This window comes from Pholis gunnellus, assembly GCF_910591455.1.
Source record: "Pholis gunnellus genome assembly, chromosome: 4".
In the NCBI taxonomy this organism is placed as follows: Eukaryota; Metazoa; Chordata; class Actinopteri; order Perciformes; family Pholidae; genus Pholis; species Pholis gunnellus.
The window spans coordinates 26,727,017-26,794,558 of NC_136530.1; the positions used below are offsets into that span (position 1 = coordinate 26,727,017).

General features: G+C 44.8%; 3 long non-coding RNA genes across 6 annotated transcripts; all 3 read right to left on the bottom strand.

The window, feature by feature from the left end:
* Positions 1–47,126: 47,126 nt before the first annotated feature.
* On the bottom strand, positions 47,127–49,535 carry LOC306694433. 2 transcript variants are annotated; one of them, XR_013767043.1, is made up of 7 exons: positions 49,478–49,535; positions 48,496–48,565; positions 48,298–48,357; positions 48,164–48,194; positions 47,796–47,840; positions 47,595–47,698; positions 47,127–47,368 (listed from the first exon to the last, which is right to left on the bottom strand). It is a non-coding gene; the product is annotated as an uncharacterized lncRNA (long non-coding RNA). The 2 variants fall into 2 exon arrangements; XR_013767044.1 differs by having other exon boundaries at positions 48,164–48,357.
* A 651-nt stretch (positions 49,536–50,186) lies between these two features.
* Positions 50,187–52,595, bottom strand: LOC306695432. Of its 2 annotated transcripts, XR_013767072.1 has the most exons (7): positions 52,538–52,595; positions 51,556–51,625; positions 51,358–51,417; positions 51,224–51,254; positions 50,856–50,900; positions 50,655–50,758; positions 50,187–50,428 (listed from the first exon to the last, which is right to left on the bottom strand). It is a non-coding gene; the product is annotated as an uncharacterized lncRNA (long non-coding RNA). The 2 variants fall into 2 exon arrangements; XR_013767073.1 differs by having other exon boundaries at positions 51,224–51,417.
* Positions 52,596–53,246: 651 nt separating this feature from the next.
* On the bottom strand, positions 53,247–55,655 carry LOC306695381. 2 transcript variants are annotated; one of them, XR_013767070.1, is made up of 7 exons: positions 55,598–55,655; positions 54,616–54,685; positions 54,418–54,477; positions 54,284–54,314; positions 53,916–53,960; positions 53,715–53,818; positions 53,247–53,488 (listed from the first exon to the last, which is right to left on the bottom strand). It is a non-coding gene; the product is annotated as an uncharacterized lncRNA (long non-coding RNA). The 2 variants fall into 2 exon arrangements; XR_013767071.1 differs by having other exon boundaries at positions 54,284–54,477.
* Positions 55,656–67,542: the final 11,887 nt, after the last annotated feature.

Here is a 67,542-nt window from a genome sequence, read left to right on the forward strand (position 1 = left end):
GGAGAGAGAAGTGAAAAAGCTTACAGCACCTGGTATTCCCAGGCGGTCTCCCATTCAAGTACTAACCAGGCCCTACTCTGCTTAGCTTCCGAGATCGGACGAGATCGGGCTTTTTTTTTTTTTTTTTTTTTTTTATTATCAAAAAATAACATATTTACACTTCTGAATTACTGTACAGTATCCAAACACAGAAACCGAAATCTGCTATATAGCTCACCACACATCCAAACATGAACACATCCCATCTGACTCTTTCCAGACATTCGAGAAAAAAAAAAAAAAAAAAAAAAATTCTGAAAAACAATAATAATTAGAGTCATAATAATAATAATAATAATAATAAATCAAATATAAAATAAAAAATAAATAATAAAAAATAATTAAAAATAAATAAATAAAAATAAATGAATAAATAAACAATAATTGAATAAATTGATTTTAACATTCACTTAGCTAAATCAATTCAACGCAATCACAATACACACCAATTACAATAAGGAAATGCTAAATACAGTTCACATCAATATACATTTGTCATTTGTTCAGTGCACAACCCTTCAGGAAGAACACCTATTTTATCCAAAATCTAACAAAACCTCTCCATTCTCTTTAATCGCAATGAAGGTGCTACCTTCAATAAACACCCCCTTAAACTCTTTCTCCTCAACATAGCTATGTAACATATGGACATCTCTTTTCATAATATTTTTAAACACACTCCATACCTCTACTTTCCTATTCCCGTAATGAGCTAAATCCCTCCTTAGTTTGACTGCAAACCTTGCATGACTTAGCGTGTAATTCAACAGGTTGACATTGCATCCTTTCACTTTAGCAGCCACACCAAACAACCACAGCTCTTTCCACCCTATTTTCTCCACAAATTCCCCCTTCCAACACCTGCTTATCAACTCTTTCATTTTCCCAAAGTACGTAGCCAACTTTCCACATTCCACAAACTCATGCATACATGTCTCCACTTCCACCAGACACACATCACACTGCTTACTCACATTTTCATCAAATTTACTTATAATTAGATTGTTGAACACCCTATTGTGGTGTAGTAGGAAATCAAAATGCTCACATTCAATATTATTCCATTTCACTCCCAAGTTCAGCCACATCCTTTTAGCATTCCCATCAGTCAGTACTCTATCCCATACTTTCTCTGCAGCCGGTCTTCTTACCTCTTTCGTTCTTAAGCATCTGTACATCACTCTCGTTTTCACACTCGCCAGGCTTACAATCCTTTCTCCTTCTCCCACATACATTTCCACCTCTCCTCCATTTGCCACCACATCACTCTCAATCATTCTCACCCATTCTCCCGGCATCCCCTTCTTTATCTTCTCCACCACACCCTCCGCTGTGCCCAACCACATTTCACCACCCCTTTCTCTCACCCCATCTATTACTACCTGAGCCCTCATGAACCCTGGTACATACTCATACACTAAATCCCTCACCTTCCTAAAGCCTGCTCTCCACATCGCCCTGTTATAAATTGTGCTCCCCTCGAATGTGATTTTGGGATTTAGAAACACCGGTTGCTCCCAAACCTGTTTCACATTCTTGCATTCAAACTGCACATGTTTTACAAACACTCCCCATGCTATCAACATCTCTTTATAGAACTCAGACACCGCACTCATCATACCTTTCTTTAGTTCCATAAATATTCCACTTTTTCCACAACCCCCACATTTTCCAATTGCCTCTTTCAAGAACAGCTTCCATACATGATCTTTCTTGTCCTTTACATATCTTGTCATCATTTTCAACCGAAGCGCATTCTTTTTCCTTTCTATATTCATCAACTTCAAACCACCATCCTTGTATTCATTTTCCATCACTTCTCTGGCTATTCTAACACCTCTCCCACCCCAGAGAAACTCACTCACCATTTTTTCTATCTCCTTTATCACTCGCTCAGGCACATCCAACACAGTCATTGCATACACAAGTTTACTCATTATCAAGCCATTCACTACCAACACCTTCCCTTTCAACTTCAACTTTCTAAGTCCCCAAAACCTTAATGTCTTCCTTATGCTATTCATTATCCCTTCATACTGCACGTCTCTCCCTTCTCTGGCTTCTACCCCTAAATTCACCCCTAACACCTTAAAATAGTCCTTCCTCTCTTTCAGTCCTATATCCTTTCTCCCTTCTCTATTGATTCCAACATACATAATTTCAGACTTTTCTATATTCACCTTTGCTCCTGATGCTCTACCATAAATGTCTACACTTTTTAAAACCTCAAGGACACTTTCGCTATCCTTTACCGTTATTGTTGTGTCATCCGCATACTGGTATAATAGACTTGTTTGCCCTCCTGGTAAGTCTATGCCTCTGACCTTTTTATTTTGCTTCAGCAGTGCAGCTAATGGCTCTGCTGACAGCGAGTACAGCAGAGCCGAAAGTGGACAGCCTTGTCTAACCGACCTCTCTAATCTAAACTTATTTGTCACTATGCCATTCATTTTGACACAACTAACAGCCTTATCATACAATCTTTTTATCCATCCTACCATCCGATGCCCAAACCCTACTTTTCCCAATACCCCATATAGGTATCCATGATCTACCCTATCAAATGCTTTGTTCAAATCTAAACTCATCACTATTCCCCCCTGCCCTCCCTTCATGTGCTCTATTGTGTCCCTAATACTACTGATTGTGTCTGCTATATCCCTCCCTGGTATACTGTAAGCCTGCGTGCTTCCCACTATTGTCCCTATCACCCTCTTTATTCTATTCGCCAGTACTTTTGCGAGTATTTTATAGTCACTGTTTAAACAACTAAGTGGCCTGTAGTTTTCTAATCTATCCCTTCTCCCTTTCTTATATATAATACTAACTAACCCTGTTGACATACTAACCGGCATCTCATTCTTCCGTTCTATCCATTTAAACAATTTACCTAATAATGGCACTAGTTCCTCCTTAAACTCTACGTAAAACTCTCCCACTAAACCATCTAACCCTGGACTCTTATTCCGACCCAACCCTACTATGGCTGCCTCTATTTCACCTATCCCTATCTCCCCTTCACACATCTCCTTCGTATCATCGTTCATCTTAGACTCCATTTTCTCCAGCACATATTTCATGCTCTCTTCATCAACCTTTTCTTTCCTAAACAGTTCACTATAAAATTCTTCCACTCTTTCAGCTATCCCTACAGAATCTGTTATCTTTTCTCCATTTTTCCCTTCCACCTGTTCCAAATAATTCTTTTTCTGTCTCGTCCTTTCTAACCCTAAAAAGTACGCTGTACATTTCTCTCCCTCAACCACATATCTCGCCCTGCTTCTAACTATTGCTCCCATGCACCTCTTCCGTTCTACCTCCTTCAGCTCATCTTTAATTGTATTATACCGTTCTAATGCATGCCCTTCCACCTGGTCCACCCTCTCTGCCTCTCTAACTAACTCTTCCTTGAGTCTCCTTTCCCTCCCTCTTTCCCTTCTATTCCTTTCCCTACTGTAGCTCATGCTCAAGTTCTTCAGCTCCTCCTTCATCTCCTCCCACCACCTCCCCATATCCTCCTCATAGTTACTCTCTTCCTTTCTCCTCATTATACATTCTCTCACTTTTTCTTTGTAGTTTTCTTCTTTGAGCAACATCCCATTCAGGCACCACACACCACCCCCCCTCCTCTCACACTCATGCCCTAATCTAAATCTTAATACCATGTGGTCACTAAGAGTAGTTACTCTATAATCAATTTCCCCCACTTTGCTTACTAGACTCTCCGTACTCAAAACTAAGTCAATCCTACTCTGTTTTAACTCCCCCTTCACTATCTGTCTCCTTGTAAATATGCGGCCCCTTGGATTATTTTCCCTCCACACATCTACCAGTCCATTTATTCTCATTACCTCTTTTAACACTCCTCTTGAGGAGTCACTTTTAAAACACACGCTCGCAGATGCATCCAAACGTCCACACCACACATTGAAATCACCCACAATTACACATTCTTTCCCACACATTCCCGCCATTCTCTTGAAGAACTCCCTTCTCTCCTTTTCCTCATTTGGTGCATACACATTCAACACTTTAAATTCCTTTCCCAGGTGTTCAAAAATAATCCCTATCACTCTCCCGTCACCATCATCCTCACATTTCCTCACATTCTCAACTCCTCCCCTTTTAACCAAAATAGCTACTCCCCTAGAATGAATGTCCCCATTGTTCACATACACATCTCCCATCCACTCTCTCTTTAGCTCCTTCACACATTTTTCATCCCAATGCGTCTCCTGCAAACATATAATGTCTGCCTCACACAGCATCAAGGCTTGGTTTCGCCTATATCCGGTCCTAAGACCATTTGCGTTGAAGGAGGCAACAGACACCGTTAACAAGGACATATAAGTAGAAAGAAAGTACATTTCCCTATTTTTTCATTGCTTTCTTCCTGCTCCCATTCCCTTTTGTAACCCCTCCTCTTTTTCTTACCACTTGGACCATCTCACTATCCATCTCCAAGTCCGAGGGATCATCCAGCATCAGCTGGGAGCCACAGGCCTCAACGTCATAAGGAACCACACTGTCCAGGGAGGACCCCATCGCCGCCTGCTCCTCAGCTCTCCTCCATAACTCCGCCCCCTGGTCCTCCAACAGCACAGGTTTTAGCGTCCTCGCGGCCAATCTCCCCACCCGGGTCTTGCCTGTCTTGCCCTGGACCTGCTCCTTCATTCCAACACTGGCTCGTGGCTCCCCGACCCTCAGATCGAGCTGGCTTGGCGCAGTCTCTGGCACCAACCCTGCTTCTGCTGCTGCTGTCACTGGCTCCGCCGCCGCCCTTGCTTCCATCTCTGTCGCCGCCGCCGCCTCACCTGCTGCTGTCTCCAGCACCACCGCTGAACCTGTAGTCGCCGCTGGCGTCTCCACCATCCGGGCTTCAGGCGCTGCCAGGCCGCTGACTTCAGGCACTGGTGTCACTACTGCCGCATCCACTGTCTTTTCTGCCGCCTGCAGTTCCCCCGCACAGGCATCTGGAACAGGCTCATCATTCTCCTCCTCCTGCCCCTCACTGTCCATCTCCTCCTCTACCACAGAGCAAAAGCTGGACTCCTCGGCCTCACTCTCTCTGTCCTCCTCCGCCTGCTCTGCCTCCACCTCCACCGCCTCCGCCTCCCCCTCAGTACTGCACACACAGTTTAATAAAGGTTTTTTACAGTCCTTACAGTCTTGAATCCTTTTTCTCAGACATTCTCGTGCGAAGTGACCGTGGTCCCCGCAGGTGTAACACAAGAACTCAGGGCACTCACGCTGTATGTGGCCGGGCTGCATGCAAAGCCTACAGATTTTAACCTGTCCGTCATGCAGGACTCTGAAGAATTCGAAACCCATTACCGTCGCAAATTTAGTGGAATAAGGCAGTGACTGAACCCGGTCGTTGAACTTTACTCTCACAAACCGAGTGCCGTCCGTTACTTTAGAACCCGGCCAAAGTCTTCTCCTTATGATGGACACTGCCGTAACTCCCCAGCTTGTCAGTTTATCGATTATGTCTTTGTCTGTTATATAATAAGGCAAGTTAAGGAAGGAGACCACAAGCTCATCATTCATGATTTCTTTGGCGTGGACTCGCGTCTCCCCCACCCTAAAACCTTCCATTAGCCTTTCCTTCCCTTTAGGCTGTTTCATCGTCATCTCAAACTTCCTTTGGCTGATTGGCCTACAAGCAAGCAGTGCCCCACACAGCCTCTGCACGTGAGCAATCAGCTCAATTGCTGACAGCCCGTCTCCTCCGTCCAGCTCAACATTCAAAGTCAATTTCCTCATATCCATTTCCTCACTTCTTTTTTCAGCCATGTTGCTTGTGCCGTTCTCCACCAAGGTTATGGGGTTGTTCGTCAGGGTTGTCGTTATTCCGGTCTGGGTCTGAATCACGTGAGCGGCCGCCATAATTGCTCCAAACAAAAGCGCCCCTTGTAAGTAACAAGGGGGTTTAAACGTCGCTAAAAAAGCGGAAATCCCAAAAAAAACTTCCCGCCGACCAGTGTAGCACTGACGGGGGTACTAATCCAAAACTTAAACACACAAACAAACACTCAGCCTTCACTTAGGGCATGGAAACCAAAAGGAGAGGGAAGAAAAGGAGAGGAGGGGAAAAAAAAACCTGCCTCAACAGAGGATCGCCAAACTCTGGCTGATCGCACCACCTGGAGCTCGTTTGCAACTAGAGAGGTGTGGCCGTAGGCAAGTTTGTCTCCAACACATAGTCCTTTAAAAGCTGTCAACATTTGCAGTCTTTTTTTGTCCATTGAGGACACATTCATGTTTAAGATATCTCATTTTATGTTCAAAGGGAACAAGATTTAAAAAAATTATGCAGTTCTATGAATGGTCAAGAGAGTAGGATAAATGGCAAATTTAACTTTACTTTTCTTCACAGAGAACTCGGACCTGCTTCTCATATATTTCTCAAGTGAAAAAGCAGCAGTGTCCTCTGCGATATGGAGAGAGAAGTGAAAAAGCTTTCAGCACCTGGTATTCCCAGGCAGTCTCCCATCCAAGTACTAACCAGGCCCAACTCTGCTTAGCTTCCGAGATTGGACGAGATCGGGCTTAACTAGAGAGGTGTGGCCGTAGGCAAGTTTATCTCCAACACATAGTCCTTTAAAAGCTGTCAACATTTGCAGTCTTTTTTTGTCCATTGAGGACACATTCATGTTTAAGAAATCTCATTTTATGTTCAAAGGGAACAAGATTTAAAAAATTTAAGCAGTTCTTTGAATGGTCAAGAGAGTAAGATAAATGGCAAATTTAACTTTACTTTCTTCACAGAGAACTCTGACCTGCTTCTCATATATTTCTCAAGTGAAAAAGCAGCAGTGTCCTCTGCGATATGGAGAGAGAAGTGAAAAAGCTTACAGCACCTGGTATTCCCAGGCAGCCTCCCATCCAAGTACTAACCAGGCCCGACTCTGCTTAGCTTCCGAGATCAGATGAGATCGGGCTAAACTAGAGAGGTGTGGCCGTAGGCAAGTTTGTCTCCAACACATAGTCCTTTAAAAGCTGTCAACATTTGCAGTCTTTTTTTGTCCATTGAGGACACATTCATGTTTAAGAAATATCATTTTATGTTCAAAGGGAACAAGATTTAAAAAAATTTAAGGAGTTCTTTGAATGGTCAACAGAGAAGGATAAATGGCAATTTTAACTTTACTTTCTTCACAGCGAACTCTGACCTGCTTCTCATATATTTCTCAAGTGAAAAAGCAGCAGTGTCCTCTGCGATATGGAGAGAGAAGTGAAAAAGCTTACAGCACCTGGTATTCCCAGGCAGTCTCCCATCCAAGTACTAACCAGGCCCAACTCTGCTTAGCTTCCTAGATCGGACGAGATCGGGCTTAACTAGAGAGGTGTGAAGCGGTTGGGAGGGGAGTCGGCACCTACAAGGGAGGAGAACTGCTGTCCCTGATGGGGATATTGTCAAATGGTGGAACGAGCCCTTTGAGGAACTCCGAATCCCGACCAACACAATTCGAGTTGCAGCTGGGGGACCTCAGAACTGCTTCTCTGCTCTTTGCAGATTATGTTGATCTATTGGCTTCATCAGGCCGGCTTCATCAGGCAGGATTACAGTTAGCACCTACAATTATCAAGCCGTGGTTCTCAACCAGAAAGTGGAGGATTCCTCAGCCCTGGGTGGGAGTGAGTGGCTGCCCCAAATGACAGAGTTCAAGTATCTCTGAGAGAAAACATTATTCACATAGTGCTTCTTTTCATCCAGTTTCCTAGGAATGCAGCTCAGAAGACTTTGATTGTGTGGAGGGAAAGCTAACCCTGGGGCACTAAGTAGAGTTTTATTGTGTCGAGTAAGCAGAGACAAAGAATAGTGTTTCCGCCCAGTTTCGAACGGGGGACCTTTCGCGTGTGAAGCGAACGTGATAACCACTACACTACGGAAACCACCGAAAACCACTTTTACGCACGTGCCCAGGCTCAATGCACTATTCACACTTGATTGCAAACATTTCAGATGCCAGACGACATGATTTCCGAATGGATTCAGTCACAGCTGCTGTGTCATTGAGTGACAGTAAATGTCTACTACACTTAAAGCCTCCCCTGTATAGCTCTAAGAATTCCCTTTAAAGGCCAGAACAGCGCCACTTTTTTTTTACTAGCCAAAGATACTGCTAGAGCAGTCCTCGTTAGTATAGTGGACAGTATCTCTGCTTGTCACGCAGAAGACCAGGGTTCGATTCCCTGACGGGGAGTTTTCTACCAGCTGCTAGTAAGACAACAGCCATTTAACACAGAGATGATGCATATTGAGCTTGTTCCTATTATCAGAGACAGCTTCACATTGAGGATATGATCACCTACCTCAGCATCCATGAATGTGCTTGAAAGGTTTCACATCACAATGGAAAATTCATCACGACCAAGACACAATTATTTGTCCATGAAATGCGATAATCCTACCACACGTTGACACGTTGGTTTAGGAAGCTATGGAGAAGGACTTCTGGACGGTCTCAACAAAGTTCTGGAAAAAACAATAAGACTACTCAGGAGCAGCACACAAGGGGCAGTTTTCAGTCAAGTGTGAAGCGGTTGGGAGGGGAGTCGGCACCTACAAGGGAGGAGAACTGCTGTCCCTGATGGGGATATTGTCAAATGGTGGAACGAGCCCTTTGAGGAACTCCGAATCCCGACCAACACAATTCGAGTTGCAGCTGGGGGACCTCAGAACTGCTTCTCTGCTCTTTGCAGATTATGTTGATCTATTGGCTTCATCAGGCCGGCTTCATCAGGCAGGATTACAGTTAGCACCTACAATTATCAAGCCGTGGTTCTCAACCAGAAAGTGGAGGATTCCTCAGCCCTGTGTGGGAGTGAGTGGCTGCCCCAAATGACAGAGTTCAAGTATCTCTGAGAGAAAACATTATTCACATAGTGCTTCTTTTCATCCAGTTTCCTAGGAACGCAGCTCAGAAGACTTTGATTGTGTGGAGGGAAAGCTAACCCTGGGGAACTAAGTAGAGTTTTATTGTGTCGAGTAAGCAGAGACAAAGAATAGTGTTTCCGCCCAGTTTCGAACGGGGGACCTTTCGCGTGTGAAGCGAACGTGATAACCACTACACTACGGAAACCACCGAAAACCACTTTTACGCAGGTGCCCAGGCTCAATGCACTATTCACACTTGATTGCAAACATTTCAGATGCCAGACGACATGATTTCCGAATGGATTCAGTCACAGCTGCTGTGTCATTGAGTGACAGTAAATGTCTACTACACTTAAAGCCTCCCCTGTATAGCTCTAAGAATTCCCTTTAAAGGCCAGAACAGCGCCACTTTTTTTTTACTAGCCAAAGATACTGCTAGAGCAGTCCTCGTTAGTATAGTGGACAGTATCTCTGCTTGTCACGCAGAAGACCAGGGTTCGATTCCCTGACGGGGAGTTTTCTACCAGCTGCTAGTAAGACAACAGCCATTTAACACAGAGATGATGCATATTGAGCTTGTTCCTATTATCAGAGACATTGAGGATATGATCACCTACCTCAGCATCCATGAATGTGCTTGAAAGGTTTCACATCACAATGGAAAATTCATCACGACCAAGACACAATTATTTGTCCATGAAATGCGATAATCCTACCACACGTTGACACGTTGGTTTAGGAAGCTATGGAGAAGGACTTCTGGACGGTCTCAACAAAGTTCTGGAAAAAACAATAAGACTACTCAGGAGCAGCACACAAGGGGCAGTTTTCAGTCAAGTGTGAAGCGGTTGGGAGGGGAGTCGGCACCTACAAGGGAGGAGAACTGCTGTCCCTGATGGGGATATTGTCAAATGGTGGAACGAGCCCTTTGAGGAACTCCGAATCCCGACCAGCACAATTCGAGTTGCAGCTGGGGGACCTCAGAACTGCTTCTCTGCTCTTTGCAGATGATGTTGATCTATTGGCTTCATCAGGCCGGCTTCATCAGGCAGGATTACAGTTAGCACCTACAATTATCAAGCCGTGGTTCTCAACCAGAAAGTGGAGGATTCCTCAGCCCTGGGTGGGAGTGAGTGGCTGCCCCAAATGACAGAGTTCAAGTATCTCTGAGAGAAAACACTATTCACATAGTGCTTCTTTTCATCCAGTTTCCTAGGAATGCAGCTCAGAAGACTTTGATTGTGTGGAGGGAAAGCTAACCCTGGGGCACTAAGTAGAGTTTTATTGTGTCGAGTAAGCAGAGACAAAGAATAGTGTTTCCGCCCAGTTTCGAACGGGGGACCTTTCGCGTGTGAAGCGAACGTGATAACCACTACACTACGGAAACCACCGAAAACCACTTTTACGCACGTGCCCAGGCTCAATGCACTATTCACACTTGATTGCAAACATTTCAGATGCCAGACGACATGATTTCCGAATGGATTCAGTCACAGCTGCTGTGTCATTGAGTGACAGTAAATGTCTACTACACTTAAAGCCTCCCCTGTATAGTTCTAAGATTTCCCTTTAAAGGCCAGAACAGCGCCACTTTTTTTTTACTAGCCAAAGATACTGCTAGAGCAGTCCTCGTTAGTATAGTGGACAGTATCTCTGCTTGTCACGCAGAGGGGACCAGGGTTCGATTCCCTGACGGGGAGTTTTCTACCAGCTGCTAGTAAGACAACAGCCATTTAACACAGAGATGATGCATATTGAGCTTGTTCCTATTATCAGAGACAGCTTCACATTGAGGATATGATCACCTACCTCAGCATCCATGAATGTGCTTGAAAGGTTTCACATCACAATGGAAAATTCATCACGACCAAGACACAATTATTTGTCCATGAAATGCGATAATCCTACCACACGTTGACACGTTGGTTTAGGAAGCTATGGAGAAGGACTTCTGGACGGTCTCAACAAAGTTCTGGAAAAAACAATAAGACTACTCAGGAGCAGCACACAAGGGGCAGTTTTCAGTCAAGTGTGAAGCGGTTGGGAGGGGAGTCGGCACCTACAAGGGAGGAGAACTGCTGTCCCTGATGGGGATATTGTCAAATGGTGGAACGAGCCCTTTGAGGAACTCCGAATCCCGACCAACACAATTCGAGTTGCAGCTGGGGGACCTCAGAACTGCTTCTCTGCTCTTTGCAGATTATGTTGATCTATTGGCTTCATCAGGCCGGCTTCATCAGGCAGGATTACAGTTAGCACCTACAATTATCAAGCCGTGGTTCTCAACCAGAAAGTGGAGGATTCCTCAGCCCTGGGTGGGAGTGAGTGGCTGCCCCAAATGACAGAGTTCAAGTATCTCTGAGAGAAAACATTATTCACATAGTGCTTCTTTTCATCCAGTTTCCTAGGAATGCAGCTCAGAAGACTTTGATTTGTGTGGAGGGAAAGCTAACCCTGGGGCACTAAGTAGAGTTTTATTGTGTCGAGTAAGCAGAGACAAAGAATAGTGTTTCCGCCCTGTTTCGAACGGGGGACCTTTCGCTTGTGAAGCGAACGTGATAACCACTACACTACGGAAACCACCGAAAACCACTTTTACGCACGTGCCCAGGCTCAATGCACTATTCACACTTGATTGCAAACATTTCAGATGCCAGACGACATGATTTCCGAATGGATTCAGTCACAGCTGCTGTGTCATTGAGTGACAGTAAATGTCTACTACACTTAAAGCCTCCCCTGTATAGCTCTAAGAATTCCCTTTAAAGGCCAGAACAGCGCCACTTTTTTTTTACTAGCCAAAGATACTGCTAGAGCAGTCCTCGTTAGTATAGTGGAGAGTATCTCTGCTTGTCACGCAGAAGACCAGGGTTCGATTCCCTGACGGGGAGTTTTCTACCAGCTGCTAGTAAGACAACAGCCATTTAACACAGAGATGATGCATATTGAGCTTGTTCCTATAATCAGAGACAGCTTCACATTGAGGATATGATCACCTACCTCAGCATCCATGAATGTGCTTGAAAGGTTTCACATCACAATGGAAAATTCATCACGACCAAGACACAATTATTTGTCCATGAAATGCGATAATCCTACCACACGTTGACACGTTGGTTTAGGAAGCTATGGAGAAGGACTTCTGGACGGTCTCAACAAAGTTCTGGAAAAAACAATAAGACTACTCAGGAGCAGCACACAAGGGGCAGTTTTCAGTCAAGTGTGAAGCGGTTGGGAGGGGAGTCGGCACCTACAAGGGAGGAGAACTGCTGTCCCTGATGGGGATATTGTCAAATGGTGGAACGAGCCCTTTGAGGAACTCCGAATCCCGACCAGCACAATTCGAGTTGCAGCTGGGGGACCTCAGAACTGCTTCTCTGCTCTTTGCAGATGATGTTGATCTATTGGCTTCATCAGGCCGGCTTCATCAGGCAGGATTACAGTTAGCACCTACAATTATCAAGCCGTGGTTCTCAACCAGAAAGTGGAGGATTCCTCAGCCCTGGGTGGGAGTGAGTGGCTGCCCCAAATGACAGAGTTCAAGTATCTCTGAGAGAAAACACTATTCACATAGTGCTTCTTTTCATCCAGTTTCCTAGGAATGCAGCTCAGAAGACTTTGATTGTGTGGAGGGAAAGCTAACCCTGGGGCACTAAGTAGAGTTTTATTGTGTCGAGTAAGCAGAGACAAAGAATAGTGTTTCCGCCCAGTTTCGAACGGGGGACCTTTCGCGTGTGAAGCGAACGTGATAACCACTACACTACGGAAACCACCGAAAACCACTTTTACGCACGTGCCCAGGCTCAATGCACTATTCACACTTGATTGCAAACATTTCAGATGCCAGACGACATGATTTCCGAATGGATTCAGTCACAGCTGCTGTGTCATTGAGTGACAGTAAATGTCTACTACACTTAAAGCCTCCCCTGTATAGTTCTAAGAATTCCCTTTAAAGGCCAGAACAGCGCCACTTTTTTTTTACTAGCCAAAGATACTGCTAGAGCAGTCCTCGTTAGTATAGTGGACAGTATCTCTGCTTGTCACGCAGAAGACCAGGGTTCGATTCCCTGACGGGGAGTTTTCTACCAGCTGCTAGTAAGACAACAGCCATTTAACACAGAGATGATGCATATTGAGCTTGTTCCTATTATCAGAGACAGCTTCACATTGAGGATATGATCACCTACCTCAGCATCCATGAATGTGCTTGAAAGGTTTCACATCACAATGGAAAATTCATCACGACCAAGACACAATTATTTGTCCATGAAATGCGATAATCCTACCACACGTTGACACGTTGGTTTAGGAAGCTATGGAGAAGGACTTCTGGACGGTCTCAACAAAGTTCTGGAAAAAACAATAAGACTACTCAGGAGCAGCACACAAGGGGCAGTTTTCAGTCAAGTGTGAAGCGGTTGGGAGGGGAGTCGGCACCTACAAGGGAGGAGAACTGCTGTCCCTGATGGGGATATTGTCAAATGGTGGAACGAGCCCTTTGAGGAACTCCGAATCCCGACCAGCACAATTCGAGTTGCAGCTGGGGGACCTCAGAACTGCTTCTCTGCTCTTTGCAGATGATGTTGATCTATTGGCTTCATCAGGCCGGCTTCATCAGGCAGGATTACAGTTAGCACCTACAATTATCAAGCCGTGGTTCTCAACCAGAAAGTGGAGGATTCCTCAGCCCTGGGTGGGAGTGAGTGGCTGCCCCAAATGACAGAGTTCAAGTATCTCTGAGAGAAAACACTATTCACATAGTGCTTCTTTTCATACAGTTTCCTAGGAATGCAGCTCAGAAGACTTTGATTGTGTGGAGGGAAAGCTAACCCTGGGGCACTAAGTAGAGTTTTATTGTGTCGAGTAAGCAGAGACAAAGAATAGTGTTTCCGCCCAGTTTCGAACGGGGGACCTTTCGCGTGTGAAGCGAACGTGATAACCACTACACTACGGAAACCACCGAAAACCACTTTTACGCACGTGCCCAGGCTCAATGCACTATTCACACTTGATTGCAAACATTTCAGATGCCAGACGACATGATTTCCGAATGGATTCAGTCACAGCTGCTGTGTCATTGAGTGACAGTAAATGTCTACTACACTTAAAGCCTCCCCTGTATAGTTCTAAGATTTCCCTTTAAAGGCCAGAACAGCGCCACTTTTTTTTTACTAGCCAAAGATACTGCTAGAGCAGTCCTCGTTAGTATAGTGGACAGTATCTCTGCTTGTCACGCAGAAGACCAGGGTTCGATTCCCTGACGGGGAGTTTTCTACCAGCTGCTAGTAAGACAACAGCCATTTAACACAGAGATGATGCATATTGAGCTTGTTCCTATTATCAGAGACAGCTTCACATTGAGGATATGATCACCTACCTCAGCATCCATGAATGTGCTTGAAAGGTTTCACATCACAATGGAAAATTCATCACGACCAAGACACAATTATTTGTCCATGAAATGCGATAATCCTACCACACGTTGACACGTTGGTTTAGGAAGCTATGGAGAAGGACTTCTGGACGGTCTCAACAAAGTTCTGGAAAAAACAATAAGACTACTCAGGAGCAGCACACAAGGGGCAGTTTTCAGTCAAGTGTGAAGCGGTTGGGAGGGGAGTCGGCACCTACAAGGGAGGAGAACTGCTGTCCCTGATGGGGATATTGTCAAATGGTGGAACGAGCCCTTTGAGGAACTCCGAATCCCGACCAACACAATTCGAGTTGCAGCTGGGGGACCTCAGAACTGCTTCTCTGCTCTTTGCAGATTATGTTGATCTATTGGCTTCATCAGGCCGGCTTCATCAGGCAGGATTACAGTTAGCACCTACAATTATCAAGCCGTGGTTCTCAACCAGAAAGTGGAGGATTCCTCAGCCCTGGGTGGGAGTGAGTGGCTGCCCCAAATGACAGAGTTCAAGTATCTCTGAGAGAAAACATTATTCACATAGTGCTTCTTTTCATCCAGTTTCCTAGGAATGCAGCTCAGAAGACTTTGATTTGTGTGGAGGGAAAGCTAACCCTGGGGCACTAAGTAGAGTTTTATTGTGTCGAGTAAGCAGAGACAAAGAATAGTGTTTCCGCCCAGTTTCGAACGGGGGACCTTTCGCGTGTGAAGCGAACGTGATAACCACTACACTACGGAAACCACCGAAAACCACTTTTACGCACGTGCCCAGGCTCAATGCACTATTCACACTTGATTGCAAACATTTCAGATGCCAGACGACATGATTTCCGAATGGATTCAGTCACAGCTGCTGTGTCATTGAGTGACAGTAAATGTCTACTACACGTAAAGCCTCCCCTGTATAGTTCTAAGAATTCCCTTTAAAGGCCAGAACAGCGCCACTTTTTTTTTACTAGCCAAAGATACTGCTAGAGCAGTCCTCGTTAGTATAGTGGACAGTATCTCTGCTTGTCACGCAGAAGACCAGGGTTCGATTCCCTGACGGGGAGTTTTCTACCAGCTGCTAGTAAGACAACAGCCATTTAACACAGAGATGATGCATATTGAGCTTGTTCCTATTATCAGAGACAGCTTCACATTGAGGATATGATCACCTACCTCAGCATCCATGAATGTGCTTGAAAGGTTTCACATCACAATGGAAAATTCATCACGACCAAGACACAATTATTTGTCCATGAAATGCGATAATCCTACCACACGTTGACACGTTGGTTTAGGAAGCTATGGAGAAGGACTTCTGGACGGTCTCAACAAAGTTCTGGAAAAAACAATAAGACTACTCAGGAGCAGCACACAAGGGGCAGTTTTCAGTCAAGTGTGAAGCGGTTGGGAGGGGAGTCGGCACCTACAAGGGAGGAGAACTGCTGTCCCTGATGGGGATATTGTCAAATGGTGGAACGAGCCCTTTGAGGAACTCCGAATCCCGACCAACACAATTCGAGTTGCAGCTGGGGGACCTCAGAACTGCTTCTCTGCTCTTTGCAGATGATGTTGATCTATTGGCTTCATCAGGCCGGCTTCATCAGGCAGGATTACAGTTAGCACCTACAATTATCAAGCCGTGGTTCTCAACCAGAAAGTGGAGGATTCCTCAGCCCTGGGTGGGAGTGAGTGGCTGCCCCAAATGACAGAGTTCAAGTATCTCTGAGAGAAAACACTATTCACATAGTGCTTCTTTTCATCCAGTTTCCTAGGAATGCAGCTCAGAAGACTTTGATTGTGTGGAGGGAAAGCTAACCCTGGGGCACTAAGTAGAGTTTTATTGTGTCGAGTAAGCAGAGACAAAGAATAGTGTTTCCGCCCAGTTTCGAACGGGGGACCTTTCGCGTGTGAAGCGAACGTGATAACCACTACACTACGGAAACCACCGAAAACCACTTTTACGCACGTGCCCAGGCTCAATGCACTATTCACACTTGATTGCAAACATTTCAGATGCCAGACGACATGATTTCCGAATGGATTCAGTCACAGCTGCTGTGTCATTGAGTGACAGTAAATGTCTACTACACTTAAAGCCTCCCCTGTATAGTTCTAAGAATTCCCTTTAAAGGCCAGAACAGCGCCACTTTTTTTTTACTAGCCAAAGATACTGCAAGAGCAGTTCTCGTTAGTATAGTGGACAGTATCTCTGCTTGTCACGCAGAAGACCAGGGTTCGATTCCCTGACGGGGAGTTTTCTACCAGCTGCTAGTAAGACAACAGCCATTTAACACAGAGATGATGCATATTGAGCTTGTTCCTATTATCAGAGACAGCTTCACATTGAGGATATGATCACCTACCTCAGCATCCATGAATGTGCTTGAAAGGTTTCACATCACAATGGAAAATTCATCACGACCAAGACACAATTATTTGTCCATGAAATGCGATAATCCTACCACACGTTGACACGTTGGTTTAGGAAGCTATGGAGAAGGACTTCTGGACGGTCTCAACAAAGTTCTGGAAAAAACAATAAGACTACTCAGGAGCAGCACACAAGGGGCAGTTTTCAGTCAAGTGTGAAGCGGTTGGGAGGGGAGTCGGCACCTACAAGGGAGGAGAACTGCTGTCCCTGATGGGGATATTGTCAAATGGTGGAACGAGCCCTTTGAGGAACTCCGAATCCCGACCAACACAATTCGAGTTGCAGCTGGGGGACCTCAGAACTGCTTCTCTGCTCTTTGCAGATTATGTTGATCTATTGGCTTCATCAGGCCGGCTTCATCAGGCAGGATTACAGTTAGCACCTACAATTATCAAGCCGTGGTTCTCAACCAGAAAGTGGAGGATTCCTCAGCCCTGGGTGGGAGTGAGTGGCTGCCCCAAATGACAGAGTTCAAGTATCTCTGAGAGAAAACATTATTCACATAGTGCTTCTTTTCATCCAGTTTCCTATGAATGCAGCTCAGAAGACTTTGATTTGTGTGGAGGGAAAGCTAACCCTGGGGCACTAAGTAGAGTTTTATTGTGTCGAGTAAGCAGAGACAAAGAATAGTGTTTCCGCCCAGTTTCGAACGGGGGACCTTTCGCGTGTGAAGCGAACGTGATAACAACTACACTACAGAAACCACCGAAAACCACTTTTACGCACGTGCCCAGGCTCAATGCACTATTCACACTTGATTGCAAACATTTCAGATGCCAGACGACATGATTTCCGAATGGATTCAGTCACAGCTGCTGTGTCATTGAGTGACAGTAAATGTCTACTACACTTAAAGCCTCCCCTGTATAGCTCTAAGAATTCCCTTTAAAGGCCAGAACAGCGCCACTTTTTTTTTACTAGCCAAAGACACTGCTAGAGCAGTCCTCGTTAGTATAGTGGACAGTATCTCTGCTTGTCACGCAGAAGACCAGGGTTCGATTCCCTGACGGGGAGTTTCCTACCAGCTGCCAGTAAGACAACAGCCATTTAACACAGAGATGATGCATATTGAGCTTGTTCCTATTATCAGAGACATTGAGGATATGATCACCTACCTCAGCATCCATGAATGTGCTTGAAAGGTTTCACATCACAATGGAAAATTCATCACGACCAAGACACAATTATTTGTCCATGAAATGCGATAATCCTACCACACGTTGACACGTTGGTTTAGGAAGCTATGGAGAAGGACTTCTGGACGGTCTCAACAAAGTTCTGGAAAAAACAATAAGACTACTCAGGAGCAGCACACAAGGGGCAGTTTTCAGTCAAGTGTGAAGCGGTTGGGAGGGGAGTCGGCACCTACAAGGGAGGAGAACTGCTGTCCCTGATGGGGAAATTGTCAAATGGTGGAACGAGCCCTTTGAGGAACTCCGAATCCCGACCAACACAATTCGAGTTGCAGCTGGGGGACCTCAGAACTGCTTCTCTGCTCTTTGCAGATTATGTTGATCTATTGGCTTCATCAGGCCGGCTTCATCAGGCAGGATTACAGTTAGCACCTACAATTATCAAGCCGTGGTTCTCAACCAGAAAGTGGAGGATTCCTCAGCCCTGGGTGGGAGTGAGTGGCTGCCCCAAATGACAGAGTTCAAGTATCTCTGAGAGAAAACATTATTCACATAGTGCTTCTTTTCATCCAGTTTCCTAGGAATGCAGCTCAGAAGACTTTGATTGTGTGGAGGGAAAGCTAACCCTGGGGCACTAAGTAGAGTTTTATTGTGTCGAGTAAGCAGAGACAAAGAATAGTGTTTCCGCCCAGTTTCGAACGGGGGACCTTTCGCGTGTGAAGCGAACGTGATAACCACTACACTACGGAAACCACTGAAAACCACTTTTACGCACGTGCCCAGGCTCAATGCACTATTCACACTTGACTGCAAACATTTCAGATGCCAGACGACATGATTTCCGAATGGATTCAGTAACAGCTGCTGTGTCATTGAGTGACAGTAAATGTCTACTACACTTAAAGCCTCCCCTGTATAGCTCTAAGAATTCCCTTTAAAGGCCAGAACAGCGCCACTTTTTTTTTACTAGCCAAAGATACTGCTAGAGCAGTCCTCGTTAGTATAGTGGACAGTATCTCTGCTTGTCACGCAGAAGACCAGGGTTCGATTCCCTGACGGGGAGTTTTCTACCAGCTGCTAGTAAGACAACAGCCATTTAACACAGAGATGATGCATATTGAGCTTGTTCCTATTATCAGAGACAGCTTCACATTGAGGATATGATCACCTACCTCAGCATCCATGAATGTGCTTGAAAGGTTTCACATCACAATGGAAAATTCATCACGACCAAGACACAATTATTTGTCCATGAAATGCGATAATCCTACCACACGTTGACACGTTGGTTTAGGAAGCTATGGAGAAGGACTTCTGGACGGTCTCAACAAAGTTCTGGAAAAAACAATAAGACTACTCAGGAGCAGCACACAAGGGGCAGTTTTCAGTCAAGTGTGAAGCGGTTGGGAGGGGAGTCGGCACCTACAAGGGAGGAGAACTGCTGTCCCTGATGGGGATATTGTCAAATGGTGGAACGAGCCCTTTGAGGAACTCCGAATCCCGACCAACACAATTCGAGTTGCAGCTGGGGGACCTCAGAACTGCTTCTCTGCTCTTTGCAGATTATGTTGATCTATTGGCTTCATCAGGCCGGCTTCATCAGGCAGGACTACAGTTAGCACCTACAATTATCAAGCCGTGGTTCTCAACCAGAAAGTGGAGGATTCCTCAGCCCTGTGTGGGAGTGAGTGGCTGCCCCAAATGACAGAGTTCAAGTATCTCTGAGAGAAAACATTATTCACATAGTGCTTCTTTTCATCCAGTTTCCTAGGAACGCAGCTCAGAAGACTTTGATTGTGTGGAGGGAAAGCTAACCCTGGGGCACTAAGTAGAGTTTTATTGTGTCGAGTAAGCAGAGACAAAGAATAGTGTTTCCGCCCAGTTTCGAACGGGGGACCTTTCGCGTGTGAAGCGAACGTGATAACCACTACACTACGGAAACCACCGAAAACCACTTTTACGCACGTGCCCAGGCTCAATGCACTATTCACACTTGACTGCAAACATTTCAGATGCCAGACGACATGATTTCCGAATGGATTCAGTAACAGCTGCTGTGTCATTGAGTGACAGTAAATGTCTACTACACTTAAAGCCTCCCCTGTATAGCTCTAAGAATTCCCTTTAAAGGCCAGAACAGCGCCACTTTTTTTTTACTAGCCAAAGATACTGCTAGAGCAGTCCTCGTTAGTATAGTGGACAGTATCTCTGCTTGTCACGCAGAAGACCAGGGTTCGATTCCCTGACGGGGAGTTTTCTACCAGCTGCTAGTAAGACAACAGCCATTTAACACAGAGATGATGCATATTGAGCTTGTTCCTATTATCAGAGACAGCTTCACATTGAGGATATGATCACCTACCTCAGCATCCATGAATGTGCTTGAAAGGCTTCACATCACAATGGAAAATTCATCACGACCAAGACACAATTATTTGTCCATGAAATGCGATAATCCTACCACACGTTGACACGTTGGTTTAGGAAGCTATGGAGAAGGACTTCTGGACGGTCTCAACAAAGTTCTGGAAAAAACAATAAGACTACTCAGGAGCAGCACACAAGGGGCAGTTTTCAGTCAAGTGTGAAGCGGTTGGGAGGGGAGTCGGCACCTACAAGGGAGGAGAACTGCTGTCCCTGATGGGGATATTGTCAAATGGTGGAACGAGCCCTTTGAGGAACTCCGAATCCCGACCAACACAATTCGAGTTGCAGCTGGGGGACCTCAGAACTGCTTCTCTGCTCTTTGCAGATTATGTTGATCTATTGGCTTCATCAGGCCGGCTTCATCAGGCAGGACTACAGTTAGCACCTACAATTATCAAGCCGTGGTTCTCAACCAGAAAGTGGAGGATTCCTCAGCCCTGTGTGGGAGTGAGTGGCTGCCCCAAATGACAGAGTTCAAGTATCTCTGAGAGAAAACATTATTCACATAGTGCTTCTTTTCATCCAGTTTCCTAGGAACGCAGCTCAGAAGACTTTGATTGTGTGGAGGGAAAGCTAACCCTGGGGCACTAAGTAGAGTTTTATTGTGTCGAGTAAGCAGAGACAAAGAATAGTGTTTCCGCCCAGTTTCGAACGGGGGACCTTTCGCGTGTGAAGCGAACGTGATAACCACTACACTACGGAAACCACCGAAAACCACTTTTACGCACGTGCCCAGGCTCAATGCACTATTCACACTTGACTGCAAACATTTCAGATGCCAGACGACATGATTTCCGAATGGATTCAGTAACAGCTGCTGTGTCATTGAGTGACAGTAAATGTCTACTACACTTAAAGCCTCCCCTGTATAGCTCTAAGAATTCCCTTTAAAGGCCAGAACAGCGCCACTTTTTTTTTACTAGCCAAAGATACTGCTAGAGCAGTCCTCGTTAGTATAGTGGACAGTATCTCTGCTTGTCACGCAGAAGACCAGGGTTCGATTCCCTGACGGGGAGTTTTCTACCAGCTGCTAGTAAGACAACAGCCATTTAACACAGAGATGATGCATATTGAGCTTGTTCCTATTATCAGAGACAGCTTCACATTGAGGATATGATCACCTACCTCAGCATCCATGAATGTGCTTGAAAGGCTTCACATCACAATGGAAAATTCATCACGACCAAGACACAATTATTTGTCCATGAAATGCGATAATCCTACCACACGTTGACACGTTGGTTTAGGAAGCTATGGAGAAGGACTTCTGGACGGTCTCAACAAAGTTCTGGAAAAAACAATAAGACTACTCAGGAGCAGCACACAAGGGGCAGTTTTCAGTCAAGTGTGAAGCGTTTGGGAGGGGAGTCGGCACCTACAAGGGAGGAGAACTGCTGTCCCTGATGGGGATATTGTCAAATGGTGGAACGAGCCCTTTGAGGAACTCCGAATCCCGACCAACACAATTCGAGTTGCAGCTGGGGGACCTCAGAACTGCTTCTCTGCTCTTTGCAGATTATGTTGATCTATTGGCTTCATCAGGCCGGCTTCATCAGGCAGGATTACAGTTAGCACCTACAATTATCAAGCCGTGGTTCTCAACCAGAAAGTGGAGGATTCCTCAGCCCTGGGTGGGAGTGAGTGGCTGCCCCAAATGACAGAGTTCAAGTATCTCTGAGAGAAAACATTATTCACATAGTGCTTCTTTTCATCCAGTTTCCTAGGAATGCAGCTCAGAAGACTTTGATTGTGTGGAGGGAAAGCTAACCCTGGGGCACTAAGTAGAGTTTTATTGTGTCGAGTAAGCAGAGACAAAGAATAGTGTTTCCGCCCAGTTTCGAACGGGGGACCTTTCGCGTGTGAAGCGAACGTGATAACCACTACACTACGGAAACCACTGAAAACCACTTTTACGCACGTGCCCAGGCTCAATGCACTATTCACACTTGATTGCAAACATTTCAGATGCCAGACGACATGATTTCCGAATGGATTCAGTCACAGCTGCTGTGTCATTGAGTGACAGTAAATGTCTACTACACTTAAAGCCTCCCCTGTATAGCTCTAAGAATTCCCTTTAAAGGCCAGAACAGCGCCACTTTCTTTTTTACTAGCCAAAGACACTCTTAGAGCAGTCCTCGTTAGTATAGTGGACAGTATCTCTGCTTGTCACGCAGAAGACCAGGGTTCGATTCCCTGACGGGGAGTTTTCTACCAGCTGCTAGTAAGACAACAGCCATTTAACACAGAGATGATGCATATTGAGCTTGTTCCTATTATCAGAGACAGCTTCACATTGAGGATATGATCACCTACCTCAGCATCCATGAATGTGCTTGAAAGGTTTCACATCACAATGGAAAATTCATCACGACCAAGACACAATTATTTGTCCATGAAATGCGATAATCCTACCACACGTTGACACGTTGGTTTAGGAAGCTATGGAGAAGGACTTCTGGACGGTCTCAACAAAGTTCTGGAAAAAACAATAAGACTACTCAGGAGCAGCACACAAGGGGCAGTTTTCAGTCAAGTGTGAAGCGGTTGGGAGGGGAGTCGGCACCTACAAGGGAGGAGAACTGCTGTCCCTGATGGGGATATTGTCAAATGGTGGAACGAGCCCTTTGAGGAACTCCGAATCCCGACCAACACAATTCGAGTTGCAGCTGGGGGACCTCAGAACTGCTTCTCTGCTCTTTGCAGATTATGTTGATCTATTGGCTTCATCAGGCCGGCTTCATCAGGCAGGATTACAGTTAGCACCTACAATTATCAAGCCGTGGTTCTCAACCAGAAAGTGGAGGATTCCTCAGCCCTGGGTGGGAGTGAGTGGCTGCCCCAAATGACAGAGTTCAAGTATCTCTGAGAGAAAACATTATTCACATAGTGCTTCTTTTCATCCAGTTTCCTAGGAATGCAGCTCAGAAGACTTTGATTTGTGTGGAGGGAAAGCTAACCCTGGGGCACTAAGTAGAGTTTTATTGTGTCGAGTAAGCAGAGACAAAGAATAGTGTTTCCGCCCAGTATCGAACGGGGGACCTTTCGCATGTGAAGCGAACGTGATAACCACTACACTACGGAAACCACCGAAAACCACTTTTACGCACGTGCCCAGGCTCAATGCACTATTCACACTTGATTGCAAACATTTCAGATGCCAGACGACATGATTTCCGAATGGATTCAGTCACAGCTGCTGTGTCATTGAGTGACAGTAAATGTCTACTACACTTAAAGCCTCCCCTGTATAGCTCTAAGAATTCCCTTTAAAGGCCAGAACAGCGCCACTTTTTTTTTACTAGCCAAAGATACTGCTAGAGCAGTCCTCGTTAGTATAGTGGACAGTATCTCTGCTTGTCACGCAGAAGACCAGGGTTCGATTCCCTGACGGGGAGTTTTCTACCAGCTGCCAGTAAGACAACAGCCATTTAACACAGAGATGATGCATATTGAGCTTGTTCCTATTATCAGAGACATTGAGGATATGATCACCTACCTCAGCATCCATGAATGTGCTTGAAAGGTTTCACATCACAATGGAAAATTCATCACGACCAAGACACAATTATTTGTCCATGAAATGCGATAATCCTACCACACGTTGACACGTTGGTTTAGGAAGCTATGGAGAAGGACTTCTGGACGGTCTCAACAAAGTTCTGGAAAAAACAATAAGACTACTCAGGAGCAGCACACAAGGGGCAGTTTTCAGTCAAGTGTGAAGCGGTTGGGAGGGGAGTCGGCACCTACAAGGGAGGAGAACTGCTGTCCCTGATGGGGATATTGTCAAATGGTGGAACGAGCCCTTTGAGGAACTCCGAATCCCGACCAGCACAATTCGAGTTGCAGCTGGGGGACCTCAGAACTGCTTCTCTGCTCTTTGCAGATGATGTTGATCTATTGGCTTCATCAGGCCGGCTTCATCAGGCAGGATTACAGTTAGCACCTACAATTATCAAGCCGTGGTTCTCAACCAGAAAGTGGAGGATTCCTCAGCCCTGGGTGGGAGTGAGTGGCTGCCCCAAATGACAGAGTTCAAGTATCTCTGAGAGAAAACACTATTCACATAGTGCTTCTTTTCATCCAGTTTCCTAGGAATGCAGCTCAGAAGACTTTGATTGTGTGGAGGGAAAGCTAACCCTGGGGCACTAAGTAGAGTTTTATTGTGTCGAGTAAGCAGAGACAAAGAATAGTGTTTCCGCCCAGTTTCGAACGGGGGACCTTTCGCGTGTGAAGCGAACGTGATAACCACTACACTACGGAAACCACTGAAAACCACTTTTACGCACGTGCCCAGGCTCAATGCACTATTCACACTTGACTGCAAACATTTCAGATGCCAGACGACATGATTTCCGAATGGATTCAGTAACAGCTGCTGTGTCATTGAGTGACAGTAAATGTCTACTACACTTAAAGCCTCCCCTGTATAGCTCTAAGAATTCCCTTTAAAGGCCAGAACAGCGCCACTTTCTTTTTTACTAGCCAAAGATACTCTTAGAGCAGTCCTCGTTAGTATAGTGGACAGTATCTCTGCTTGTCACGCAGAAGACCAGGGTTCGATTCCCTGACGGGGAGTTTTCTACCAGCTGCTAGTAAGACAACAGCCATTTAACACAGAGATGATGCATATTGAGCTTGTTCCTATTATCAGAGACAGCTTCACATTGAGGATATGATCACCTACCTCAGCATCCATGAATGTGCTTGAAAGGTTTCACATCACAATGGAAAATTCATCACGACCAAGACACAATTATTTGTCCATGAAATGCGATAATCCTACCACACGTTGACACGTTGGTTTAGGAAGCTATGGAGAAGGACTTCTGGACGGTCTCAACAAAGTTCTGGAAAAAACAATAAGACTACTCAGGAGCAGCACACAAGGGGCAGTTTTCAGTCAAGTGTGAAGCGGTTGGGAGGGGAGTCGGCACCTACAAGGGAGGAGAACTGCTGTCCCTGATGGGGATATTGTCAAATGGTGGAACGAGCCCTTTGAGGAACTCCGAATCCCGACCAACACAATTCGAGTTGCAGCTGGGGGACCTCAGAACTGCTTCTCTGCTCTTTGCAGATTATGTTGATCTATTGGCTTCATCAGGCCGGCTTCATCAGGCAGGATTACAGTTAGCACCTACAATTATCAAGCCGTGGTTCTCAACCAGAAAGTGGAGGATTCCTCAGCCCTGGGTGGGAGTGAGTGGCTGCCCCAAATGACAGAGTTCAAGTATCTCTGAGAGAAAACATTATTCACATAGTGCTTCTTTTCATCCAGTTTCCTAGGAATGCAGCTCAGAAGACTTTGATTTGTGTGGAGGGAAAGCTAACCCTGGGGCACTAAGTAGAGTTTTATTGTGTCGAGTAAGCAGAGACAAAGAATAGTGTTTCCGCCCAGTATCGAACGGGGGACCTTTCGCATGTGAAGCGAACGTGATAACCACTACACTACGGAAACCACCGAAAACCACTTTTACGCACGTGCCCAGGCTCAATGCACTATTCACACTTGATTGCAAACATTTCAGATGCCAGACGACATGATTTCCGAATGGATTCAGTCACAGCTGCTGTGTCATTGAGTGACAGTAAATGTCTACTACACTTAAAGCCTCCCCTGTATAGCTCTAAGAATTCCCTTTAAAGGCCAGAACAGCGCCACTTTTTTTTTACTAGCCAAAGATACTGCTAGAGCAGTCCTCGTTAGTATAGTGGACAGTATCTCTGCTTGTCACGCAGAAGACCAGGGTTCGATTCCCTGACGGGGAGTTTTCTACCAGCTGCCAGTAAGACAACAGCCATTTAACACAGAGATGATGCATATTGAGCTTGTTCCTATTATCAGAGACATTGAGGATATGATCACCTACCTCAGCATCCATGAATGTGCTTGAAAGGTTTCACATCACAATGGAAAATTCATCACGACCAAGACACAATTATTTGTCCATGAAATGCGATAATCCTACCACACGTTGACACGTTGGTTTAGGAAGCTATGGAGAAGGACTTCTGGACGGTCTCAACAAAGTTCTGGAAAAAACAATAAGACTACTCAGGAGCAGCACACAAGGGGCAGTTTTCAGTCAAGTGTGAAGCGGTTGGGAGGGGAGTCGGCACCTACAAGGGAGGAGAACTGCTGTCCCTGATGGGGATATTGTCAAATGGTGGAACGAGCCCTTTGAGGAACTCCGAATCCCGACCAACACAATTCGAGTTGCAGCTGGGGGACCTCAGAACTGCTTCTCTGCTCTTTGCAGATTATGTTGATCTATTGGCTTCATCAGGCCGGCTTCATCAGGCAGGATTACAGTTAGCACCTACAATTATCAAGCCGTGGTTCTCAACCAGAAAGTGGAGGATTCCTCAGCCCTGGGTGGGAGTGAGTGGCTGCCCCAAATGACAGAGTTCAAGAATCTCTGAGAGAAAACATTATTCACATAGTGCTTCTTTTCATCCAGTTTCCTAGGAATGCAGCTCAGAAGACTTTGATTGTGTGGAGGGAAAGCTAACCCTGGGGCACTAAGTAGAGTTTTATTGTGTCGAGTAAGCAGAGACAAAGAATAGTGTTTCCGCCCAGTTTCGAACGGGGGACCTTTCGCGTGTGAAGCGAACGTGATAACCACTACACTACGGAAACCACTGAAAACCACTTTTACGCACGTGCCCAGGCTCAATGCACTATTCACACTTGACTGCAAACATTTCAGATGCCAGACGACATGATTTCCGAATGGATTCAGTAACAGCTGCTGTGTCATTGAGTGACAGTAAATGTCTACTACACTTAAAGCCTCCCCTGTATAGCTCTAAGAATTCCCTTTAAAGGCCAGAACAGCGCCACTTTTTTTTTACTAGCCAAAGATACTGCTAGAGCAGTCCTCGTTAGTATAGTGGACAGTATCTCTGCTTGTCACGCAGAAGACCAGGGTTCGATTCCCTGACGGGGAGTTTTCTACCAGCTGCTAGTAAGACAACAGCCATTTAACACAGAGATGATGCATATTGAGCTTGTTCCTATTATCAGAGACAGCTTCACATTGAGGATATGATCACCTACCTCATAAATGTGCTTGAAAGGTTTCACATCACAATGGAAAATTCATCACGACCAAGACACAATTATTTGTCCATGAAATGCGATAATCCTACCACACGTTGACACGTTGGTTTAGGAAGCTATGGAGAAGGACTTCTGGACGGTCTCAACAAAGTTCTGGAAAAAACAATAAGACTACTCAGGAGCAGCACACAAGGGGCAGTTTTCAGTCAAGTGTGAAGCGGTTGGGAGGGGAGTCGGCACCTACAAGGGAGGAGAACTGCTGTCCCTGATGGGGATATTGTCAAATGGTGGAACGAGCCCTTTGAGGAACACCGAATCCCGACCAACACAATTCGAGTTGCAGCTGGGGGACCTCAGAACTGCTTCTCTGCTCTTTGCAGATGATGTTGATCTATTGGCTTCATCAGGCCGGCTTCATCAGGCAGGATTACAGTTAGCACCTACAATTATCAAGCCGTGGTTCTCAACCAGAAAGTGGAGGATTCCTCAGCCCTGGGTGGGAGTGAGTGGCTGCCCCAAAAGACACGTTGGTTTAGGAAGCTATGGAGAAGGACTTCTGGACGGTCTCAACAAAGTTCTGGAACAAACAATAAGACTACTCAGGAGCAGCACACAAGGGGCAGTTTTCAGTCAAGTGTGAAGCGGTTGGGAGGGGAGTCGGCACCTACAAGGGAGGAGAACTGCTGTCCCTGATGGGGATATTGTCAAATGGTGGAACGAGCCCTTTGAGGAACTCCGAATCCCGACCAACACAATTCGAGTTGCAGCTGGGGGACCTCAGAACTGCTTCTCTGCTCTTTGCAGATGATGTTGATCTATTGGCTTCATCAGGCCGGCTTCATCAGGCAGGATTACAGTTAGCACCTACAATTATCAAGCCGTGGTTCTCAACCAGAAAGTGGAGGATTCCTCAGCCCTGGGTGGGAGTGAGTGGCTGCCCCAAATGACAGAGTTCAAGTATCTCTGAGAGAAAACATTATTCACATAGTGCTTCTTTTCATCCACTTTCCTAGGAATGCAGCTCAGAAGACTTTGATTGTGTGGAGGGAAAGCTAACCCTGGGGCACTAAGTAGAGTTTTATTGTGTCGAGTAAGCAGAGACAAAGAATAGTGTTTCCGCCCAGTTTCGAACGGGGGACCTTTCGCGTGTGAAGCGAACGTGATAACCACTACACTACGGAAACCACTGAAAACCACTTTTACACACGTGCCCAGGCTCAATGCACTATTCACACTTGACTGCAAACATTTCAGATGCCAGACGACATGATTTCCGAATGGATTCAGTCACAGCTGCTGTGTCATTGAGTGACAGTAAATGTCTACTACACTTAAAGCCTCCCCTGTATAGCTCTAAGAATTCCCTTTAAAGGCCAGAACAGCGCCACTTTTTTTTTACTAGCCAAAGATACTGCTAGAGCAGTCCTCGTTTGTATAGTGGACAGTATCTCTGCTTGTCACGCAGAAGACCAGGGTTCGATTCCCTGACGGGGAGTTTTCTACCAGCTGCTAGTAAGACAACAGCCATTTAACACAGAGATGATGCATATTGAGCTTGTTCCTATTATCAGAGACATTGAGGATATGATCACCTACCTCAGCATCCATGAATGTGCTTGAAAGGCTTCACATCACAATGGAAAATTCATCACGACCAAGACACAATTGTTTGTCCATGAAATGCGATAATCCTACCACACGTTGACACGTTGGTTTAGGAAGCTATGGAGAAGGACTTCTGGACGGTCTCAACAAAGTTCTGGAAAAAACAATAAGACTACTCAGGAGCAGCACACAAGGGGCAGTTTTCAGTCAAGTGTGAAGCGGTTGGGAGGGGAGTCGGCACCTACAAGGGAGGAGAACTGCTGTCCCTGATGGGGATATTGTCAAATGGTGGAACGAGCCCTTTGAGGAACTCCGAATCCCGACCAACACAATTCGAGTTGCAGCTGGGGGACCTCAGAACTGCTTCTCTGCTCTTTGCAGATTATGTTGATCTATTGGCTTCATCAGGCCGGCTTCATCAGGCAGGATTACAGTTAGCACCTACAATTATCAAGCCGTGGTTCTCAACCAGAAAGTGGAGGATTCCTCAGCCCTGGGTGGGAGTGAGTGGCTGCCCCAAATGACAGAGTTCAAGTATCTCTGAGAGAAAACATTATTCACATAGTGCTTCTTTTCATCCAGTTTCCTAGGAATGCAGCTCAGAAGACTTTGATTGTGTGGAGGGAAAGCTAACCCTGGGGCACTAAGTAGAGTTTTATTGTGTCGAGTAAGCAGAGACAAAGAATAGTGTTTCCGCCCAGTTTCGAACGGGGGACCTTTCGCGTGTGAAGCGAACGTGATAACCACTACACTACGGAAACCACTGAAAACCACTTTTACGCACGTGCCCAGGCTCAATGCACTATTCACACTTGACTGCAAACATTTCAGATGCCAGACGACATGATTTCCGAATGGATTCAGTAACAGCTGCTGTGTCATTGAGTGACAGTAAATGTCTACTACACTTAAAGCCTCCCCTGTATAGCTCTAAGAATTCCCTTTAAAGGCCAGAACAGCGCCACTTTTTTTTTACTAGCCAAAGATACTGCTAGAGCAGTCCTCGTTAGTATAGTGGACAGTATCTCTGCTTGTCACGCAGAAGACCAGGGTTCGATTCCCTGACGGGGAGTATTCTACCAGCTGCTAGTAAGACAACAGCCATTTAACACAGAGATGATGCATATTGAGCTTGTTCCTATTATCAGAGACAGCTTCACATTGAGGATATGATCACCTACCTCATAAATGTGCTTGAAAGGTTTCACATCACAATGGAAAATTCATCACGACCAAGACACAATTATTTGTCCATGAAATGCGATAATCCTACCACACGTTAACACGTTGGTTTAGGAAGCTATGGAGAAGGACTTCTGGACGGTCTCAACAAAGTTCTGGAAAAAACAATAAGACTACTCAGGAGCAGCACACAAGGGGCAGTTTTCAGTCAAGTGTGAAGCGGTTGGGAGGGGAGTCGGCACCTACAAGGGAGGAGAACTGCTGTCCCTGATGGGGATATTGTCAAATGGTGGAACGAGCCCTTTGAGGAACACCGAATCCCGACCAACACAATTCGAGTTGCAGCTGGGGGACCTCAGAACTGCTTCTCTGCTCTTTGCAGATGATGTTGATCTATTGGCTTCATCAGGCCGGCTTCATCAGGCAGGATTACAGTTAGCACCTACAATTATCAAGCCGTGGTTCTCAACCAGATAGTGGAGGATTCCTCAGCCCTGGGTGGGAGTGAGTGGCTGCCCCAAATGACAGAGTTCAAGTATCTCTGAGAGAAAACATTATTCACATAGTGCTTCTTTTCATCCAGTTTCCTAGGAACGCAGCTCAGAAGACTTTGATTTGTGTGGAGGAAAAGCTAACCCTGGGGCACTAAGTAGAGTTTTATTGTGTCAAGTAAGCAGAGACAAAGAATAGTGTTTCCGCCCAGTTTCGAACGGGGGACCTTTCGCGTGTGAAGCGAACGTGATAACCACTACACTACGGAAACCACTGAAAACCACTTTTACGCACGTGCCCAGGCTCAATGCACTATTCACACTTGATTGCAAACATTTCAGATGCCAGACGACATGATTTCCGAATGGATTCAGTCACAGCTGCTGTGTCATTGAGTGACAGTAAATGTCTACTACACTTAAAGCCTCCCCTGTATAGCTCTAAGAATTCCCTTTAAAGGCCAGAACAGCGCCACTTTCTTTTTTACTAGCCAAAGATACTCTTAGAGCAGTCCTCGTTAGTATAGTGGACAGTATCTCTGCTTGTCAAGCAGAAGACCAGGGTTCGATTCCCTGACGGGGAGTTTTCTACCAGCTGCTAGTAAGACAACAGCCATTTAACACAGAGATGATGCATATTGAGCTTGTTCCTATTATCAGAGACAGCTTCACATTGAGGATATGATCACCTACCTCAGCATCCATGAATGTGCTTGAAAGGTTTCACATCACAATGGAAAATTCATCACGACCAAGACACAATTATTTGTCCATGAAATGCGATAATCCTACCACACGTTGACACGTTGGTTTAGGAAGCTATGGAGAAGGACTTCTGGACGGTCTCAACAAAGTTCTGGAAAAAACAATAAGACTACTCAGGAGCAGCACACAAGGGGCAGTTTTCAGTCAAGTGTGAAGCGGTTGGGAGGGGAGTCGGCACCTACAAGGGAGGAGAACTGCTGTCCCTGATGGGGATATTGTCAAATGGTGGAACGAGCCCTTTGAGGAACTCCGAATCCCGACCAACACAATTCGAGTTGCAGCTGGGGGACCTCAGAACTGCTTCTCTGCTCTTTGCAGATGATGTTGATCTATTGGCTTCATCAGGCCGGCTTCATCAGGCAGGATTACAGTTAGCACCTACAATTATCAAGCCGTGGTTCTCAACCAGAAAGTGGAGGATTCCTCAGCCCTGGGTGGGAGTGAGTGGCTGCCCCAAATGACAGAGTTCAAGTATCTCTGAGAGAAAACACTATTCACATAGTGCTTCTTTTCATCCAGTTTCCTAGGAATGCAGCTCAGAAGACTTTGATTGTGTGGAGGGAAAGCTAACCCTGGGGCACTAAGTAGAGTTTTATTGTGTCGAGTAAGCAGAGACAAAGAATAGTGTTTCCGCCCAGTTTCGAACGGGGGACCTTTCGCGTGTGAAGCGAACGTGATAACCACTACACTACGGAAACCACCGAAAACCACTTTTACGCACGTGCCCAGGCTCAATGCACTATTCACACTTGATTGCAAACATTTCAGATGCCAGACGACATGATTTCCGAATGGATTCAGTCACAGCTGCTGTGTCATTGAGTGACAGTAAATGTCTACTACACTTAAAGCCTCCCCTGTATAGCTCTAAGAATTCCCTTTAAAGGCCAGAACAGCGCCACTTTTTTTTTACTAGCCAAAGATACTGCTAGAGCAGTCCTCGTTAGTATAGTGGACAGTATCTCTGCTTGTCACGCAGAAGACCAGGGTTCGATTCCCTGACGGGGAGTTTTCTACCAGCTGCTAGTAAGACAACAGCCATTTAACACAGAGATGATGCATATTGAGCTTGTTCCTATTATCAGAGACAGCTTCACATTGAGGATATGATCACCTACCTCAGCATCCATGAATGTGCTTGAAAGGTTTCACATCACAATGGAAAATTCATCACGACCAAGACACAATTATTTGTCCATGAAATGCGATAATCCTACCACACGTTGACACGTTGGTTTAGGAAGCTATGGAGAAGGACTTCTGGACGGTCTCAACAAAGTTCTGGAAAAAACAATAAGACTACTCAGGAGCAGCACACAAGGGGCAGTTTTCAGTCAAGTGTGAAGCGGTTGGGAGGGGAGTCGGCACCTACAAGGGAGGAGAACTGCTGTCCCTGATGGGGATATTGTCAAATGGTGGAACGAGCCCTTTGAGGAACTCCGAATCCCGACCAACACAATTCGAGTTGCAGCTGGGGGACCTCAGAACTGCTTCTCTGCTCTTTGCAGATTATGTTGATCTATTGGCTTCATCAGGCCGGCTTCATCAGGCAGGATTACAGTTAGCACCTACAATTATCAAGCCGTGGTTCTCAACCAGAAAGTGGAGGATTCCTCAGCCCTGGGTGGGAGTGAGTGGCTGCCCCAAATGACAGAGTTCAAGTATCTCTGAGAGAAAACATTATTCACATAGTGCTTCTTTTCATCCAGTTTCCTAGGAATGCAGCTCAGAAGACTTTGATTTGTGTGGAGGGAAAGCTAACCCTGGGGCACTAAGTAGAGTTTTATTGTGTCGAGTAAGCAGAGACAAAGAATAGTGTTTCCGCCCAGTTTCGAACGGGGGACCTTTCGCGTGTGAAGCGAACGTGATAACCACTACACTACGGAAACCACCGAAAACCACTTTTACGCACGTGCCCAGGCTCAATGCACTATTCACACTTGATTGCAAACATTTCAGATGCCAGACGACATGATTTCCGAATGGATTCAGTCACAACTGCTGTGTCATTGAGTGACAGTAAATGTCTACTACACTTAAAGCCTCCCCTGTATAGCTCTAAGAATTCCCTTTAAAGACCAGAACAGCGCCACTTTTTTTTTACTAGCCAAAGATACTGCTAGAGCAGTCCTCGTTAGTATAGTGGACAGTATCTCTGCTTGTCACGCAGAAGACCAGGGTTCGATTCCCTGACGGGGAGTTTTCTACCAGCTGCCAGTAAGACAACAGCCATTTAACACAGAGATGATGCATATTGAGCTTGTTCCTATTATCAGAGACATTGAGGATATGATCACCTACCTCAGCATCCATGAATGTGCTTGAAAGGTTTCACATCACAATGGAAAATTCATCACGACCAAGACACAATTATTTGTCCATGAAATGCGATAATCCTACCACACGTTGACACGTTGGTTTAGGAAGCTATGGAGAAGGACTTCTGGACGGTCTCAACAAAGTTCTGGAAAAAACAATAAGACTACTCAGGAGCAGCACACAAGGGGCAGTTTTCAGTCAAGTGTGAAGCGGTTGGGAGGGGAGTCGGCACCTACAAGGGAGGAGAACTGCTGTCCCTGATGGGGATATTGTCAAATGGTGGAACGAGCCCTTTGAGGAACTCCGAATCCCGACCAACACAATTCGAGTTGCAGCTGGGGGACCTCAGAACTGCTTCTCTGCTCTTTGCAGATGATGTTGATCTATTGGCTTCATCAGGCCGGCTTCATCAGGCAGGATTACAGTTAGCACCTACAATTATCAAGCCGTGGTTCTCAACCAGAAAGTGGAGGATTCCTCAGCCCTGGGTGGGAGTGAGTGGCTGCCCCAAATGACAGAGTTCAAGTATCTCTGAGAGAAAACACTATTCACATAGTGCTTCTTTTCATCCAGTTTCCTAGGAATGCAGCTCAGAAGACTTTGATTGTGTGGAGGGAAAGCTAACCCTGGGGCACTAAGTAGAGTTTTATTGTGTCGAGTAAGCAGAGACAAAGAATAGTGTTTCCGCCCAGTTTCGAACGGGGGACCTTTCGCGTGTGAAGCGAACGTGATAACCACTACACTACGGAAACCACTGAAAACCACTTTTACACACGTGCCCAGGCTCAATGCACTATTCACACTTGACTGCAAACATTTCAGATGCCAGACGACATGATTTCCGAATGGATTCAGTCACAGCTGCTGTGTCATTGAGTGACAGTAAATGTCTACTACACTTAAAGCCTCCCCTGTATAGCTCTAAGAATTCCCTTTAAAGGCCAGAACAGCGCCACTTTTTTTTTACTAGCCAAAGATACTGCTAGAGCAGTCCTCGTTAGTATAGTGGACAGTATCTCTGCTTGTCACGCAGAAGACCAGGGTTCGATTCCCTGACGGGGAGTTTTCTACCAGCTGCTAGTAAGACAACAGCCATTTAACACAGAGATGATGCATATTGAGCTTGTTCCTATTATCAGAGACAGCTTCACATTGAGGATATGATCACCTACCTCATAAATGTGCTTGAAAGGTTTCACATCACAATGGAAAATTCATCACGACCAAGACACAATTATTTGTCCATGAAATGCGATAATCCTACCACACGTTGACACGTTGGTTTAGGAAGCTATGGAGAAGGACTTCTGGACGGTCTCAACAAAGTTCTGGAAAAAACAATAAGACTACTCAGGAGCAGCACACAAGGGGCAGTTTTCAGTCAAGTGTGAAGCGGTTGGGAGGGGAGTCGGCACCTACAAGGGAGGAGAACTGCTGTCCCTGATGGGGATATTGTCAAATGGTGGAACGAGCCCTTTGAGGAACACCGAATCCCGACCAACACAATTCGAGTTGCAGCTGGGGGACCTCAGAACTGCTTCTCTGCTCTTTGCAGATGATGTTGATCTATTGGCTTCATCAGGCCGGCTTCATCAGGCAGGATTACAGTTAGCACCTACAATTATCAAGCCGTGGTTCTCAACCAGAAAGTGGAGGATTCCTCAGCCCTGGGTGGGAGTGAGTGGCTGCCCCAAAAGACATGTTGGTTTAGGAAGCTATGGAGAAGGACTTCTGGACGGTCTCAACAAAGTTCTGGAACAAACAATAAGACTACTCAGGAGCAGCACACAAGGGGCAGTTTTCAGTCAAGTGTGAAGCGGTTGGGAGGGGAGTCGGCACCTACAAGGGAGGAGAACTGCTGTCCCTGATGGGGATATTGTCAAATGGTGGAACGAGCCCTTTGAGGAACTCCGAATCCCGACCAACACAATTCGAGTTGCAGCTGGGGGACCTCAGAACTGCTTCTCTGCTCTTTGCAGATGATGTTGATCTATTGGCTTCATCAGGCCGGCTTCATCAGGCAGGATTACAGTTAGCACCTACAATAATCAAGCCGTGGTTCTCAACCAGAAAGTGGAGGATTCCTCAGCCCTGGGTGGGAGTGAGTGGCTGCCCCAAATGACAGAGTTCAAGTATCTCTGAGAGAAAACATTATTCACATAGTGCTTCTTTTCATCCACTTTCCTAGGAATGCAGCTCAGAAGACTTTGATTGTGTGGAGGGAAAGCTAACCCTGGGGCACTAAGTAGAGTTTTATTGTGTCGAGTAAGCAGAGACAAAGAATAGTGTTTCCGCCCAGTTTCGAACGGGGGACCTTTCGCGTGTGAAGCGAACGTGATAACCACTACACTACGGAAACCACTGAAAACCACTTTTACACACGTGCCCAGGCTCAATGCACTATTCACACTTGACTGCAAACATTTCAGATGCCAGACGACATGATTTCCGAATGGATTCAGTCACAGCTGCTGTGTCATTGAGTGACAGTAAATGTCTACTACACTTAAAGCCTCCCCTGTATAGCTCTAAGAATTCCCTTTAAAGGCCAGAACAGCGCCACTTTTTTTTTACTAGCCAAAGATACTGCTAGAGCAGTCCTCGTTAGTATAGTGGACAGTATCTCTGCTTGTCACGCAGAAGACCAGGGTTCGATTCCCTGACGGGGAGTTTTCTACCAGCTGCTAGTAAGACAACAGCCATTTAACACAGAGATGATGCATATTGAGCTTGTTCCTATTATCAGAGACAGCTTCACATTGAGGATATGATCACCTACCTCATAAATGTGCTTGAAAGGTTTCACATCACAATGGAAAATTCATCACGACCAAGACACAATTATTTGTCCATGAAATGCGATAATCCTACCACACGTTGACACGTTGGTTTAGGAAGCTATGGAGAAGGACTTCTGGACGGTCTCAACAAAGTTCTGGAAAAAACAATAAGACTACTCAGGAGCAGCACACAAGGGGCAGTTTTCAGTCAAGTGTGAAGCGGTTGGGAGGGGAGTCGGCACCTACAAGGGAGGAGAACTGCTGTCCCTGATGGGGATATTGTCAAATGGTGGAACGAGCCCTTTGAGGAACACCGAATCCCGACCAACACAATTCGAGTTGCAGCTGGGGGACCTCAGAACTGCTTCTCTGCTCTTTGCAGATGATGTTGATCTATTGGCTTCATCAGGCCGGCTTCATCAGGCAGGATTACAGTTAGCACCTACAATTATCAAGCCGTGGTTCTCAACCAGAAAGTGGAGGATTCCTCAGCCCTGGGTGGGAGTGAGTGGCTGCCCCAAATGACAGAGTTCAAGTATCTCTGAGAGAAAACATTATTCACATAGTGCTTCTTTTCATCCAGTTTCCTAGGAACGCAGCTCAGAAGACTTTGATTTGTGTGGAGGAAAAGCTAACCCTGGGGCACTAAGTAGAGTTTTATTGTGTCAAGTAAGCAGAGACAAAGAATAGTGTTTCCGCCCAGTTTCGAACGGGGGACCTTTCACGTGTGAAGCGAACGTGATAACCACTACACTACGGAAACCACTGAAAACCACTTTTACGCACGTGCCCAGGCTCAATGCACTATTCACACTTGATTGCAAACATTTCAGATGCCAGACGACATGATTTCCGAATGGATTCAGTCACAGCTGCTGTGTCATTGAGTGACAGTAAATGTCTACTACACTTAAAGCCTCCCCTGTATAGCTCTAAGAATTCCCTTTAAAGGCCAGAACAGCGCCACTTTTTTTTTACTAGCCAAAGATACTGCTAGAGCAGTCCTCGTTAGTATAGTGGACAGTATCTCTGCTTGTCACGCAGAAGACCAGGGTTCGATTCCCTGACGGGGAGTTTTCTACCAGCTGCTAGTAAGACAACAGCCATTTAACACAGAGATGATGCATATTGAGCTTGTTCCTATTATCAGAGACAGCTTCACATTGAGGATATGATCACCTACCTCATAAATGTGCTTGAAAGGTTTCACATCACAATGGAAAATTCATCACGACCAAGACACAATTATTTGTCCATGAAATGCGATAATCCTACCACACGTTGACACGTTGGTTTAGGAAGCTATGGAGAAGGACTTCTGGACGGTCTCAACAAAGTTCTGGAAAAAACAATAAGACTACTCAGGAGCAGCACACAAGGGGCAGTTTTCAGTCAAGTGTGAAGCGGTTGGGAGGGGAGTCGGCACCTACAAGGGAGGAGAACTGCTGTCCCTGATGGGGATATTGTCAAATGGTGGAACGAGCCCTTTGAGGAACACCGAATCCCGACCAACACAATTCGAGTTGCAGCTGGGGGACCTCAGAACTGCTTCTCTGCTCTTTGCAGATGATGTTGATCTATTGGCTTCATCAGGCCGGCTTCATCAGGCAGGATTACAGTTAGCACCTACAATTATCAAGCCGTGGTTCTCAACCAGAAAGTGGAGGATTCCTCAGCCCTGGGTGGGAGTGAGTGGCTGCCCCAAATGACAGAGTTCAAGTATCTCTGAGAGAAAACATTATTCACATAGTGCTTCTTTTCATCCAGTTTCCTAGGAACGCAGCTCAGAAGACTTTGATTTGTGTGGAGGAAAAGCTAACCCTGGGGCACTAAGTAGAGTTTTATTGTGTCAAGTAAGCAGAGACAAAGAATAGTGTTTCCGCCCAGTTTCGAACGGGGGACCTTTCACGTGTGAAGCGAACGTGATAACCACTACACTACGGAAACCACTGAAAACCACTTTTACGCACGTGCCCAGGCTCAATGCACTATTCACACTTGATTGCAAACATTTCAGATGCCAGACGACATGATTTCCGAATGGATTCAGTCACAGCTGCTGTGTCATTGAGTGACAGTAAATGTCTACTACACTTAAAGCCTCCCCTGTATAGCTCTAAGAATTCCCTTTAAAGGCCAGAACAGCGCCACTTTCTTTTTTACTAGCCAAAGATACTCTTAGAGCAGTCCTCGTTAGTATAGTGGACAGTATCTCTGCTTGTCAAGCAGAAGACCAGGGTTCGATTCCCTGACGGGGAGTTTTCTACCAGCTGCTAGTAAGACAACAGCCATTTAACACAGAGATGATGCATATTGAGCTTGTTCCTATTATCAGAGACATTGAGGATATGATCACCTACCTCAGCATCCATGAATGTGCTTGAAAGGTTTCACATCACAATGGAAAATTCATCACGACCAAGACACAATCATTTGTCCATGAAATGCGATAATCCTACCACACGTTGACACGTTGGTTTAGGAAGCTATGGAGAAGGACTTCTGGACGGTCTCAACAAAGTTCTGGAAAAAACAATAAGACTACTCAGGAGCAGCACACAAGGGGCAGTTTTCAGTCAAGTGTGAAGCGGTTGGGAGGGGAGTCGGCACCTACAAGGGAGGAGAACTGCTGTCCCTGATGGGGATATTGTCAAATGGTGGAACGAGCCCTTTGAGGAACTCCGAATCCCGACCAACACAATTCGAGTTGCAGCTGGGGGACCTCAGAACTGCTTCTCTGCTCTTTGCAGATGATGTTGATCTATTGGCTTCATCAGGCCGGCTTCATCAGGCAGGATTACAGTTAGCACCTACAATTATCAAGCCGTGGTTCTCAACCAGAAAGTGGAGGATTCCTCAGCCCTGGGTGGGAGTGAGTGGCTGCCCCAAATGACAGAGTTCAAGTATCTCTGAGAGAAAACACTATTCACATAGTGCTTCTTTTCATCCAGTTTCCTAGGAATGCAGCTCAGAAGACTTTGATTGTGTGGAGGGAAAGCTAACCCTGGGGCACTAAGTAGAGTTTTATTGTGTCGAGTAAGCAGAGACAAAGAATAGTGTTTCCGCCCAGTTTCGAACGGGGGACCTTTCGCGTGTGAAGCGAACGTGATAACCACTACACTACGGAAACCACTGAAAACCACTTTTACACACGTGCCCAGGCTCAATGCACTATTCACACTTGACTGCAAACATTTCAGATGCCAGACGACATGATTTCCGAATGGATTCAGTCACAGCTGCTGTGTCATTGAGTGACAGTAAATGTCTACTACACTTAAAGCCTCCCCTGTATAGCTCTAAGAATTCCCTTTAAAGGCCAGAACAGCGCCACTTTTTTTTTACTAGCCAAAGATACTGCTAGAGCAGTCCTCGTTAGTATAGTGGACAGTATCTCTGCTTGTCACGCAGAAGACCAGGGTTCGATTCCCTGACGGGGAGTTTTCTACCAGCTGCTAGTAAGACAACAGCCATTTAACACAGAGATGATGCATATTGAGCTTGTTCCTATTATCAGAGACAGCTTCACATTGAGGATATGATCACCTACCTCATAAATGTGCTTGAAAGGTTTCACATCACAATGGAAAATTCATCACGACCAAGACACAATTATTTGTCCATGAAATGCGATAATCCTACCACACGTTGACACGTTGGTTTAGGAAGCTATGGAGAAGGACTTCTGGACGGTCTCAACAAAGTTCTGGAAAAAACAATAAGACTACTCAGGAGCAGCACACAAGGGGCAGTTTTCAGTCAAGTGTGAAGCGGTTGGGAGGGGAGTCGGCACCTACAAGGGAGGAGAACTGCTGTCCCTGATGGGGATATTGTCAAATGGTGGAACGAGCCCTTTGAGGAACACCGAATCCCGACCAACACAATTCGAGTTGCAGCTGGGGGACCTCAGAACTGCTTCTCTGCTCTTTGCAGATGATGTTGATCTATTGGCTTCATCAGGCCGGCTTCATCAGGCAGGATTACAGTTAGCACCTACAATTATCAAGCCGTGGTTCTCAACCAGAAAGTGGAGGATTCCTCAGCCCTGGGTGGGAGTGAGTGGCTGCCCCAAAAGACATGTTGGTTTAGGAAGCTATGGAGAAGGACTTCTGGACGGTCTCAACAAAGTTCTGGAACAAACAATAAGACTACTCAGGAGCAGCACACAAGGGGCAGTTTTCAGTCAAGTGTGAAGCGGTTGGGAGGGGAGTCGGCACCTACAAGGGAGGAGAACTGCTGTCCCTGATGGGGATATTGTCAAATGGTGGAACGAGCCCTTTGAGGAACTCCGAATCCCGACCAACACAATTCGAGTTGCAGCTGGGGGACCTCAGAACTGCTTCTCTGCTCTTTGCAGATGATGTTGATCTATTGGCTTCATCAGGCCGGCTTCATCAGGCAGGATTACAGTTAGCACCTACAATTATCAAGCCGTGGTTCTCAACCAGAAAGTGGAGGATTCCTCAGCCCTGGGTGGGAGTGAGTGGCTGCCCCAAATGACAGAGTTCAAGTATCTCTGAGAGAAAACATTATTCACATAGTGCTTCTTTTCATCCACTTTCCTAGGAATGCAGCTCAGAAGACTTTGATTGTGTGGAGGGAAAGCTAACCCTGGGGCACTAAGTAGAGTTTTATTGTGTCGAGTAAGCAGAGACAAAGAATAGTGTTTCCGCCCAGTTTCGAACGGGGGACCTTTCGCGTGTGAAGCGAACGTGATAACCACTACACTACGGAAACCACTGAAAACCACTTTTACACACGTGCCCAGGCTCAATGCACTATTCACACTTGACTGCAAACATTTCAGATGCCAGACGACATGATTTCCGAATGGATTCAGTCACAGCTGCTGTGTCATTGAGTGACAGTAAATGTCTACTACACTTAAAGCCTCCCCTGTATAGCTCTAAGAATTCCCTTTAAAGGCCAGAACAGCGCCACTTTTTTTTTACTAGCCAAAGATACTGCTAGAGCAGTCCTCGTTAGTATAGTGGACAGTATCTCTGCTTGTCACGCAGAAGACCAGGGTTCGATTCCCTGACGGGGAGTTTTCTACCAGCTGCTAGTAAGACAACAGCCATTTAACACAGAGATGATGCATATTGAGCTTGTTCCTATTATCAGAGACAGCTTCACATTGAGGATATGATCACCTACCTCATAAATGTGCTTGAAAGGTTTCACATCACAATGGAAAATTCATCACGACCAAGACACAATTATTTGTCCATGAAATGCGATAATCCTACCACACGTTGACACGTTGGTTTAGGAAGCTATGGAGAAGGACTTCTGGACGGTCTCAACAAAGTTCTGGAAAAAACAATAAGACTACTCAGGAGCAGCACACAAGGGGCAGTTTTCAGTCAAGTGTGAAGCGGTTGGGAGGGGAGTCGGCACCTACAAGGGAGGAGAACTGCTGTCCCTGATGGGGATATTGTCAAATGGTGGAACGAGCCCTTTGAGGAACACCGAATCCCGACCAACACAATTCGAGTTGCAGCTGGGGGACCTCAGAACTGCTTCTCTGCTCTTTGCAGATGATGTTGATCTATTGGCTTCATCAGGCCGGCTTCATCAGGCAGGATTACAGTTAGCACCTACAATTATCAAGCCGTGGTTCTCAACCAGAAAGTGGAGGATTCCTCAGCCCTGGGTGGGAGTGAGTGGCTGCCCCAAATGACAGAGTTCAAGTATCTCTGAGAGAAAACATTATTCACATAGTGCTTCTTTTCATCCAGTTTCCTAGGAACGCAGCTCAGAAGACTTTGATTTGTGTGGAGGAAAAGCTAACCCTGGGGCACTAAGTAGAGTTTTATTGTGTCAAGTAAGCAGAGACAAAGAATAGTGTTTCCGCCCAGTTTCGAACGGGGGACCTTTCACGTGTGAAGCGAACGTGATAACCACTACACTACGGAAACCACTGAAAACCACTTTTACGCACGTGCCCAGGCTCAATGCACTATTCACACTTGATTGCAAACATTTCAGATGCCAGACGACATGATTTCCGAATGGATTCAGTCACAGCTGCTGTGTCATTGAGTGACAGTAAATGTCTACTACACTTAAAGCCTCCCCTGTATAGCTCTAAGAATTCCCTTTAAAGGCCAGAACAGCGCCACTTTTTTTTTACTAGCCAAAGATACTGCTAGAGCAGTCCTCGTTAGTATAGTGGACAGTATCTCTGCTTGTCACGCAGAAGACCAGGGTTCGATTCCCTGACGGGGAGTTTTCTACCAGCTGCTAGTAAGACAACAGCCATTTAACACAGAGATGATGCATATTGAGCTTGTTCCTATTATCAGAGACAGCTTCACATTGAGGATATGATCACCTACCTCATAAATGTGCTTGAAAGGTTTCACATCACAATGGAAAATTCATCACGACCAAGACACAATTATTTGTCCATGAAATGCGATAATCCTACCACACGTTGACACGTTGGTTTAGGAAGCTATGGAGAAGGACTTCTGGACGGTCTCAACAAAGTTCTGGAAAAAACAATAAGACTACTCAGGAGCAGCACACAAGGGGCAGTTTTCAGTCAAGTGTGAAGCGGTTGGGAGGGGAGTCGGCACCTACAAGGGAGGAGAACTGCTGTCCCTGATGGGGATATTGTCAAATGGTGGAACGAGCCCTTTGAGGAACACCGAATCCCGACCAACACAATTCGAGTTGCAGCTGGGGGACCTCAGAACTGCTTCTCTGCTCTTTGCAGATGATGTTGATCTATTGGCTTCATCAGGCCGGCTTCATCAGGCAGGATTACAGTTAGCACCTACAATTATCAAGCCGTGGTTCTCAACCAGAAAGTGGAGGATTCCTCAGCCCTGGGTGGGAGTGAGTGGCTGCCCCAAATGACAGAGTTCAAGTATCTCTGAGAGAAAACATTATTCACATAGTGCTTCTTTTCATCCAGTTTCCTAGGAACGCAGCTCAGAAGACTTTGATTTGTGTGGAGGAAAAGCTAACCCTGGGGCACTAAGTAGAGTTTTATTGTGTCAAGTAAGCAGAGACAAAGAATAGTGTTTCCGCCCAGTTTCGAACGGGGGACCTTTCACGTGTGAAGCGAACGTGATAACCACTACACTACGGAAACCACTGAAAACCACTTTTACGCACGTGCCCAGGCTCAATGCACTATTCACACTTGATTGCAAACATTTCAGATGCCAGACGACATGATTTCCGAATGGATTCAGTCACAGCTGCTGTGTCATTGAGTGACAGTAAATGTCTACTACACTTAAAGCCTCCCCTGTATAGCTCTAAGAATTCCCTTTAAAGGCCAGAACAGCGCCACTTTCTTTTTTACTAGCCAAAGATACTCTTAGAGCAGTCCTCGTTAGTATAGTGGACAGTATCTCTGCTTGTCAAGCAGAAGACCAGGGTTCGATTCCCTGACGGGGAGTTTTCTACCAGCTGCTAGTAAGACAACAGCCATTTAACACAGAGATGATGCATATTGAGCTTGTTCCTATTATCAGAGACATTGAGGATATGATCACCTACCTCAGCATCCATGAATGTGCTTGAAAGGTTTCACATCACAATGGAAAATTCATCACGACCAAGACACAATCATTTGTCCATGAAATGCGATAATCCTACCACACGTTGACACGTTGGTTTAGGAAGCTATGGAGAAGGACTTCTGGACGGTCTCAACAAAGTTCTGGAAAAAACAATAAGACTACTCAGGAGCAGCACACAAGGGGCAGTTTTCAGTCAAGTGTGAAGCGGTTGGGAGGGGAGTCGGCACCTACAAGGGAGGAGAACTGCTGTCCCTGATGGGGATATTGTCAAATGGTGGAACGAGCCCTTTGAGGAACTCCGAATCCCGACCAACACAATTCGAGTTGCAGCTGGGGGACCTCAGAACTGCTTCTCTGCTCTTTGCAGATTATGTTGATCTATTGGCTTCATCAGGCCGGCTTCATCAGGCAGGATTACAGTTAGCACCTACAATTATCAAGCCGTGGTTCTCAACCAGAAAGTGGAGGATTCCTCAGCCCTGGGTGGGAGTGAGTGGCTGCCCCAAATGACAGAGTTCAAGTATCTCTGAGAGAAAACATTATTCACATAGTGCTTCTTTTCATCCAGTTTCCTAGGAATGCAGCTCAGAAGACTTTGATTGTGTGGAGGGAAAGCTAACCCTGGGGCACTAAGTAGAGTTTTATTGTGTCGAGTAAGCAGAGACAAAGAATAGTGTTTCCGCCCAGTTTCGAACGGGGGACCTTTCGCGTGTGAAGCGAACGTGATAACCACTACACTACGGAAACCACTGAAAACCACTTTTACGCACGTGCCCAGGCTCAATGCACTATTCACACTTGACTGCAAACATTTCAGATGCCAGACGACATGATTTCCGAATGGATTCAGTAACAGCTGCTGTGTCATTGAGTGACAGTAAATGTCTACTACACTTAAAGCCTCCCCTGTTTAGCTCTAAGAATTCCCTTTAAAGGCCAGAACAGCGCCACTTTTTTTTTACTAGCCAAAGATACTGCTAGAGCAGTCCTCGTTAGTATAGTGGACAGTATCTCTGCTTGTCACGCAGAAGACCAGGGTTCGATTCCCTGACGGGGAGTTTTCTACCAGCTGCTAGTAAGACAACAGCCATTTAACACAGAGATGATGCATATTGAGCTTGTTCCTATTATCAGAGACAGCTTCACATTGAGGATATGATCACCTACCTCATAAATGTGCTTGAAAGGTTTCACATCACAATGGAAAATTCATCACGACCAAGACACAATTATTTGTCCATGAAATGCGATAATCCTACCACACGTTGACACGTTGGTTTGTGTTCTAAGAATTCCTTTTAAAGGCCAGAACAGCGCCACTTTTTTTTTACTAGCCAAAGATACTGCTAGCGCAGTCCTCGTTAGTATAGTGGACAGTATCTCTGCTTGTCACGCAGAAGACCAGGGTTCGATTCCCTGACGGGGAGTTTTCTACCAGCTGCTAGTAAGACAACAGCCATTTAACACAGAGATGATGCATATTGAGCTTGTTCCTATTATCAGAGACAGCTTCACATTGAGGATATGATCACCTACCTCAGCATCCATGAATGTGCTTGAAAGGTTTCACATCACAATGGAAAATTCATCACGACCAAGACACAATTATTTGTCCATGAAATGCGATAATCCTACCACACGTTGACACGTTGGTTTAGGAAGCTATGGAGAAGGACTTCTGGACGGTCTCAACAAAGTTCTGGAACAAACAATAAGACTACTCAGGAGCAGCACACAAGGGGCAGTTTTCAGTCAAGTGTGAAGCGGTTGGGAGGGGAGTCGGCACCTACAAGGGAGGAGAACTGCTGTCCCTGATGGGGATATTGTCAAATGGTGGAACGAGCCCTTTGAGGAACTCCGAATCCCGACCAACACAATTCGAGTTGCAGCTGGGGGACCTCAGAACTGCTTCTCTGCTCTTTGCAGATGATGTTGATCTATTGGCTTCATCAGGCTGGCTTCATCAGGCAGGATTACAGTTAGCACCTACAATTATCAAGCCGTGGTTCTCAACCAGAAAGTGGAGGATTCCTCAGCCCTGTGTGGGAGTGAGTGGCTGCCCCAAATGACAGAGTTCAAGTATCTCTGAGAGAAAACATTATTCACATAGTGCTTCTTTTCATCCAGTTTCCTAGGAATGCAGCTCAGAAGACTTTGATTGTGTGGAGGGAAAGCTAACCCTGGGGCACTAAGTAGAGCTTTATTGTGTCGAGTAAGCAGAGACAAAGAATAGTGTTTCCACCCAGTTTCGAACGGGGGACCTTTCGCATGTGAAGCGAACGTGATAACCACTACACTACGGAAACCACTGAAAACCACTTTTACGCACGTGCCCAGGCTCAATGCACTATTCACACTTGATTGCAAACATTTCAGATGCCAGACGACATGATTTCCGAATGGATTCAGTCACAGCTGCTGTGTCATTGAGTGACAGTCAATGTCTACTACACTTAAAGCCTCCCCTGTATAGCTCTAAGAATTCCCTTTAAAGGCCAGAACAGCGCCACTTTTTTTTTACTAGCCAAAGATACTGCTAGAGCAGTCCTCGTTAGTATAGTGGACAGTATCTCTGCTTGTCACGCGGGGGGAAGCCGTGTATAGTTGGCATACGCTGACAGCCAATGAAATTGCAGCATGTTCAAATGCCGTCCAGGGCAAGCCATATAGTTGGCATTCGCTGACAGCCAATGAAATTGCATCATGTTCAAAGTCCAAAATCCATTTTCACAGCGCTGGTTTCAGCTCCTGGACGCAGGCTCGAGTCTCAGTTGGGTCTAAGCCACACATCAATGATAAAGAGCTATTTATAAATCAAGAAATGTTTATCCAACTTTGTTGTTTACTGATTATCACTAGATTGTATTGGCAGATAGATTATCAAGTACTTGACTTATTTATGTCTATTAACCCATTATATTGCAGTTTTCCTAATTATGAACATTTAAATTGCAATAACTTAATTACTTCAATTAAATATGTATTTGCTGTTCGCTGATTCACTTATTAATGAGACATGTAGACATTAGTGAACAAAAAATAATTTATTAAACACAACAGGGACAGTAAATGTTGAACACAGAGCCCATAGTGCAAATACACAACACAAATATGTAGAACAAATACAAAAATGAATCCACCTCTCACCTAGTCAGACAAGAATAAACAGAGCAAATCAGTACGATTTTGGGTGCGTCCTGATTTAATCTTTTTGACATGAAAAACATTCTAATACTAACATTGATCTCTCTGTGCAGGTGACAGTTGACCGGGCTCTGCAGACGTCTCAGGAGAAATCAGGGGTCCTCTGACACCACAGAGAATATTAAACATGTTGTTATTATTATTGACAGTAACATGAAGCAAGAATGTAACATGACATCTACACTGTAGTCCGTGAAACTCAGCAAGCTGGACACTGGAGTGCCGCCTACTTTTTGTCTGAATACAGTGCAGCAGTAACTTTAAAGAATTAACAACAGTTTTGATGGGACACTACATTTAGGATATTTTAAGATGCAAATAATACACACCAGGAACTGCGACAGTCGCCTCTGTTGATGGACGAGCCGCTCCTTCTGGCAGCAGACACATGAGCTCCTGGGGAACAGGCTCAGGTCTCTCTACAGAGCAGCGGCTGCAAGGAGAGAAGGATCACAAAACACAATCAATGGTTTATAATGTTATGAGCACAGTGAATATGACAGATATGTTTAAATGTTGGATGCATTTACCATCTACTTGTGAACCCTTCAGATGAGTTGGTGCAGCAGATGGTTCTACAACGGAAAAAACCTTGTAAGTCATTTATATGTTGACAATATAGAAACACTATGTTAGTATTGTTACTTCACCTTTCTCAGCCTTATCCAATGAAACAGACTGTTTCTCACATTAATATATAAAGATTATACTTCATTCATACGTGTTTGTGTTTCAATGGTTAATATTCAGTCGCCAGTCATTGTGATGTAACCTAGTAGGCAGGTGAAGCAACACGGCACACTTCATACACATGCATTCAGTAGTTAGTAACACAGCAGCCTCATACATACATGTTGTTTCTTTTTATCCATATAAGAAAACTAAGAGTGATACGTACCCTCATCATGACTGGTATCAGTTCATAGTCACTAGGACAACAAGCAGAACACCAAAACATGAGACAGAACGCTTCAAGTCTTCATGTGGGAGAAGAAGTCATGGTCCCACGGCAGAATGTTTTTGGTTAAAAACCTCTTTTTGTTCCTGAAGCCTGCTGTTGTCTGGCTGTTGATGATGATGATGCAGAAACAGCTGTTAACCACAAACAAAAAACACATCATATATACTGAATAGAATACACGGTTAATAGCAAACCGGCTGAACTGTAACGGTCTTTAAATCTTCAGGTGGTAGAAACAAGGAAATAAAAGACAGCAAACGTTTCCTCACAGATCTGCACATGTTGCTTTGAAGGAGAGATCCTCAGCATCCTTCTCTTCATCTTCATCTCCATCCATCACTGAGATGCAAACAGAAAAGAATCAGAATATCATTAGATGAATATCTTCTTGTATAATGTAATGAACAACATTATTTTAACAGTGATGGAGAAAGTCTACACATCTTGTACTTCACGAAAAAAATATGTATGAATACCACCACATGGTGTAAATATTCGAAGTAAAAGTCCTGCATTCAAATCTTACTAACTCAATGTCTGACTGAAGTAAAAGTACAAAAAATAAACTTTAAGGAGCAAAAATAAAAAGTAGTCATGATGCAGAATATTATAAATGATATTATTATAATTATTGAGGTATTAATGTGTTCATCACTTTAAAGACTGTATATACTGCTGGTAGTTTAATCTGTAATAACACATAATTTATTAGTTGAGTATATCTTTAATCTGCTAAGTAACTAGTAACTAATGCTGTCAAACACACGTGGAGCATTTAAAGTACATAACTATGAACTACATGAATTAATAACGATACGTGACGTGATACAACGGAGACGTGCGTGTTTATTTAACGTTAACGTGATTCACATGAAGCACCGGGTCCGGTCATAGCTTGTTGTTCTTTCGTTACGTGTCCGTAAAGTAACGTCCAGAGTATATCTGACGTTAACCGGCCGCAAGTCCGCCTCGATATTCACTGACGTACAGTAGTAAATGCTAACTTACTTCATTTGAATGCACGTTCGTGTTAACTTGATACTTTTGGTCACAAAAACGCATCAAAGTTGGACGTTAACGGCTCCAGATTACGTTACGTTAGCGTGTAAATTAAGGAACTCATACAGAAGTCCGACTTCGACACAATAACACAAAATGTACTTTATCTTTATAGCTTTCAAGTGAATATCAGACAGCCCAGACTAATTATCATGACATTTTAATTCATTGTTATTCATTTTAATGACTTACCGTTTAACGTAGTCACAGCGAAGAGCTCCAGAAAATGCGGGCTGTCGATGCTTTTTCCAGGCTGCGACTGACTGACAAACACCGGAGAAAGTCTGTCACTCTCAAAACGGCACCACAGCGCCGCTGGTGGCCAAAAATATATTACTTCCGTAGCAGTTTAGTGCTACCATTGAAAATGAATGGGAAACGGTTTAGGGATTTTTAGCTAAAGAATCCCCGGGTGCCGCGCGGGGGGAAGCCGTGTATAGTTGGCATACGCTGACAGCCAATGAAATTGCAGCATGTTCAAATGCCGTCCAGGGCAAGCCATATAGTTGGCATTCGCTGACAGCCAATGAAATTGCATCATGTTCAAAGTCCAAAATCCATTTTCACAGCGCTGGTTTCAGCTCCTGGACGCAGGCTCGAGTCTCAGTTGGGTCTAAGCCACACATCAATGATAAAGAGCTATTTATAAATCAAGAAATGTTTATCCAACTTTGTTGTTTACTGATTATCACTAGATTGTATTGGCAGATAGATTATCAAGTACTTGACTTATTTATGTCTATTAACCCATTATATTGCAGTTTTCCTAATTATGAACATTTAAATTGCAATAACTTAATTACTTCAATTAAATATGTATTTGCTGTTCGCTGATTCACTTATTAATGAGACATGTAGACATTAGTGAACAAAAAATAATTTATTAAACACAACAGGGACAGTAAATGTTGAACACAGAGCCCATAGTGCAAATACACAACACAAATATGTAGAACAAATACAAAAATGAATCCACCTCTCACCTAGTCAGACAAGAATAAACAGAGCAAATCAGTACGATTTTGGGTGCGTCCTGATTTAATCTTTTTGACATGAAAAACATTCTAATACTAACATTGATCTCTCTGTGCAGGTGACAGTTGACCGGGCTCTGCAGACGTCTCAGGAGAAATCAGGGGTCCTCTGACACCACAGAGAATATTAAACATGTTGTTATTATTATTGACAGTAACATGAAGCAAGAATGTAACATGACATCTACACTGTAGTCCGTGAAACTCAGCAAGCTGGACACTGGAGTGCCGCCTACTTTTTGTCTGAATACAGTGCAGCAGTAACTTTAAAGAATTAACAACAGTTTTGATGGGACACTACATTTAGGATATTTTAAGATGCAAATAATACACACCAGGAACTGCGACAGTCGCCTCTGTTGATGGACGAGCCGCTCCTTCTGGCAGCAGACACATGAGCTCCTGGGGAACAGGCTCAGGTCTCTCTACAGAGCAGCGGCTGCAAGGAGAGAAGGATCACAAAACACAATCAATGGTTTATAATGTTATGAGCACAGTGAATATGACAGATATGTTTAAATGTTGGATGCATTTACCATCTACTTGTGAACCCTTCAGATGAGTTGGTGCAGCAGATGGTTCTACAACGGAAAAAACCTTGTAAGTCATTTATATGTTGACAATATAGAAACACTATGTTAGTATTGTTACTTCACCTTTCTCAGCCTTATCCAATGAAACAGACTGTTTCTCACATTAATATATAAAGATTATACTTCATTCATACGTGTTTGTGTTTCAATGGTTAATATTCAGTCGCCAGTCATTGTGATGTAACCTAGTAGGCAGGTGAAGCAACACGGCACACTTCATACACATGCATTCAGTAGTTAGTAACACAGCAGCCTCATACATACATGTTGTTTCTTTTTATCCATATAAGAAAACTAAGAGTGATACGTACCCTCATCATGACTGGTATCAGTTCATAGTCACTAGGACAACAAGCAGAACACCAAAACATGAGACAGAACGCTTCAAGTCTTCATGTGGGAGAAGAAGTCATGGTCCCACGGCAGAATGTTTTTGGTTAAAAACCTCTTTTTGTTCCTGAAGCCTGCTGTTGTCTGGCTGTTGATGATGATGATGCAGAAACAGCTGTTAACCACAAACAAAAAACACATCATATATACTGAATAGAATACACGGTTAATAGCAAACCGGCTGAACTGTAACGGTCTTTAAATCTTCAGGTGGTAGAAACAAGGAAATAAAAGACAGCAAACGTTTCCTCACAGATCTGCACATGTTGCTTTGAAGGAGAGATCCTCAGCATCCTTCTCTTCATCTTCATCTCCATCCATCACTGAGATGCAAACAGAAAAGAATCAGAATATCATTAGATGAATATCTTCTTGTATAATGTAATGAACAACATTATTTTAACAGTGATGGAGAAAGTCTACACATCTTGTACTTCACGAAAAAAATATGTATGAATACCACCACATGGTGTAAATATTCGAAGTAAAAGTCCTGCATTCAAATCTTACTAACTCAATGTCTGACTGAAGTAAAAGTACAAAAAATAAACTTTAAGGAGCAAAAATAAAAAGTAGTCATGATGCAGAATATTATAAATGATATTATTATAATTATTGAGGTATTAATGTGTTCATCACTTTAAAGACTGTATATACTGCTGGTAGTTTAATCTGTAATAACACATAATTTATTAGTTGAGTATATCTTTAATCTGCTAAGTAACTAGTAACTAATGCTGTCAAACACACGTGGAGCATTTAAAGTACATAACTATGAACTACATGAATTAATAACGATACGTGACGTGATACAACGGAGACGTGCGTGTTTATTTAACGTTAACGTGATTCACATGAAGCACCGGGTCCGGTCATAGCTTGTTGTTCTTTCGTTACGTGTCCGTAAAGTAACGTCCAGAGTATATCTGACGTTAACCGGCCGCAAGTCCGCCTCGATATTCACTGACGTACAGTAGTAAATGCTAACTTACTTCATTTGAATGCACGTTCGTGTTAACTTGATACTTTTGGTCACAAAAACGCATCAAAGTTGGACGTTAACGGCTCCAGATTACGTTACGTTAGCGTGTAAATTAAGGAACTCATACAGAAGTCCGACTTCGACACAATAACACAAAATGTACTTTATCTTTATAGCTTTCAAGTGAATATCAGACAGCCCAGACTAATTATCATGACATTTTAATTCATTGTTATTCATTTTAATGACTTACCGTTTAACGTAGTCACAGCGAAGAGCTCCAGAAAATGCGGGCTGTCGATGCTTTTTCCAGGCTGCGACTGACTGACAAACACCGGAGAAAGTCTGTCACTCTCAAAACGGCACCACAGCGCCGCTGGTGGCCAAAAATATATTACTTCCGTAGCAGTTTAGTGCTACCATTGAAAATGAATGGGAAACGGTTTAGGGATTTTTAGCTAAAGAATCCCCGGGTGCCGCGCGGGGGGAAGCCGTGTATAGTTGGCATACGCTGACAGCCAATGAAATTGCAGCATGTTCAAATGCCGTCCAGGGCAAGCCATATAGTTGGCATTCGCTGACAGCCAATGAAATTGCATCATGTTCAAAGTCCAAAATCCATTTTCACAGCGCTGGTTTCAGCTCCTGGACGCAGGCTCGAGTCTCAGTTGGGTCTAAGCCACACATCAATGATAAAGAGCTATTTATAAATCAAGAAATGTTTATCCAACTTTGTTGTTTACTGATTATCACTAGATTGTATTGGCAGATAGATTATCAAGTACTTGACTTATTTATGTCTATTAACCCATTATATTGCAGTTTTCCTAATTATGAACATTTAAATTGCAATAACTTAATTACTTCAATTAAATATGTATTTGCTGTTCGCTGATTCACTTATTAATGAGACATGTAGACATTAGTGAACAAAAAATAATTTATTAAACACAACAGGGACAGTAAATGTTGAACACAGAGCCCATAGTGCAAATACACAACACAAATATGTAGAACAAATACAAAAATGAATCCACCTCTCACCTAGTCAGACAAGAATAAACAGAGCAAATCAGTACGATTTTGGGTGCGTCCTGATTTAATCTTTTTGACATGAAAAACATTCTAATACTAACATTGATCTCTCTGTGCAGGTGACAGTTGACCGGGCTCTGCAGACGTCTCAGGAGAAATCAGGGGTCCTCTGACACCACAGAGAATATTAAACATGTTGTTATTATTATTGACAGTAACATGAAGCAAGAATGTAACATGACATCTACACTGTAGTCCGTGAAACTCAGCAAGCTGGACACTGGAGTGCCGCCTACTTTTTGTCTGAATACAGTGCAGCAGTAACTTTAAAGAATTAACAACAGTTTTGATGGGACACTACATTTAGGATATTTTAAGATGCAAATAATACACACCAGGAACTGCGACAGTCGCCTCTGTTGATGGACGAGCCGCTCCTTCTGGCAGCAGACACATGAGCTCCTGGGGAACAGGCTCAGGTCTCTCTACAGAGCAGCGGCTGCAAGGAGAGAAGGATCACAAAACACAATCAATGGTTTATAATGTTATGAGCACAGTGAATATGACAGATATGTTTAAATGTTGGATGCATTTACCATCTACTTGTGAACCCTTCAGATGAGTTGGTGCAGCAGATGGTTCTACAACGGAAAAAACCTTGTAAGTCATTTATATGTTGACAATATAGAAACACTATGTTAGTATTGTTACTTCACCTTTCTCAGCCTTATCCAATGAAACAGACTGTTTCTCACATTAATATATAAAGATTATACTTCATTCATACGTGTTTGTGTTTCAATGGTTAATATTCAGTCGCCAGTCATTGTGATGTAACCTAGTAGGCAGGTGAAGCAACACGGCACACTTCATACACATGCATTCAGTAGTTAGTAACACAGCAGCCTCATACATACATGTTGTTTCTTTTTATCCATATAAGAAAACTAAGAGTGATACGTACCCTCATCATGACTGGTATCAGTTCATAGTCACTAGGACAACAAGCAGAACACCAAAACATGAGACAGAACGCTTCAAGTCTTCATGTGGGAGAAGAAGTCATGGTCCCACGGCAGAATGTTTTTGGTTAAAAACCTCTTTTTGTTCCTGAAGCCTGCTGTTGTCTGGCTGTTGATGATGATGATGCAGAAACAGCTGTTAACCACAAACAAAAAACACATCATATATACTGAATAGAATACACGGTTAATAGCAAACCGGCTGAACTGTAACGGTCTTTAAATCTTCAGGTGGTAGAAACAAGGAAATAAAAGACAGCAAACGTTTCCTCACAGATCTGCACATGTTGCTTTGAAGGAGAGATCCTCAGCATCCTTCTCTTCATCTTCATCTCCATCCATCACTGAGATGCAAACAGAAAAGAATCAGAATATCATTAGATGAATATCTTCTTGTATAATGTAATGAACAACATTATTTTAACAGTGATGGAGAAAGTCTACACATCTTGTACTTCACGAAAAAAATATGTATGAATACCACCACATGGTGTAAATATTCGAAGTAAAAGTCCTGCATTCAAATCTTACTAACTCAATGTCTGACTGAAGTAAAAGTACAAAAAATAAACTTTAAGGAGCAAAAATAAAAAGTAGTCATGATGCAGAATATTATAAATGATATTATTATAATTATTGAGGTATTAATGTGTTCATCACTTTAAAGACTGTATATACTGCTGGTAGTTTAATCTGTAATAACACATAATTTATTAGTTGAGTATATCTTTAATCTGCTAAGTAACTAGTAACTAATGCTGTCAAACACACGTGGAGCATTTAAAGTACATAACTATGAACTACATGAATTAATAACGATACGTGACGTGATACAACGGAGACGTGCGTGTTTATTTAACGTTAACGTGATTCACATGAAGCACCGGGTCCGGTCATAGCTTGTTGTTCTTTCGTTACGTGTCCGTAAAGTAACGTCCAGAGTATATCTGACGTTAACCGGCCGCAAGTCCGCCTCGATATTCACTGACGTACAGTAGTAAATGCTAACTTACTTCATTTGAATGCACGTTCGTGTTAACTTGATACTTTTGGTCACAAAAACGCATCAAAGTTGGACGTTAACGGCTCCAGATTACGTTACGTTAGCGTGTAAATTAAGGAACTCATACAGAAGTCCGACTTCGACACAATAACACAAAATGTACTTTATCTTTATAGCTTTCAAGTGAATATCAGACAGCCCAGACTAATTATCATGACATTTTAATTCATTGTTATTCATTTTAATGACTTACCGTTTAACGTAGTCACAGCGAAGAGCTCCAGAAAATGCGGGCTGTCGATGCTTTTTCCAGGCTGCGACTGACTGACAAACACCGGAGAAAGTCTGTCACTCTCAAAACGGCACCACAGCGCCGCTGGTGGCCAAAAATATATTACTTCCGTAGCAGTTTAGTGCTACCATTGAAAATGAATGGGAAACGGTTTAGGGATTTTTAGCTAAAGAATCCCCGGGTGCCGCGCAGAAGACCAGGGTTCGATTCCCTGACGGGGAGTTTTCTACCAGCTGCTAGTAAGACAACAGCCATTTAACACAGAGATGATGCATATTGAGCTTGTTCCTATTATCAGAGACAGCTTCACATTGAGGATATGATCACCTACCTCAGCATCCATGAATGTGCTTGAAAGGTTTCACATCACAATGGAAAATTCATCACGACCAAGACACAATTATTTGTCCATGAAATGCGATAATCCTACCACACGTTGGTTTAGGAAGCTATGGAGAAGGACTTCTGGACGGTCTCAACAAAGTTCTGGAAAAAACAATAAGACTACTCAGGAGCAGCACACAAGGGGCAGTTTTCAGTCAAGAGGGGAGTCGGCACCTACAAGGGAGGAGAACTGCTGTCCCTGATGGGGATATTGTCAAATGGTGGAACGAGCCCTTTGAGGAACTCCGAATCCCGACCAACACAATTCGAGTTGCAGCTGGGGGACCTCAGAACTGCTTCTCTGCTCTTTGCAGATGATGTTGATCTATTGGCTTCATCAGGCCGGCTTCATCAGGCAGGATTACAGTTAGCACCTACAATTATCAAGCCGTGGTTCTCAACCAGAAAGTGGAGGATTCCTCAGCCCTGGGTGGGAGTGAGTGGCTGCCCCAAATGACAGAGTTCAAGTATCTCTGAGAGGAAACATTATTCACATAGTGCTTCTTTTCATCCAGTTTCCTAGGAATGCAGCTCAGAAGACTTTGATTGTGTGGAGGGAAAGCTAACCCTGGGGCACTAAGTAGAGTTTTATTGTGTCGAGTAAGCAGAGACAAAGAATAGTGTTTCCGCCCAGTTTCGAACGGGGGACCTTTCGCGTGTGAAGCGAACGTGATAACCACTACACTACGGAAACCACCGAAAACCACTTTTACGCACGTGCCCAGGCTCAATGCACTATTCACACTTGATTGCAAACATTTCAGATGCCAGACGACATGATTTCCGAATGGATTCAGTCACAGCTGCTGTGTCATTGAGTGACAGTAAATGTCTACTACACTTAAAGCCTCCCCTGTATAGCTCTAAGAATTCCCTTTAAAGGCCAGAACAGCGCCACTTTTTTTTTACTAGCCAAAGATACTGCTAGAGCAGTCCTCGTTAGTATAGTGGACAGTATCTCTGCTTGTCACGCAGAAGACCAGGGTTCGATTCCCTGACGGGGAGTTTTCTACCAGCTGCTAGTAAGACAACAGCCATTTAACACAGAGATGATGCATATTGAGCTTGTTCCTATTATCAGAGACAGCTTCACATTGAGGATATGATCACCTACCTCAGCATCCATGAATGTGCTTGAAAGGTTTCACATCACAATGGAAAATTCATCACGACCAAGACACAATTATTTGTCCATGAAATGCGATAATCCTACCACACGTTGACACGTTGGTTTAGGAAGCTATGGAGAAGGACTTCTGGACGGTCTCAACAAAGTTCTGGAAAAAACAATAAGACTACTCAGGAGCAGCACACAAGGGGCAGTTTTCAGTCAAGTGTGAAGCGGTTGGGAGGGGAGTCGGCACCTACAAGGGAGGAGAACTGCTGTCCCTGATGGGGATATTGTCAAATGGTGGAACGAGCCCTTTGAGGAACTCCGAATCCCGACCAACACAATTCGAGTTGCAGCTGGGGGACCTCAGAACTGCTTCTCTGCTCTTTGCAGATTATGTTGATCTATTGGCTTCATCAGGCCGGCTTCATCAGGCAGGATTACAGTTAGCACCTACAATTATCAAGCCGTGGTTCTCAACCAGAAAGTGGAGGATTCCTCAGCCCTGGGTGGGAGTGAGTGGCTGCCCCAAATGACAGAGTTCAAGTATCTCTGAGAGAAAACATTATTCACATAGTGCTTCTTTTCATCCAGTTTCCTAGGAATGCAGCTCAGAAGACTTTGATTGTGTGGAGGGAAAGCTAACCCTGGGGCACTAAGTAGAGTTTTATTGTGTCGAGTAAGCAGAGACAAAGAATAGTGTTTCCGCCCAGTTTCGAACGGGGGACCTTTCGCGTGTGAAGTGAACGTGATAACCACTACACTACGGAAACCACTGAAAACCACTTTTACGCACGTGCCCAGGCTCAATGCACTATTCACACTTGACTGCAAACATTTCAGATGCCAGACGACATGATTTCCGAATGGATTCAGTAACAGCTGCTGTGTCATTGAGTGACAGTAAATGTCTACTACACTTAAAGCCTCCCCTGTATAGCTCTAAGAATTCCCTTTAAAGGCCAGAACAGCGCCACTTTTTTTTTACTAGCCAAAGATACTGCTAGAGCAGTCCTCGTTAGTATAGTGGACAGTATCTCTGCTTGTCACGCAGAAGACCAGGGTTCGATTCCCTGACGGGGAGTTTTCTACCAGCTGCTAGTAAGACAACAGCCATTTAACACAGAGATGATGCATATTGAGCTTGTTCCTATTATCAGAGACAGCTTCACATTGAGGATATGATCACCTACCTCAGCATCCATGAATGTGCTCGAAAGGTTTCACATCACAATGGAAAATTCATCACGACCAAGACACAATTATTTGTCCATGAAATGCGATAATCCTACCACACGTTGACACGTTGGTTTAGGAAGCTATGGAGAAGGACTTCTGGACGGTCTCAACAAAGTTCTGGAAAAAACAATAAGACTACTCAGGAGCAGCACACAAGGGGCAGTTTTCAGTCAAGTGTGAAGCGGTTGGGAGGGGAGTCGGCACCTACAAGGGAGGAGAACTGCTGTCCCTGATGGGGATATTGTCAAATGGTGGAACGAGCCCTTTGAGGAACTCCGAATCCCGACCAACACAATTCGAGTTGCAGCTGGGGGACCTCAGAACTGCTTCTCTGCTCTTTGCAGATTATGTTGATCTATTGGCTTCATCAGGCCGGCTTCATCAGGCAGGATTACAGTTAGCACCTACAATTATCAAGCCGTGGTTCTCAACCAGAAAGTGGAGGATTCCTCAGCCCTGTGTGGGAGTGAGTGGCTGCCCCAAATGACAGAGTTCAAGTATCTCTGAGAGAAAACATTATTCACATAGTGCTTCTTTTCATCCAGTTTCCTAGGAACGCAGCTCAGAAGACTTTGATTGTGTGGAGGGAAAGCTAACCCTGGGGCACTAAGTAGAGTTTTATTGTGTCGAGTAAGCAGAGACAAAGAATAGTGTTTCCGCCCAGTTTCGAACGGGGGACCTTTCGCGTGTGAAGCGAACGTGATAACCACTACACTACGGAAACCACCGAAAACCACTTTTACGCACGTGCCCAGGCTCAATGCACTATTCACACTTGATTGCAAACATTTCAGATGCCAGACGACATGATTTCCGAATGGATTCAGTAACAGCTGCTGTGTCATTGAGTGACAGTAAATGTCTACTACACTTAAAGCCTCCCCTGTATAGCTCTAAGAATTCCCTTTAAAGGCCAGAACAGCGCCACTTTTTTTTTACTAGCCAAAGATACTGCTAGAGCAGTCCTCGTTTGTATAGTGGACAGTATCTCTGCTTGTCACGCAGAAGACCAGGGTTCGATTCCCTGCCCGGGTTCTACCAGCTGCTAGTAAGACAACAGCCATTTAACACAGAGATGATGCATATTGAGCTTGTTCCTATTATCAGAGACAGCTTCACATTGAGGATATGATCACCTACCTCAGCATCCATGAATGTGCTTGAAAGGTTTCACATCACAATGGAAAATTCATCACGACCAAGACACAATTATTTGTCCATGAAATGCGATAATCCTACCACACGTTGACACGTTGGTTTAGGAAGCTATGGAGAAGGACTTCTGGACGGTCTCAACAAAGTTCTGGAACAAACAATAAGACTACTCAGGAGCAGCACACAAGGGGCAGTTTTCAGTCAAGTGTGAAGCGGTTGGGAGGGGAGTCGGCACCTACAAGGGAGGAGAACTGCTGTCCCTGATGGGGATATTGTCAAATGGTGGAACGAGCCCTTTGAGGAACTCCGAATCCCGACCAACACAATTCGAGTTGCAGCTGGGGGACCTCAGAACTGCTTCTCTGCTCTTTGCAGATTATGTTGATCTATTGGCTTCATCAGGCCGGCTTCATCAGGCAGGATTACAGTTAGCACCTACAATTATCAAGCCGTGGTTCTCAACCAGAAAGTGGAGGATTCCTCAGCCCTGGGTGGGAGTGAGTGGCTGCCCCAAATGACAGAGTTCAAGTATCTCTGAGAGAAAACACTATTCACATAGTGCTTCTTTTCATCCAGTTTCCTAGGAATGCAGCTCAGAAGACTTTGATTGTGTGGAGGGAAAGCTAACCCTGGGGCACTAAGTAGAGTTTTATTGTGTCGAGTAAGCAGAGACAAAGAATAGTGTTTCCGCCCAGTTTCGAACGGGGGACCTTTCGCGTGTGAAGTGAACGTGATAACCACTACACTACGGAAACCACTGAAAACCACTTTTACGCACGTGCCCAGGCTCAATGCACTATTCACACTTGACTGCAAACATTTCAGATGCCAGACGACATGATTTCCGATTGGATTCAGTAACAGCTGCTGTGTCATTGAGTGACAGTAAATGTCTACTACACTTAAAGCCTCCCCTGTATAGCTCTAAGAATTCCCTTTAAAGGCCAGAACAGCGCCACTTTTTTTTTACTAGCCAAAGATACTGCTAGAGCAGTCCTCGTTAGTATAGTGGACAGTATCTCTGCTTGTCACGCAGAAGACCAGGGTTCGATTCCCTGACGGGGAGTTTTCTACCAGCTGCTAGTAAGACAACAGCCATTTAACACAGAGATGATGCATATTGAGCTTGTTCCTATTATCAGAGACAGCTTCACATTGAGGATATGATCACCTACCTCATAAATGTGCTTGAAAGGTTTCACATCACAATGGAAAATTCATCACGACCAAGACACAATTATTTGTCCATGAAATGCGATAATCCTACCACACGTTGACACGTTGGTTTAGGAAGCTATGGAGAAGGACTTCTGGACGGTCTCAACAAAGTTCTGGAAAAAACAATAAGACTACTCAGGAGCAGCACACAAGGGGCAGTTTTCAGTCAAGTGTGAAGCGGTTGGGAGGGGAGTCGGCACCTACAAGGGAGGAGAACTGCTGTCCCTGATGGGGATATTGTCAAATGGTGGAACGAGCCCTTTGAGGAACTCCGAATCCCGACCAACACAATTCGAGTTGCAGCTGGGGGACCTCAGAACTGCTTCTCTGCTCTTTGCAGATTATGTTGATCTATTGGCTTCATCAGGCCGGCTTCATCAGGCAGGATTACAGTTAGCACCTACAATTATCAAGCCGTGGTTCTCAACCAGAAAGTGGAGGATTCCTCAGCCCTGTGTGGGAGTGAGTGGCTGCCCCAAATGACAGAGTTCAAGTATCTCTGAGAGAAAACATTATTCACATAGTGCTTCTTTTCATCCAGTTTCCTAGGAACGCAGCTCAGAAGACTTTGATTGTGTGGAGGGAAAGCTAACCCTGGGGCACTAAGTAGAGTTTTATTGTGTCGAGGAAGCAGAGACAAAGAATAGTGTTTCCGCCCAGTTTCGAACGGGGGACCTTTCGCGTGTGAAGCGAACGTGATAACCACTACACTACGGAAACCACCGAAAACCACTTTTACGCACGTGCCCAGGCTCAATGCACTATTCACACTTGATTGCAAACATTTCAGATGCCAGACGACATGATTTCCGAATGGATTCAGTCACAGCTGCTGTGTCATTGAGTGACAGTAAATGTCTACTACACTTAAAGCCTCCCCTGTATAGCTCTAAGAATTCCCTTTAAAGGCCAGAACAGCGCCACTTTTTTTTTACTAGCCAAAGATACTGCTAGAGCAGTCCTCGTTAGTATAGTGGACAGTATCTCTGCTTGTCACGCAGAAGACCAGGGTTCGATTCCCTGACGGGGAGTTTTCTACCAGCTGCTAGTAAGACAACAGCCATTTAACACAGAGATGATGCATATTGAGCTTGTTCCTATTATCAGAGACAGCTTCACATTGAGGATATGATCACCTACCTCAGCATCCATGAATGTGCTCGAAAGGTTTCACATCACAATGGAAAATTCATCACGACCAAGACACAATTATTTGTCCATGAAATGCGATAATCCTACCACACGTTGACACGTTGGTTTAGGAAGCTATGGAGAAGGACTTCTGGACGGTCTCAACAAAGTTCTGGAAAAAACAATAAGACTACTCAGGAGCAGCACACAAGGGGCAGTTTTCAGTCAAGTGTGAAGCGGTTGGGAGGGGAGTCGGCACCTACAAGGGAGGAGAACTGCTGTCCCTGATGGGGATATTGTCAAATGGTGGAACGAGCCCTTTGAGGAACTCCGAATCCCGACCAACACAATTCGAGTTGCAGCTGGGGGACCTCAGAACTGCTTCTCTGCTCTTTGCAGATTATGTTGATCTATTGGCTTCATCAGGCCGGCTTCATCAGGCAGGATTACAGTTAGCACCTACAATTATCAAGCCGTGGTTCTCAACCAGAAAGTGGAGGATTCCTCAGCCCTGTGTGGGAGTGAGTGGCTGCCCCAAATGACAGAGTTCAAGTATCTCTGAGAGAAAACATTATTCACATAGTGCTTCTTTTCATCCAGTTTCCTAGGAACGCAGCTCAGAAGACTTTGATTGTGTGGAGGGAAAGCTAACCCTGGGGCACTAAGTAGAGTTTTATTGTGTCGAGTAAGCAGAGACAAAGAATAGTGTTTCCGCCCAGTTTCGAACGGGGGACCTTTCGCGTGTGAAGCGAACGTGATAACCACTACACTACGGAAACCACCGAAAACCACTTTTACGCACGTGCCCAGGCTCAATGCACTATTCACACTTGATTGCAAACATTTCAGATGCCAGACGACATGATTTCCGAATGGATTCAGTCACAGCTGCTGTGTCATTGAGTGACAGTAAATGTCTACTACACTTAAAGCCTCCCCTGTATAGCTCTAAGAATTCCCTTTAAAGGCCAGAACAGCGCCACTTTTTTTTTACTAGCCAAAGATACTGCTAGAGCAGTCCTCGTTAGTATAGTGGACAGTATCTCTGCTTGTCACGCAGAAGACCAGGGTTCGATTCCCTGCCCGGGTTCTACCAGCTGCTAGTAAGACAACAGCCATTTAACACAGAGATGATGCATATTGAGCTTGTTCCTATTATCAGAGACAGCTTCACATTGAGGATATGATCACCTACCTCAGCATCCATGAATGTGCTTGAAAGGTTTCACATCACAATGGAAAATTCATCACGACCAAGACACAATTATTTGTCCATGAAATGCGATAATCCTACCACACGTTGACACGTTGGTTTAGGAAGCTATGGAGAAGGACTTCTGGACGGTCTCAACAAAGTTCTGGAACAAACAAGCTTCATCAGGCAGGATTACAGTTAGCACCTACAATTATCAAGCCGTGGTTCTCAACCAGAAAGTGGAGGATTCCTCAGCCCTGGGTGGGAGTGAGTGGCTGCCCCAAATGACAGAGTTCAAGTATCTCTGAGAGAAAACACTATTCACATAGTGCTTCTTTTCATCCAGTTTCCTAGGAATGCAGCTCAGAAGACTTTGATTGTGTGGAGGGAAAGCTAACCCTGGGGCACTAAGTAGAGTTTTATTGTGTCGAGTAAGCAGAGACAAAGAATAGTGTTTCCGCCCAGTTTCGAACGGGGGACCTTTCGCGTGTGAAGCGAACGTGATAACCACTACACTACGGAAACCACTGAAAACCACTTTTACGCACGTGCCCAGGCTCAATGCACTATTCACACTTGACTGCAAACATTTCAGATGCCAGACGACATGATTTCCGATTGGATTCAGTAACAGCTGCTGTGTCATTGAGTGACAGTAAATGTCTACTACACTTAAAGCCTCCCCTGTATAGCTCTAAGAATTCCCTTTAAAGGCCAGAACAGCGCCACTTTTTTTTTACTAGCCAAAGATACTGCTAGAGCAGTCCTCGTTAGTATAGTGGACAGTATCTCTGCTTGTCACGCAGAAGACCAGGGTTCGATTCCCTGACGGGGAGTTTTCTACCAGCTGCTAGTAAGACAACAGCCATTTAACACAGAGATGATGCATATTGAGCTTGTTCCTATTATCAGAGACAGCTTCACATTGAGGATATGATCACCTACCTCAGCATCCATGAATGTGCTCGAAAGGTTTCACATCACAATGGAAAATTCATCAAGACCAAGACACAATTATTTGTCCATGAAATGCGATAATCCTACCACACGTTGACACGTTGGTTTAGGAAGCTATGGAGAAGGACTTCTGGACGGTCTCAACAAAGTTCTGGAAAAAACAATAAGACTACTCAGGAGCAGCACACAAGGGGCAGTTTTCAGTCAAGTGTGAAGCGGTTGGGAGGGGAGTCGGCACCTACAAGGGAGGAGAACTGCTGTCCCTGATGGGGATATTGTCAAATGGTGGAACGAGCCCTTTGAGGAACTCCGAATCCCGACCAACACAATTCGAGTTGCAGCTGGGGGACCTCAGAACTGCTTCTCTGCTCTTTGCAGATTATGTTGATCTATTGGCTTCATCAGGCCGGCTTCATCAGGCAGGATTACAGTTAGCACCTACAATTATCAAGCCGTGGTTCTCAACCAGAAAGTGGAGGATTCCTCAGCCCTGTGTGGGAGTGAGTGGCTGCCCCAAATGACAGAGTTCAAGTATCTCTGAGAGAAAACATTATTCACATAGTGCTTCTTTTCATCCAGTTTCCTAGGAACGCAGCTCAGAAGACTTTGATTGTGTGGAGGGAAAGCTAACCCTGGGGCACTAAGTAGAGTTTTATTGTGTCGAGTAAGCAGAGACAAAGAATAGTGTTTCCGCCCAGTTTCGAACGGGGGACCTTTCGCGTGTGAAGCGAACGTGATAACCACTACACTACGGAAACCACCGAAAACCACTTTTACGCACGTGCCCAGGCTCAATGCACTATTCACACTTGATTGCAAACATTTCAGATGCCAGACGACATGATTTCCGAATGGATTCAGTCACAGCTGCTGTGTCATTGAGTGACAGTAAATGTCTACTACACTTAAAGCCTCCCCTGTATAGCTCTAAGAATTCCCTTTAAAGGCCAGAACAGCGCCACTTTTTTTTTACTAGCCAAAGATACTGCTAGAGCAGTCCTCGTTAGTATAGTGGACAGTATCTCTGCTTGTCACGCAGAAGACCAGGGTTCGATTCCCTGCCCGGGTTCTACCAGCTGCTAGTAAGACAACAGCCATTTAACACAGAGATGATGCATATTGAGCTTGTTCCTATTATCAGAGACAGCTTCACATTGAGGATATGATCACCTACCTCAGCATCCATGAATGTGCTTGAAAGGTTTCACATCACAATGGAAAATTCATCACGACCAAGACACAATTATTTGTCCATGAAATGCGATAATCCTACCACACGTTGACACGTTGGTTTAGGAAGCTATGGAGAAGGACTTCTGGACGGTCTCAACAAAGTTCTGGAACAAACAATAAGACTACTCAGGAGCAGCACACAAGGGGCAGTTTTCAGTCAAGTGTGAAGCGGTTGGGAGGGGAGTCGGCACCTACAAGGGAGGAGAACTGCTGTCCCTGATGGGGATATTGTCAAATGGTGGAACGAGCCCTTTGAGGAACTCCGAATCCCGACCAACACAATTCGAGTTGCAGCTGGGGGACCTCAGAACTGCTTCTCTGCTCTTTGCAGATTATGTTGATCTATTGGCTTCATCAGGCCGGCTTCATCAGGCAGGATTACAGTTAGCACCTACAATTATCAAGCCGTGGTTCTCAACCAGAAAGTGGAGGATTCCTCAGCCCTGGGTGGGAGTGAGTGGCTGCCCCAAATGACAGAGTTCAAGTATCTCTGAGAGAAAACATTATTCACATAGTGCTTCTTTTCATCCAGTTTCCTAGGAATGCAGCTCAGAAGACTTTGATTGTGTGGAGGGAAAGCTAACCCTGGGGCACTAAGTAGAGTTTTATTGTGTCGAGTAAGCAGAGACAAAGAATAGTGTTTCCGCCCAGTTTCGAACGGGGGACCTTTCGCGTGTGAAGTGAACGTGATAACCACTACACTACGGAAAAAACTGAAAACCACTTTTACGCACGTGCCCAGGCTCAATGCACTATTCACACTTGACTGCAAACATTTCAGATGCCAGACGACATGATTTCCGAATGGATTCAGTAACAGCTGCTGTGTCATTGAGTGACAGTAAATGTCTACTACACTTAAAGCCTCCCCTGTATAGCTCTAAGAATTCCCTTTAAAGGCCAGAACAGCGCCACTTTTTTTTTACTAGCCAAAGATACTGCTAGAGCAGTCTTCGTTAGTATAGTGGACAGTATCTCTGCTTGTCACGCAGAAGACCAGGGTTCGATTCCCTGACGGGGAGTTTTCTACCAGCTGCTAGTAAGACAACAGCCATTTAACACAGAGATGATGCATATTGAGCTTGTTCCTATTATCAGAGACAGCTTCACATTGAGGATATGATCACCTACCTCAGCATCCATGAATGTGCTCGAAAGGTTTCACATCACAATGGAAAATTCATCACGACCAAGACACAATTATTTGTCCATGAAATGCGATAACGTTGACACGTTGGTTTAGGAAGCTATGGAGAAGGACTTCTGGACGGTCTCAACAAAGTTCTGGAAAAAACAATAAGACTACTCAGGAGCAGCACACAAGGGGCAGTTTTCAGTCAAGTGTGAAGCGGTTGGGAGGGGAGTCGGCACCTACAAGGGAGGAGAACTGCTGTCCCTGATGGGGATATTGTCAAATGGTGGAACGAGCCCTTTGAGGAACTCCGAATCCCGACCAACACAATTCGAGTTGCAGCTGGGGGACCTCAGAACTGCTTCTCTGCTCTTTGCAGATTATGTTGATCTATTGGCTTCATCAGGCCGGCTTCATCAGGCAGGATTACAGTTAGCACCTACAATTATCAAGCCGTGGTTCTCAACCAGAAAGTGGAGGATTCCTCAGCCCTGTGTGGGAGTGAGTGGCTGCCCCAAATGACAGAGTTCAAGTATCTCTGAGAGAAAACATTATTCACATAGTGCTTCTTTTCATCCAGTTTCCTAGGAACGCAGCTCAGAAGACTTTGATTGTGTGGAGGGAAAGCTAACCCTGGGGCACTAAGTAGAGTTTTATTGTGTCGAGTAAGCAGAGACAAAGAATAGTGTTTCCGCCCAGTTTCGAACGGGGGACCTTTCGCGTGTGAAGCGAACGTGATAACCACTACACTACGGAAACCACCGAAAACCACTTTTACGCACGTGCCCAGGCTCAATGCACTATTCACACTTGATTGCAAACATTTCAGATGCCAGACGACATGATTTCCGAATGGATTCAGTCACAGCTGCTGTGTCATTGAGTGACAGTAAATGTCTACTACACTTAAAGCCTCCCCTGTATAGCTCTAAGAATTCCCTTTAAAGGCCAGAACAGCGCCACTTTTTTTTTACTAGCCAAAGATACTGCTAGAGCAGTCCTCGTTAGTATAGTGGACAGTATCTCTGCTTGTCACGCAGAAGACCAGGGTTCGATTCCCTGCCCGGGTTCTACCAGCTGCTAGTAAGACAACAGCCATTTAACACAGAGATGATGCAAATTGAGCTTGTTCCTATTATCAGAGACAGCTT